The sequence below is a fragment of the Aphelocoma coerulescens genome, chromosome 1, assembly GCF_041296385.1.
Source record: "Aphelocoma coerulescens isolate FSJ_1873_10779 chromosome 1, UR_Acoe_1.0, whole genome shotgun sequence".
Lineage (NCBI taxonomy): Eukaryota > Metazoa > Chordata > Aves > Passeriformes > Corvidae > Aphelocoma > Aphelocoma coerulescens.
In genome coordinates, this window is record NC_091013.1 from 22,814,231 (window position 1) to 22,886,319 (window position 72,089).

General features: G+C 35.2%; 2 long non-coding RNA genes across 2 annotated transcripts; one reads left to right on the forward strand and one right to left on the reverse strand.

Annotated features, from left to right (window-relative positions):
* Nucleotides 1-22,368: 22,368 nt before the first annotated feature.
* LOC138118061 (uncharacterized) lies at nucleotides 22,369-38,829 on the reverse strand. Its single transcript, XR_011154979.1, has 5 exons — nucleotides 38,663-38,829; nucleotides 27,276-27,345; nucleotides 26,708-26,825; nucleotides 25,237-25,284; nucleotides 22,369-22,403 (listed from the first exon to the last, which is right to left on the reverse strand). It is a non-coding gene; the product is annotated as an uncharacterized lncRNA (long non-coding RNA).
* Nucleotides 38,830-45,016: 6,187 nt separating this feature from the next.
* On the forward strand, nucleotides 45,017-58,212 carry LOC138118067 (uncharacterized). The gene is made up of 3 exons (XR_011154981.1): nucleotides 45,017-45,159; nucleotides 52,255-52,298; nucleotides 57,904-58,212. It is a non-coding gene; the product is annotated as an uncharacterized lncRNA (long non-coding RNA).
* The last annotated feature ends 13,877 nt before the right edge of the window (nucleotides 58,213-72,089 follow it).

Sequence of the window (72,089 nt, forward strand, 5' to 3'; positions counted from 1 at the left end):
TTTGGCTGAACTGGTTTGAAGACAAACATGAAACTCAGAAATTGCTTGTATTTGGAAAGTCTTGAAGAAGAAATAGTCTTTATCTACCTGGGACTACAAACATTCATGGTGGAACTACCATTTCTGGTTGCTTTGTTTTATACTACACTATGTCCATGCAAAAATCTGGTGAAAAGCTACCTAACTCCAGGAAAAAAACCTTTGAAGATTGATAATTCAAAGGGAATAGCTGGAACTGAAATCATCAAATCTGTAAAGATGCATGAATTAGGATGAAAATGAACTGAGACAGCCTCTTTTACTTAAGCATTTTCACATACATAAGTTTTAGAGATGAAAGCCTTCAGCATCCTTTGATGAACAGAGGGATGGTCAGTTCTACCTCAAAGTAGGCTGAACTCTAAGCAGACTCTTCCAATGTTTTAAAAAAAGTCTTCTCTTTCCTTACTATAACCTTCTTAATGAAAATACAGGTAACTTCTCATCCAGTTTCTCTGCCATCAAATTATCTTTTACTCCAGCACCGTACAGAGTTTTTTTGTACCCTTAACCTATTTTCAGGCCTGGCAGAAAATGTGCTATTTCCTTATAATCAACCACCAAATTCTTTTCAGTGTTTCTAGTGGAGAATGACAATGTTCATTCAGATATGTCAATAAGGTGTATATGGAAAATTCACTCACATTCTATGTTATGGGTGGAGGAAAAACAATTTGTACTTCCCCCTCTCCTCCTCCTCAACAGACACACCTAAGGACAGCAGCAATTGGGACAGAAACTCTCATTTCTCAATTAAGTAATGTTTTGATTATGCCATTTCTATCTCCTTCACAGAATGCTGATACCCTGAAAAAAAATCACCTTAGTTCTACTGGTGGCCTTTTAAAAGCCTGAGATTTTTAATGAGTTATTGAATGTGCTCTCTCAAAACCGTCTTGTTCAACAGTAATCTCAAGGCACAGATTACTTCTCTGTTGATCTACATACTCCAACCTTCCAAATGCAGGCATATCTTTATTGCATCTGCTAATAATTTGGACTCCCTTTGAAGATTTTTACAAGAGAAGCCTTTAATCTTACCACACATCTTCTTGGATTTGCTTTTTAATCTGCTTATCTTTACGCTTTGCATTCTTAACTACTTCCCTGTCCTATTTATATTATTTTAATAGAAGGTTCAATTCAAAATATAAGAAACTAATAGAACTTCTCATAAGGTGATTTTTCTTTCCTTTGTTTCTCTATAGCTATCTTTCTCACTTTTTCCTCATGGTTTCCTTTCTTGTTAAGATATAATTTTAACTATCTTTGATAAATGTTATAAAACAAAGATCTTGTCATTGTAATACCATATGCATATTTATATATATACGCACATCAAATTATATAACCCAATAAAAGCTGCTCTACATTCATACACTGAGTCACTACAAAAACAAATACCTCTCTGAAGGGGTGCTGGACTTGACAGAAAACAATAGGTTGGACCAATTCTCTCATTATGCTTCTCGAAACATGGTCTTTAAGATAATTTTTGTTCAATGTACAAAATGCTTTTTCTTTCTTTCCCTTTAGTGTTAGGATTTTTTTTTTTTTTAATCACATGCTCTGTGAAGTTCCTCACAAATTATTTTTTTGGTTAAGGTTTTTAAGGTTAGATTGTTGCAGTAATAACTAAAAAATTTCTGGAGCCATTCATTGGCACTGCAGCCTTTTGTCAGACTGGCCCACAGCCATGCCATTAAGCTCTCAGACCCCTGAAAAGTGTGGCTTCAGTAAACTGCCTACTGAGAGCAGCTCCTGGCCTATCTCCCAAACTGTGCACAAGGGTTATTGGGGAGAGCAGTTTTAATGGAATAAAAGTGTACTAGGATTTGCAGTTTAAATATATTTTGCCAGTGCCAAAGTCTATGACACTGTTTAATTTATTACTTATGGCATAAATTTAGTGGTTAAAAAGTGGCAGAGGCATTCAACAGCCACAAACCACTTAGGGAAGATGCATTCTTTTTGTTTGTTTGTTTCTTATGGAATTTAATGTTTCTTTTAGAATTAATGTAACATTGTCTTCATAGGCCAAATCAACATCCCTGCTTAAAATTCTTCCGATAGTATTGATACATAGTAAACCAATTGATATAGTTTTTCATGTCAGTAGCTGTGTTTTATTAATTCTGCAAGTTCTTTTGCTCTCTGGAAAGTCTCATATACTTAATGGTAGCTTCCAGCAGAGATTTATTGGTAGAAGCAATACATGGCTCTTAGAAAAATAATGCAAGGAAGAAAAGGATGAAGCTGGAGGCTTGCCAGAGGAGACCCACTTGATTCAAGATACCAAAAAGAAAAGAAGTAAAGGCAATGTTGCTAATTCCTTGTCCTGCCTTGTTGGTCAAAGGCATGTTGTATAAAAACAGTGTATTTAGAAATGGAAGTAAATAATGTTTATTCATCAGTCTATGAAAAAAAGTCATTTGATAGAACAAAACTAGAATATTCAAGTAATACCTTTTCTTCGGTCACTCACTAAGGCTGACAATCGCCTGGTTTTAGCTGTCATTAAATGTTAATGATCTAGATGAAGCTGTTTTTCTGGTGTTCCTCAACAGTGCATGGAAAAAGAAGGAAAAGGTCAGAGCATAAGGAATCTTTCATCTTTTAAATATTCTTATAAAAAGTCCAATGTTTTCTTCATTTCTGTAAAGGAAACTTCAAAATTAAGTTTAGATTATACTGTGATAATCCCTCTGCAGATATATTATGTACAACATATGAACTTAAATCTCATTTACCTTAATGGAATTTAAGTGTGACGATCATCAAGGTGTTTCCTAATGATTAGCTCTGAAAATGTGTATATATATATATATATATATATATACTAAGTTATGGAACCTGGCTCTGTCCAGATTCCAAATATCCTGAGATATTCATAGTCTGTTCAAGAGACAGGCTGAGTTTTCATTTTTTGAAAATTATCTTTGGATGATGATTTTAAGGAAATTACTTAGAAACCAGTAGGAATTAATGTTGCTGAAAGCAAAACTTTCCAATTTGGTCATATTTGGATTTTTTAAGTGAAGCATTATTTAAAAGTGAGAAAGTAATTATATATGTTTATCTTGACCTTAAAAAGATCATAATTTAGTGAATATGTGAAGAATTTTTCTTCTGAAAAATGTAGCTTTGAATTAATATAATGCAATTACACACTTTTTGTCCATTTTGAACTTTTTGTTTAAGCTATCATTTACTTATGAATTGATTTCTTTCTAGGCTTGTCAGACTAGCCTTAGGGAATTTTAGGTTTGGAACAAATACTATCCAAAGACTGCTTAGTTTAACTGAGTTGAAATGTAGCACAGGAACATGACCCTAAATCATGTATGTTATAATTGCTTTTGTTTTCACATAATGCTGTTTCATTTTGACATTACACTGCGCTCTTCCCAGTGGCAATAAAACTACTAAATCATCTGCTGTGACCTTCAATTCCATTGAAAAAAACTTCCAGTCACCTCAATCTCTAAATATAGGGTTTTTCATGACCCTGCAAGCAAGCAAGATATTAAATGCAAAAATATTGTGCTCTTTTATAATTTCATATCCTTTTCTGCTTTCAAGGAAATTACATCCTTCTTTTATTTAATTTTATTTTTTAAGTTTTTTACAAGTTGTGGCTAATTAGGTGTTAATTTAAAGATAGGGTATTCTGTTTCTCTGTATGTGTTTAGTAGCAATCTCACAAAGCTTCTGTATGAAGCTTATTAATCAAATATATTTGTATATTAAATAAAACCGGGTTTAGCAATAGTTATTGACTGATTTTTCTCAAAGTAGCTATGTTAGATTAGATAAATAATGACTAAATTGAGTGCCAGCTACAGAAAGCTGTTGAGTATAGTAGTTATACTCAATAATAATACTCAATAATATACTCAATAATAACTACTATAATACTAGTAGTCTTATGAAACATTTCAATTATTAAATAAATGCAGCTTTTCCTAGGCTTTCTACAACTCCCCAGAGAAATAATTTTACAGATAAGAGAATAAAGAATGTGTAAAAGTGCTAAAAAAAACCCCTCTATGTATTTCTGAGAAGCAAACTGTCACACATCAAAATCTTACTGTACAAAGGAGTATAATCCTGTCTTGATGGGAGTCAGTAGCAGAACACATGCTGATTATGAGGCAAGTAATTCACTCTAGCAGTCTGAATCAACTGCTATGTTTTGATATATGTACTTTTTTTTTTTTTTGGCACAGTTAATCTAGATCACATTCTTTTCAGTTCCTGGAAAAGAAATTAACACATTTTGTAGAAAAATCCCAGCAAAACAAACCTAACCAACTAACCAAACAAAAAACCTCAGCAAACAACCCTCTAAGTTTTACTATATGGTCTACCATGATTGCATGTGACATATTGCCTCACTACATTTTTACTGGTGAGATAATTATCATTTCAGAGCTTCAGAAGAACCAGGTGAATTGGTTTTCAATAAGTCATAAGACATTAGAAATGTTCGAGTGCTGGAAGACAGCTAATGTGGCACTGTTTGAAAATGCTTACAGATGCATCTTACTTAGCTATTGAGTCATCAGAATATTGATCTTGGACTAAATAAGGAACACCTTACAAAGAAAACGATGAACAAATAAGTGAAGGACAACAATGAAAATTATTTCAGTGAGTGTAGTTTATGAAAAAAAAAAAGCAACATCCTTTAGAATTATTTTGGTAACATTTTTGATAAAACTAAGTTTTTTCTTTTTTTAGTACTAGTAATAGTCTTGATGTGCTTCACTTTCATTATCACAAGGTACTTCATCTGTCAGAAATCACACACATCTCAGCAAATGATAGAATGGAATTTAAAATGACACTGCTTATGGGGATTAAAAATTACTAAATTATTCACATCTTAATGTAAATGTACATTTTAAACGAAGACATAACATTTTAGAAGATCTTGATTCTTGGTTCTTAACCATTCATTATTTATTCTTAACAATGACATGAAAGAAAATAATCCACACATTTTATTTGGAGATGACTCAAGCTGTTCAGCAAGAAGGAAAAAATTATTGTATAGTGTTCTGAGTTATTTAGTAAGCCTTTTGCAGTGGAACAAGGTTTCTCTCAATATAATAGCAAGAAAAATTAATTAATTACAAGCTATATTTTCTGTACAGCAACCTTATCTCTGAAAACAGTGACTTACAGAAGACTTGTGGTCATTAGGAAAATCTAGAAAACACAAGCTACCTACATTATTATCCAGTTGTTGGTCCAATAGGACTAAAAATGTAACTTCACAGAAGGAAAAAATCAGTACTTCCATATATGACCAACATGGGATTACTCCTTTTGGTTCTAAAATCTCCAATTCTAAGTAGCTATCAAAAATTAAAGATGCAAAGAAACAGTCATAGGGGTTATTGACAAGGCTGTTGGTTTGTTTGTTTTTTTTTTTTCCCCCTGAGATCTAAACCCAGAGATTCTGATGTAATTGCTTGTTAATAAAAGTTTGCAGGTGGTTCAATGACAGTTTTAAAGCACTTAAAGAACGTTAGTTGGAAAACATTGTTTTATCAGGCATAGAAAATGTAATTAGATTTGTTTGCAGGAAGCTGAAGTGAAACAAATTCAGGCTTTGAATAAGGTAACAGTGGTACAAGAACTATCTTGAAAGTTGCAAAATGAATATGCACTGTACATGTTCATTTAAGTTTATGTCTGGAATATCAATTATTATTGCTCAGTTGATGGCTTCTGGATTACCAGAATACCTCATATTTGGCCAAGAAAGCATATTTATCTCTTCTTTAGCTTTCACAGAAATTGATTTCTTATGAATAAGTTTCCTATAGTTAGCTCTTTGTTAGCTTTCCTGTATAACTGGACTCTCAAAACAAGATTATGTACACTTCACTGTCTCAGCTTTCCCAGGTTTCTTAGCATAGCTGATAATGGATACGTGTCCACTCAGAAAAACTCAGAAACAGAAACTGCCCTCTCCAAGACATTAACAGATATTATTAATCTGTAGAGTTTTAATTTAATGGACACGAATGACCCATTTCAGAGTTTATTCATCATTTGGTACCCCTTGCCTTCAGTTTTTTTCCAATAGCAGAGGCCTGAATTAAGATTTTTCTAAGCATGTGCAGAAACAAATGCCATATTGGATACAATGTAGGACAAGGCATATTGCAGGCAGAACTAAATGGTGGCTACCAGTGTGAACTAAGGAACCTCAGACATTGTCAGGATAGTGTATTTATGCACTTAGCATGAGAAAAATGGAAGTGATGATGAAGGAACAGGAAACACACTGGAAAAGTCCTTTCTCTTCACAGCTCTAGAACAGGTTGAGAAACCAGATTAAAGGGTGTAGCATGACAAGCCTGCTTTTAATCTAGAATTTTACATGTATTTATTGGGTTTGTTTGACCAGGTTTTGGGGAGTCTACAAGGGTGGCTTCTGTGAGCAGTCACCAGAAGCTTCCTCCATGTCCAGCAGAGCCAATGCCAGCTGGCTCCAAAACAGGTGTGCCCCTGGCATCATATGTATTGAAGACAGAGGCAAAGAATGCATAACACACCTCTGTCTTGTCCATGTTCCTGTTTATGAGATGATGTTATTTTCACACTGCCTTTTGCCATGAAAAAATTATTTTCACTGTCTCCAACATTTCTGTCCAGTTTCATCTCCAGCTGAGCTTTGGCCATATGAATTTTCTCCTTACAGTGGCAAGCAGCATCTTTGTGTTCTTCCCACATGACCTTGCTTCCACTTGCACATTTTTCTGAGACCTTGCTTCAACTGAACATGGATTTTCCTTTTCCATCTTATTTCCAAAAGAAGAATCTTGTTCAGTCAAGCCAGCCTTCTGCCTCCTCTGCTTGATTTGCAACATTTAGGAATTGCCTGCTCTTATGCCCTTAGGACGTGATGTTTAAAAAGTGACCAGCACTAATGTATGCCAGAACCTGAAAAAACATTTTACCCAGGGGACTTACTAGTTCCCTGAGCAGCCTGAAGTCTGCTCTCCTCCTGTCCAGAGTTGACATTATATATTGAAGTTAAAGAAAATTAATATTGAACTCTTTTGTTCTCTGTACTTTATGTTATGCAATAGGTGGTTATGGAGAGAGTCCTTGTTTTCACAATACAGATATATATATATATATATATATATATATATAAAAATATAAGGCTTCACAGACAACTTCCTCTTCTTCAGGAGGAAGTTATTTGCTACCATGTTGAAGAGTAATGCAAAAATGTTAGTCATGCCTTAGCTCTTTAAAGCTTTAAGTACACAAAGTAATGTAACCCAATGTGAAATGAAACTGGTGTTGAACTTGTCATGAAGCAATTTTCAGAAATGTATAAATGCCATCCAGGTAGCATGTAATTGTAACTATTAACTTTTTAGAGTAACATTGGATATACGTCAAATTTGTTGATGCTGTTCATGTTTTATTTTCATGTGGCTGAGTTGATAGCAAGTAAGACAAGAACACCTTGATATAAATATATGTCTTATGTAAATCCACCTAACAAAATTTTTCTTGTCATAGCTAAATTATTTTTTGGCCTCTTGATTATATTATTCAATATAATTTCAAACAGTGAAATGCATCAGTAACACATGAAGCAAAAACTCATTGGAGAAAGGAAATAATTTTCAATGAATTCAGTTTCAATATGAAACATCAGTTTGATAGAACAAGACATACAGTGATATTGTATCAGATTTAATGTGTGCTTCATCCAGGTGCCTGGTACCCACAGATTAGATTTTAAAATAGAAATCTGTCAGGAGCTGGTTGGATTGCTATGGGTAGTGTACATTCTATTCTTGGAACATAATTATATATACTGCATTTATCTACTTTATCAACAATGTCCAGACCAAGTACTTGCAGCTATGTTGTTAACTTTAACTTCCAAAAGCTTCTGAAAGTATGTCTGTGAATTTTTCTCTTCACATAGATGTAGAACCATCAAAGTTCTTTGACAGCTCCAAACTGTTTGGTGCAATATACTAAAATCAAACCACCCCACACAGTTAATTAAAAATTACTGTATGGGTTGTTTGAGCAGCTGTGATACCATTAATTGTATATTTGGGTCTAATAGCAAAATTGTCTATTTTCACCAGAGCTCCATTTGAAGAGAAGCAGACATGTAGGTGTTCATTATCCAATCATCTTCCTCTATTCTTTCTTTTTGGCCTTTTTTTTTTAATGAGATGGCAAGAAAAACACAATATCTATATTTTACTCATAGCAAAAACTGTTCTGCCTTCCAGTAGTTCCTTCGTGTTACAGCAATATAACTGTCAGAAAACTTCTGTTTACCTTTGTGTTGCCAATACACCCCGGTAAAATTTGAAACCAATTTCTGTTTTACTGAAAATAAGAAAATACTAGTTTGGTTCTGCAACATATAGTTCATGTTTCTTTGCATTATCCAAGTATTGCATATAATTTTTATTATAATGATTATCAATAAGTAGAATTGAAAAACAATAATAGTGTGGTTTATCACTTTAAAAGCTATTTTAACTGCTTAGGAGGAATTGAAGAAAGAAGGCACCAAATGACAAATAAAGCAGATAGGAAGAAAACATAAAAATATTATAATTGAATTGTAATTGCTCATTACTACTTGCCTGTGTTTGGAAATATGATCTTTCCCCCCGAATTTGTTTGCAGAACTTCACACAATTGGAGAATTCTCATTTTTAGCGTTAAGCAATTTTTAGTAATGTAAACATCCACAGCACGGTGAAACAGCAAAACCAGAATGAGTTTAAACTCCTACATTTCAGGAAGTTAGACAGAAATTCTCCAGAGATGCAGTATTTTTTGAATATGACATCTGTTTTTCTATTGCACATTTGTCTGAGACCTGTTGCTTGCCAGTATGAGGAGTAATAAAAGAGATTCTTCAGTTTTGTAAATGAGATAATGGTAGTATGAGATGCTTCAACTAACATATATTGTAAGGGGATGTGGATTGGTTCTTTATTAATTTTGTTTTGCTTTTTTTCTTCCGAGTATTATTTAGTAGGTACTTCTAGTTTTGTGGATTTTCAAATGTTCAGCTAATGCAAAAGACTCCACTGCTTTGCTGCACAGGTGGTCAGAGAGCTGGAACACCTCTCCTGTGAAGAAAGTCTGAGAGTTGAGGTTGCTCAGCCCAGAGATGAGAAGGCTCTGAGGAAACCTTATTGTAGCCTTTCAGTACAGAAAGGGGGCTTGTAAAAAAAAATGGGCACAAGCTTTTTTTTTAGCATGGACTGTTATGATAAGGCAAAGGATATATATATATATTTTTTTTTTAATCTAAAAGAGAGTAAATTTAAGCTAGATATAAGGAATAAATATTATATTGTATGGTTGGTGAAGCATTGGAACTGTTTGACCAGGGGAGCTGTGGATGCTTCATCCCCCAAAATATTCAAGGTCAGATGGGTCTTTGAGAAACCTGGCCTTGTAGAAGGTGTTCCTACCAATGGGAAAGAGGTTGGACCGGAGGACCTCTAAAGATCACTTTCAACCCAAATTATTCTATTATTCTACAATACTCTTATTCCATGGTAAAGGTGTAAGGTATAAGTGAAAATCCCTGAATAGTCAATTTTCTTGAAAATCACAAAAAAACCTGCCTATAGAAACAAACATCCATACATCCATATACTTGTTCACTAGCAAGAACTTAACTGTAGGTATATGCTAAAAAAAATTTTAAAAGAGCAAAACAAGCAAACAAACAAAACCCCAGAAAATGCTGACTAGTGTAGACTTGCTGTAAGAGGTTTTATAATACCAAGATTTTACCATACTAATTCTATACTATATAAGGAATCTCTGATACACGTAACATAGGATTACCTTTTGTTTCTTTGCATCTTCTGTAAAATATAGTTTGCAAAACATTTATAACATGACTATGAAGAGGTCAGACACTTTATACCACCAGTAATAACCATAATTACTGGAGATACCACTTAATTCCCAGGAAGCATAGCATAAAGCAATTGCATACTGTTGCATTTATATTTAATTAACCATGAGAGACATAAAGCCTTCTACCTTGACTAACGATTGTATGCTACTTGTCTATTTTATCATCTCCATAGCGCAAACAACTTCAACTTGGATATCCTCAAGATTCAGAATTAAAGATTTTCTATTCTGACATACCAATTTTTCTTGCCCAATTTTTTCAAGCAAATACTTATATAGAAGTGGGAATTGGGTACACCAACCACAACTCCAACCTGGCCACCATTGTCTGAAGCACTGTGGAATCACACTTTTGGCAAAAAAAACAAAGGATGGTGATTGGACAAAAAAAATGAATTCATTTTGCTCAATTACTGAAGCAGAAAAGTGTCAAACAGTCCATTTCAAAAGCACATGAAAACAGGAGGTTTTGCTCTGAAGGACGGAGAAGAACTGAGGTTTTAGTCTCTCCAGGGTGAAGAATATGAAAGAATTAATTGACCCTGAGGAAATTAAACGAAAGATGATATGCCATACTTTATTGATTAGGTGGTGGAAGTGTGTTCCTGTACACTGGAACTAATTAAATGTCCAGAATGTTAGGATGAATGAGAGCACATAATTCTTGATAATTGTTAATAAAATTGACCTGACGCTTAAAATTGATCCTGCATGTCCCTCACTTACCTGCACATTCAGATCAATTTTTGAGACATTAGCTTTTTAAGTCCCTTCTCACTATTAGTGCCATATATGAACTTTCTTTTACTGAATTAGAAAGCATAGAGAGAAAAAAAAGAAAAAAGAGGCAGTTTTGTTTTTCCTAGAAATACACAGATGTCTCCAGGTACAGCACTGACAGAATGTGATGTGTGCCAAAATGTTGCATCAATAAATCCTTCAGTGATTCTTCATACATACAGAAAGTTTAATAACTAGAAACTACTAATATTTTTTCTATATCTCTGTGAAGGGATACAGGGGAAACTGAAGCATATATAAATTTTGCAAATTGTTGTTTTTTTCTTTCTAAGAAAAAAGGAATTACTTAAATGGAACTTTCTTCTTGATACAAGTCAGAGTCTTCCTTTTAAATGCATAGTATTTAATCCACATTTCTACCATTCATTGAATCAAACAGAAACTGAGTCTATCATTTTGTAACTTTATATCCTTTCAAATACCTACCTGTGAAAGGTCACACCTCAATTTCTTTCAAAAATGTAATATGAGAAAGAATAAGTCCACCGATGACCATGAGAAGTGGGAGTATGTTAAGAATAATCTAGACCTTACAAATTGAGGCAGTAATTTAAGAAATTAGATTAATTATCTTCTGAAGACTTGGATTAGACAGCAACTACATCAACAAATTCCATAAAAATTAATTTTCCTAAAGAAAGTTGGAATTATTTTTCTTATTACTTTTTCTTTCTGTTTTCTATGAAACTTCCCTGGAAAACGTAATTTTGTATAGGTATATCTGGGGTTTTTTTCTCTATTTTAACTTTTCCAATTTAAAATTTAACTGCCATCTATTTGTTCTATCTAAAACTGTGTTTGCATATATTTATAGAGTTAATAACCAAAAAAAATGTTATTCAGATTTATTTAGAAGTAGAGATATATAGAATAATGCCAGTGGGGATGGTGTCTTATATTTAAAGAAGGACACTTGTTTTTTAAATTAAGGTTTGCATTTGACTGACCAGATATTTGTTAAAATAAGATAATACCAAGAATACGATTTGCGAGAGAACAACTCTGAACATCAGCGAGAACTATTTATGTATTTCACTGCTTTCCTAAATTTGCAGTAGTTTTGGTCAGCTGCAATCTTCAAATTCCTAGAATCTGATTGCGTGGTTGAAGTCAAGAAAAAGCACTTGTAAACGTATAGAACCGAAAATACTGTGCTGCACAAAGGGTTATCGAGTACTAATGAGCATTAGATTCCTAAGTTTCTGGTGTTAAATGTAACTGATTTATTTTCAGTAATGGTCAGCAGTGAGAATCTGATATACCCTAAAAATTACTGTGCCTTAAAGGGTAGCAAAGTTAAGGAATGCAACTGTATCTGCTTGCAGCAATAAAGACTACTATAAAGATCTGGTTTCAGATTATTGCTAGCATGGAACTTCCTCATGGATAATCAAGGATATAAATTTGAGCAAATTATTTACATATAATTATCAATATTTTTTGTTGTAATGACATGTTATACAAACACGATAAATCGGCCAAATAAGTGAAAAGCTACTCACAAAAAAGGGGAATTTTTAATAAAAATTAATGTTTCATTAAAATTGTTTTCAAATTTTTTTAATACACTGAAATTATTGTAAGCTTATAAATGTTGTAATGGTCACATTAAACAAACATATTTAAAGTAGGCACTTAAATTATATGTTGTTCAGAAGAACATACACAAAATAGTCTACATGAAATCCTGAAAGATGTATAAAAAACAATAATTTATTTAGGTCAGCAGCTAACCTTTTTAAGGACTATATTTGGGGTTTTTTGAGGCTGAAAAAGTCCTTTCCTTATAAAAGGGGTAAAAAGGGAAGAGCATAAAAGCCTTGCAGTAGAGGAAAAGGTAGGAATTGTTCAGTTAGGATTTGGATAAAGGAAATAGCCTTTTTCTAATGTCACAATATTTATCCAAAAATTAAGATGTTGTATCTACAAATAAGGGAATTAAATATAAGGAAGAAATTTCCTCATTCCTTGAAGTGTTAAAAATCAGACTGGACAGTGATGCAGTAATAAATGTCTCTGCCCACAGCAAGGGAGTAGACCAGGTTTTGGTATCGGCAGGGGCTACACGGGGTGATTTCTGTCAGAAGCTGACAGAAGCTTCTTCCATATCCAGGACAGACAATTCCAGCCAGCTCCAAGACAAATATGCCACTGGTCTAGACTGGGCCAATCAGAAATAGTGGTAACATCTCTGTGATAACATATTTAATTAAGAAGAGGGAAAAAAAAAGTTATTGTGTAGATGCAATTGCAGCCAGAGAACAGCGGAGTGAGAACATGTGATAAGAATAACTCTGCAGGCACCAAGGTCAGCGGAGAAGGAGGGGCAGGAGACGCTCCAGGCACCGGAGCAGAGATTCCTCTGCAGTCCATGGTGAAGGCCATGGTGAGGCAGCTGAGCTCTTACAGCCCATGGAGGTTCATAACAATGCAGAGATCCACCTGTATCCCATGGAGGAGACCCATGTAGGAGCAGGTGGATGCCTGAGAGGTGGCTGTGACCTCGTGTGAGCTCCACGCTGGAGCAGGGTCCCGGCAGGTACGTGTAGATCCATGGAGAGAGGAGCCCGTGCCGGAGCATGGTTTCCTAGCAGGACTTGTGACCCTGTTGGGAACGCACTTTGGAGCAAGCTGTTCCTGAAGGACTGCACCTCATGGTAGAGCCACCCATGCTGGAGCAGTTCACAGAGAACTGTTGCCCATGAGATAGGCTCACATTGGAGAAATCCATGGAGAATTGTTTCCCATGGGAGGGACCCCACACTGGAGCAGTAGAAAGACTCTTTTCCCTGCGCAGCAGCAGAAACAACCTGTGATGAACTGACCATAACCTCCATTCCCTGTCTCCCTGCACTGCTGGTAGGGAGGATGTAGAGATGAGGAAGGAGGGGTAGGAGTGACACTGGTGGAGCTGCCCGAGGGAGCACAGCGTCCAGCTGCAGGATGTCCTTGGTGTCAGCTGCAGCAGGCAGGGAAAGCTGTCAGCTGCAGCAAGGAGGGAAAGCTGTGAGCTGCAGCAGGCAGGGAAAGCTGTCAGCTGCAGCAAGGAGGGAAAGCTGTCAGCTGCAGCAAGGAGGGAAAGCTGTCAGCTGCAGCAAGCAGGGAAAGCTGGCTCCTTTGCAAGGCGCGAGCCCCAAACAAAGGTGGTGTAAAAGCGTTGGCAGAGGCAAAGGATGAGAGAGGGGTCTTTTGTATGGGCTCCAGCTGCTTTATTGCTGGTGGAGGGTCCAGAGACAAAAAACCAAGGGAGTGAGACAGAACATAGTATTTTATACAGGAGTGGAACAAAGGGAAACAACCAATGGGGATCAACTGAGGAGGAGATGATAACAGGGGAATATCCAGTAGGGATAACTTAAGGGCAGAAATTACATGAGTAGACCAATGGGACATCGAAGAAGGGAGAACGTTCCAGAACTAATACATAAGCAACTAGGGGAAATACATAAACATGAACTTATACATAACACTGGGTGGAGAACTCCTGAACCAATAAACTTAAAACATGTAAAGTAAGAACCACTAGGAACATGGGAACTCGCTGTAACCAGGAGTGAGGATTAGACCTTGGTGTTCTGCAGGCCTGTCCATCAGTTCTCCAAGTGTTCTGCTGCTGTGGCCACTGCCTCATGCACTGGAACGTAGGGGTAAGGTGTTTTTAAGGTCTGTTTTTACTTCTTATTATCCCGCTCTGATTTTTTAGTAATAGATTGAATTAATATCTCTAATTCAAGTCTGTTTTGCCTGTGACAGTATTTCATGAGTGTTCTTTCCCTGTCCTTGTCTCAACTCATGAACTCTGTGTTGCATTTTCTCTCACCTGTCCAGCTGCAAAGGGGTGTGAGAGAGAAGCTTTGGTGGGTGTCTGGCATCTGGACAGAAACAACCCTGTATGAGGTCCAATCCAAACCATTCTGTGATTGATTCTGTGGTTCTATATATTTTCTCTTTGACACCAGGATTTAAAATCAGAAGAGCTTGTCCTAGAACCTGAATTAATTCTGAATTTCATGGTCATTGTTGCCAGTGGTAAAACTTCTAAGTATTTAAGTCAAAACTATTTCTAGGCATAACATTCTCTTTGTTCTCATTAAACTTACGCTGCTTTGTTAAATTCTGATTATCCATACCTGAGTATCAAGAAATAACAATAGTAACAGCAGTAGTAATTGGAAAAGAAAAATAGAAAACACAAAAAAAAAAAAATTAAATAAAAGAATGATTACTACAATTCTCCATATAACTATGTGCCTGCTGGTTTCTGGTTATGAAGGTAATTGTATGGAGAAATGAGCTGCAGTGTTGTGCTAGAAATTAGTTCAATTTTTAGTGTTGTTTTACATGCTTTTCAAAAGGGTTTTAAAATATCATTATATCTCTGCATCTCCGCAGTGATTATTTGGTCTACTACTAATATTTATATTCAATACCGGTTTGAATGTATGTTGCAATTGCGTGCATTAGGTTTTTTTACATCACAAAGAAAGCCTCCCCACAGTACTGTTCAAGACTAAATAATGTTGGAAAATAAAGCAAAAGTGTAAAAGGAGATGAGAAGGGACGCAGCCAGGACAGATGACCCCAAGTGGCCAGAGGGATTTCCCACACCATCTGGCATCATGCACAACATCTAGAGCTGGGAGAAGAAGGGGGAAGGGGAAGGGGAGCCTTTTGAGTGATAGCATTTGGCTTCCCCAGGTGACCACTGTGTGTGATGGAGCCCAGCTTTCTGGGAGATGGCTGAACACCTGCCCACTCATGGGAAGGAGTGAAAGAATTCCCTGTTTTGCTTTGCTGGTGTGTGCTTTTGCAGCTTTTACTTCTTAACGTGTCTTTAACTCAACCCTTGAGTTTTCTCACTTTTACCCCTCTGATTCTCTCTCCCATCCCAGTGGCAGGCAGTGAGCAAATGGCTATGTGAGGCTTAGTTGTTGGCGTGGCTAAACCACAACAGTAGGTCAGATGAATTAGATTTTATAAAGGATCTATTGCCATCCTCTTCCAAGGAAACATGTGAGGATTTAGAGAACATAAAGGATAACGGAATTACCAGTGACTGAGTTGGGAAGGATATGGTAATTCCTACTATTCAGTGTTATTTATTTATCATGCTACTACTCTAAGTAAAAAGCACCAGCAAAAACATGACTGGAAATTCAAATGTGAAATAAAAAGCATGAGTAAGCCAGTGGATCTAGACTGGGAAGTGTATTCCCAGTAAATATATGAAAATTTTCTTGTCATAAATTTGCTTTTATAACTATGTAATAACAATGGCAGCATTCAAAATCATCAGGTTTTGTTAAAAGAAGGATCATTAACTTATTTGAGGTACAAGAAAAAATCCCATTCTGAATATCTGAGCTATGATATAAAAATTTAAAACTCACAATATGTATGTTGTACCTTAATAGTGTTGGATCACATTATTGTGATGTCAGTTCAGTACGAAAGATGCTAATCAGACAGAAGAAATAGAGTGTTTTGCAAGAAAATGGCTTGAAAATTGGTGAAAGACAAAATTCTTCTCTGTAACACTTGATATCTTAAGTTGAAGGAGTACATCTGTTACAGCATTTTTCCAGCTAGTTTAAAATATATCTAGGAAATATACTTTTTAGATTTTTCTTTGAAGTAAAGGAATTTTCAGAAGCAGAAATTTATTAGAAGTCTTTTCATGTATTACTACATTGCACTACCAGGTAGTTATAAATTAGTGATTCTAATGAAATATGAAAATATTAATACAAACAAAGCTCTCACTTTTTTGTAATGCAGACTGACAGCATTTCGAAATATTCAATCCAAGATAGTTTTAAGTAGGGAAAAAAAAAGGATTAAACTAACGTCATATAACCAGAATAAATTTGAAATTACAAATATCAACCTGTTTGAAGTCTAATTCTTGGAGGCATGTTCAAAGACCGGTCATCCACTTTTTTTCTGGTATATAACAATGGAAAAGGCTAGGATAATACTCTGGAAACACTCTCAGTTTGGGAAAATAGGCAAAAAAAAATATATTGTTTAGATAGAAAACAGTAGAATGGTAAAGAAGGACAATTTAATATGCAAACACAATGAAACTGTGAGGGACTTTGAAGGTAATAATAAGAATCTACCTACGGAAATGAGAGATGAGTCAGAAATTTCATGAAATGGGGCTAAATAGCAAAGAAAAATTTAGTCGTCTTCATTTTAGAATACCTGAAGGGCTGTCTTAGAGCAGTATACTGAGTATTAGAAAATAACAGCATATAGGAAAACATTATTTTATTTTTTCTTAATGAGTTTTTTTCTTTAATACTTAAATGAAATTAAGAAATAGTTGTTAGTTTTTATGTAATGCAGAGAACTTAGAATAGACAGAGACTATATGATTTCCAGGCATATGATAAATACAAAAAAGATGGGAAAAGTAATGGGCACTTCTGTCTCTAGCATACTTACACTGAGCTGACAGTGAACCATCCAGAAAGAAATGTCAGACAAGCTGAGATGGATGATAACCCAAGAGAGAAGATGTCAGGTAAGAGTGGATATGAAAGAGAGCTTCAGTACAGAGAAAGTCAGGGCAAAGATTTAGTCAGTGGCTCTGAAGATGAAAGGAGAATGCATGTAAAAATGGCAGAGAAGGGAATGGACAGGCAGTTAATTTTTAGGGTTGTTTTTGTTAAAAGCCCATATTTAGAAATTGAGGACATGTTTGCCACAGGAAAAAAAAAAAATTAGGCAAGACTTCAAAAGAAACAGGAGGAGTAACATATTTAAGGAATCCTGGGAGTTGGAAAGAACAAAGAATTTGCAATTTTCATCATCATTACACTACTGTATTTGTATTTTTAATTTTTTTTTCAATTACAACTTTCTAGAAAGTCACAGAAACATGCTTCCATGAAGAAAGAATCTCTCAGACAGGTATTTCATTTATCCTTCCTGTAATGAAACTGTTTTGGATTTGTTTATATGTAGGTAAAATTAGTATCTCTACAAATATTGCCTACCAAGCAAGATTAACATTGCTGGGAGTAACAAGTTTCTGTGATGTTTTTTTTTTTTCTGGGAAAAAGCATAACTGTAAAATAAGTATGAATGGGAAATGGAGAAGGATCAGGGGCTATCAGCTCTTATTGTTCTAAAATGGAGATTGATTTCAATGTGAATGGAATTATATGACAGGGTTGTTTGAAATGAGTAAGATTATTTGATCCCAGAGGGGTTTTGTAACCACCATTTCCTATGTTCCCATTTGACCAAGTGGAAGTAGAAGAAGAAAACAAAACAAATACCAAAATACTCCATCCCTAACTCAGTAGAATGGAATGAAGGAAAATTAGTTTTTCGTTACCACCTTCTGTAAGAGATATCCTTAAATTCTGGCAACCCTTATTTAGCAGCAATTCTTCCTCAGTGCCCAGTGACAGGGATAAGTAAAAAATTCAATTACAGTTGTGTTGGTTTCAGCTGTGTTAGAGTTAAATTTTTTCACAGTGGTTGGTAGCAGGTTGTGTTTTGGATTTGTGCTGAACACAAGGTCAATAATATAAAAATGTTTTTGTTATTGCTGAGCAGGGCTAACACAGAGCCAAGGCCTTTTCTGCTTCTCGTACTGCCACACTGGGGCAGAAATTGTTGGTGCATGGGGGGTTGGGAGGAGAAAAAGCCAGGACAGGTGACCCCAACTGACCAAAGGGATATTCCACAACATATGGCATCATGTTCAGTGTATAAACTGGGGAGAAGAAGGAGGAAGTGAGGGATGTTTGGAGCGATGGCGTTTGTCTTCTCAAATAGCCATTACATGTGAAGGGGCCCTGCTCTACTGGAGAGGTCTGAACACCTGCATGCCTGCAGGGAGCAGTGACTTAATTCTTGTTTTCTTCTGCTTGTGTGCATGGGTTTTACTTTCCCTATTAAACTGTCTTTATCTCAGCCCATGGCTTTTCTAACTTTTGCCCCTTCAGTTCTCTCCCTGATCCTGCTGGTGGGGCAGTCCATCAGCAGCCCTGTGGTGTTTACCAGCTGGGGTGAAACCATGACACAGGTTTAAAGTTGCAAATGAAAATACGTGATCTCTAGAAATCAAATTAATGGTGGGCTGAATGATTATTTTTCTGCCAGCAATCTCAAAGAGGATAATTACCCAACCCATCACCTTTACAGAGAACTCTAGCATGAAGGTATTGAATAATTAAATCTACTTTCCTTTTCTGGACTATGAACAAAATGCATGATTTTGTTTCTGCTTTATATAGCAAAAAAACATACATTCTCATCTCTTAAGTAATGTTTATTCAATCACCACACACCTGTTTAAAACTTCTTAATGACAATACTTGGGCCTGATTCACACTCCAAAGATCATCGAAGATGAAATTCTATACACATGGAATCCAGTACAGTAATTCCTGCACTGTCAAATTTCTGCAGTTGATATAAATAGATTAAATCCAGTGATTCCCTTCAAAATTGACACTCATCAAAAGTATCACCTCTATATTGGATCTCTTTGGCCGCTAAAGACATATTACAGTTTTTACATCATAATCACAGTAGAAACTTCCAGAAGAGATAGATAATATATATATTCATCCATATATATATATTTTTATATATATATATATGTTGTTTTTCACAGCTGGTTCATCACCTATTTATAAGCTGATTTTAATTCACATGGCACTCAAAATGTACCTGCACTTACCCCATAATATCTCATTATTTATCTTTGTTTGGGTGATAGCTCTAGGCTGGAATTTAATACCTGAATTTCAGAAATGAACTCTGTGAGCAGAATAAACATTTCTTAGATTATATTAAAACCAAAACCTCTTATGTTGCTTTGTTCCAAATATATCCCCAGTCACTGATGCTGTACAAGTAAAATGTCAACAGCAGACCAAAACAAAAACCCCTTTCAATATCTTGTTTGATAAATTAGCATATGATTAATATGATACCCCTCCGAGGTACTACAGCAAGTTTACAAATGATAAATTCAAGAAAGCATCAATAATCTTTTTGCTAAAATAAGACATTACAAATAAGAATGCTTTATCTGCAAGTTTGGCAGTACCTTTGTTACTATTTCAAACAACTTCTAGTTTTCCAGAAAATAATAGGATGGTTTCTTCACCACCACAGATTTGTCTTTGTGTGAGCAGCTCATTCATTATTGATGAAGATTGATTGTGTCTGATTACCTTCTCTGTAGTTGATAAGAATCCTGCACTACTCACCTTTTATTTCTGCTGTAAGTGAGAAACTGAAACTACTTTTTGCTGCTATGGTAACATTATTTTATAGTAGCATTCCATTTCAGCTTTTATACTAAATTTGCTCACAATGTAGGAGGAAGAAGAAAGGAAGAAAACTGACATGAGAACAAGAAAGTAAGGATAATTTTTAAAACTCCCCAAAATATTAAAATTTAAGAACAGATTCTTTCAAGTTTTCATTCAAGAGAGGAAGGGGGAAGAACATAATGTAAAATTCAATATTAATGTTTTATTTAACAATATTTACAGTAAAAATGAAAAGGGTCTAATTAGGCAGAAACTTCATTCAGGTATCTAGACATCAAAATAAAACACATGAATCAGAGATAAAACTAGTCAAAATGCAAAATAATGAGAAGAAAATAAATGAAATAACCATATTTGAAAGTTTCCAGTGAAAATAAGAAGTTGCAAAAATATTCAGAGAGCCTTCTTTGATTTTCTAGAAACTATACTGCTTTAGTTACAAATTCTGACAAAATAAGGTCATAGAGCCATACCAGTCAATGAAAATGGTAATTCCTAGGTCTTTTTCAACTGATTTTAGAGGCATTTAATACAATCTATAGCATGTATTTTACTTTCACAAAGACATTTGAGTTCAAATATATGCCTTAAATGTATGTTTCAATTAGAATTTCACATGATAAATAGTATGAAATAATGAAAGGAAACAATGGTTCAGAGATCGTCATACTAGAATATGCAGAGAGAAATATTCCAGGGCTTGTTTTTGTTCTCTTTTTTTTGTTCTTTGTTTCTTCCAAAAAAAAAAAAAATTACTTGTGTAGTGGAAATAAAATTGAATTATCTATACCAGTAAAAAACCAATAACTTCCCCAGTCTGGAATCAGATTGTGTAAAACCTACAAGTTTCAAGAGCCTTCTATAATAAACCACTTGGTCCTGCTAAAAGAGTTGATATGCCCAATCTGGGTCAACTTTGAATAGAGAATCTTGCCAACCAAACCACAAATAGATTGTGACTGTTGTTTTCTTTAGGGAAGACAGCCCTCTTCCTGAAAAAAAGGGATGATGACAGCCATAGTTTGCAGTATGGAGAAGAAAAAGTGGTGTTACTGTTAACTTTATGGCATAACAGATGGTTTTTGTTTAAAGAAAATAAGTCAATCTCTTTTTCTGCAATCATTCTTTTTATGACTTTAATTAACCATTTGCTAATTCTAAGCAAAGAAACAATAAATAAAACATTTCCATATATGGACTGTCAATGATATCTGTTGAGAAAATCCTTCCTTTCATTGTGCAGGAAACTTACTGGTTATAAAGTTGAGCAAACATTGTATTTTTTTGTGTAATGGCCAAATGACAGGAAATAGTTCTGGTCAAACCAAATGTACTTCCATAACTTGAACAAATAAAAACATGCACACACACAAATCTTTACAAGGCATATTTACACATACTGTCTTGATATCACATATCACTGATGGAATGAAGTGACATTTCTGATTCTTTTTCATAAAGGAAGTAATGAAATTTTTCCACTTTTGCATCTTTCCTATTATTAAATTAATTATGTCTACAGCAAGAAAAACGCTAATTCAACTTCAAAAGTCTCATTTAGGTGTCACAATGTTTCTATATTTCTGGAACATTTCCTTCAGCAAAAGTGTATTGAGATATTTATTATTTTTATTTTAACTGGACCTATTTCAGTCAAATTCGGTCTATATTTAAAAATATCTTCTATCCCTCCAAAAATGCATTTTTTCATATTTAAGTGCCTGAAAGAACAATCAGAAAAATAAGAAAACACTCAGATCTAAGTAGAAACACATAGTGCTACTAGAACCTCCTTGTCACCTCCAGATGAATCCAAGGTTAATCTATTTTTTAGATTTTCAGAACAATGTCACCAGGGAATTGCATGCAATATTTGGAGCATACACTACTTCAGGGCATGAAGGTTCTAAAAATAAAAGCTCACACTATTGTAGTGTGCTTAAATATGATTGACAAGAGCAGTGAAGTCATAAAGAATGAGACAAAATTGTTATGACACTAAGCAAGCTGCTTAAACAATGACTGAGAATGAGTTGAATTTGTATTCTGGGATTTTTTTCCCTATGCGTTCCAGAAGTGGTCACTGTGAAACTGTAAGGTTCACAGATACAATTTTTCTTTTGTTTTCCTGGATAAAAGCAGCCCTTCCATAGGACATTTAAGAAATCCATATTTCTTTGAAAAGAGGCACATATATAAAATTTTATCTTTCACTGAAAAGTGCATTACTATTCTGTAAAATTCATTAAGACAGAAGTTTGAAGGTTTGATTCCTCTCCTTATATTCTAGTGAATTCTTCATGGTTCCTAAGAAAAAAGAATTGAGCTATATAAGGTACAGTTAAAAAAGACAAAATAAAGTCTCAACACTGTTGTTTAGAATCAACTTGAATTGTTAGTTTCAGTGATGAATACCCTCCTCAATGAGAAAATTTGGTGGGGTTTTGGGATGTTTGGGATTTATTTATTTATTATTTTCCCCTGTTTGGCCCAATACAGTTATTTACATTCTGTCATGCTCCTGAGTAGCTCCTGTGTGGTTTTTACTATACCTTGCTGTATTAACATACATTAAAATGTGTGAAAATTAGATCAGACTAAGACAATACAGATTTTCTTTTTACCATTGTTCTGGTTTCGGCTGGGATAAAATTAATTTCTTCTCAGTAGGAGATACAGTGCTATGTTTTGGATTCAGGATGATAAAAAGGTTGGTAACACACAGATGTTTTGGGTTTCACTGAGTCATGTTTATCCTAAGTCATGGTCTTGGGGTTTTTTGTGTGGTTGAGAGGTAGAATATATTTGGTTTGTGTGGCCAGGTTTTGGTAGTGGGCGTGGTGCTACAGGGGTGGCTTCTGTGAGAAGCTGCCAGAAGCTTTCTCTGTGACAGAGCCAATGCCAGCTGGTTCCATGACAAATCCTTTACTGTCCAAGGCTGAGCCAATCAGAGATGGCAGAGGTACCTCTGTGATAAAATATTGTCATGGTTTAGGAAACATATTCCTCAGGTTTTTTTTCCCACTGAAACACTCCAAACCATGTGCCACTGAATCACTCTGCCTCCTGCTCACCCTCCTGCAGCAGTGGGCTGAAGAGGAAAAATTGGAGGCACAAAAGATAAAAATCACTGGTTGAGACAAAAGCAATTTGCTGAAAACATAATGAAATAAGACAATGAACAGTAACAGCAACAATGCTAATGATAGAGTGTACAAGAAAAAAGGTGGAAGATTCACACACTATTGCTTATTCCCCATGGAAAACCCCTGACAATGCCTGACTGCTCCCTCTGCCACACTGTGTGACCCAGAAGGGAGCCCTTTCCCCACCTCTGGAAAATGATGTGAGGTTGTATAAAATAAACTCCAGGTCCTGGCCGTGCCCCTTTCTGGCTACCACAAAATAGAAGCCTGTCCTGGCTGGAACCAAGACACATATTTAAGGAGAAAAACAAAAGATACAGTGCAGAAATAATTGTTCTCAGAGAAGAACGAGGTGAGAATATGTGAGATGAACAGCTCTACAGACACCAAGGTCAGTGGAGAAGGAGGTGCTCCAGGTGCTGGAGCTGAGATTACCCTGCAGCCGATGGGGAAGCAGCTGTGCCCCCACAGCCCATGGAGGTCCACAGGGATGCAGAGATCCACCTTCAGCCATGCAGGAGACCCACACCAGAGCAGGTGGATGCTCAAAAGAAAGCTGTGGCCCCATGGGTAAGCCTGCACCGGAACAGGCTTCAGGCAGGGACCTGCCAGACCCATGGGGAAGGGAGCCCATGCTGGAGCAGGTTTCTTAGTAGGATGTGTGATCCCCTGCGGGACCTATGCTGGAGCAGGCTGTTTTGGAAGGACTGCACCCTGTGGAAATGTGACCCACATTGCAGCAGGTTATGAAATGTAGCCTGTGGAGAGAACTCACATTGGAGAAGTTAATGGAGAACTATCTCCCATGGGAGGAACCCTACGTTGAAGCAGAGGAAATACTCTTCTCCCTAGGCAATGGCAGAAACAACCTGTGATGAACTGACCATAACTCCCCTTCTCTGTCTCCTTACACTGCTGGAGGGGAAGAGGTGGAGTCCAAGAAGGAGGGAGGGGTGGGGAGAAGGTGCTTTAATTCTGCTCTGATTCTGACTAGTAATAAATTCAATTAAAGTCTGTTTTGGCCTTGATTGTAATCGGTTTGTGATTTCTCCCTGTCCTTATCTCAACTCATGAACCTTTCATTACATTTTTTCTCCCTTATCCAGTTGTGGAGGGGAGTGGTAGAGCAGCTTGGTGGTTACCTGCCATCCAGACAGGGTCAACACACCATAACAGAATTTGTACAACAGTGGCAGTTGTGACTGTGGATTTTATGGGAAAAAAATAGCAACCTAAATGTAGAGATTTACATTTGATTATTGCAAAAAGTGTTCATATTTACATATAAAAATATGCACAGATAAATGTGCAGTAGAAAAGGTTGGGAAAAAATGAATGGCAAAGGAATTGAACTCCAAATTCTTATTTTAATTTAGTAAAACTAAAACTTTCCATTAACATATCTCCTGCTTCAGGTTTTCATATTTCATTTTCTCATATACTGCTAGTCCCAGAGCGATAGACAGCTGAAATGTCCATTTAAAACTTTCTGTTCATAATTTGATACTAGCAGAGCAAGCAGCACCTGCTGATTCCCAGGGTACACCAATAAGTGCAGTCTGCAGGCTGAAACAGCTGGCACCACTATTTAACACAATCAGGATTTACATTTAAAATGTACTCTGTATTATATTAGGTTTCAGTAACTACTTTTCATCATGTGACCATCTGTTTCTGCAGTTGCAATTTTGTGCTTCCCTTGATAGCTGTCCTCAAAACACCAAAAAAAAAATCAAACCCAAACCAACTGAAAGTCATGCTGGGTATTCTATAGCAAACCTCTTTATTGAACACTAAGGAACACGACTGCCTAACGTGGTTTAGTCCTGATGGGAAGCTCAGCACCACACAGACACTTGCTCACTTCCCCAAGTGGGATAGGGGAAAGAATCCAAAGGGTAAAAGTGAAAAAACTCATGGGCAGAGGTAAAGCCAGTTTAAGAAATTAGTAAAAGCTGTGTATGCAAGCAAAATAAACCAAGGAATTTATTCACCTCTTCTCACGGGCAAGCAGGAAAGCCAGGCTCAGTCATGTGTAACAGCTAGTTGGAAAGAAAACGCCGTCACTCCAAACATCCTCCCTTCCTCCTTCTTCCCCCAGCTTCAGTTTGTGTCACCTGTCACAGATGTGTTTCCTCTGAAATCCTTGTGCACCCCCGGCATGCACAGTGGTGGGGCAACATGAGAAGTAGGAAAGGCCTTGATGCCCTATAAGCACTGAATACTTAAATAATGAAAACATCCTTTGTGCCATCAACACTGTTTCTTGACAAATCCAAATCATACCACCATACAAGCTAAACAAAGAAAAGTTACTCCTCTATCCCAGCCAAGAACAATAAAGCTAAGAACAAACATTGGCATCTTAAATATCACTATATTTCACAATCAGGCCCAAAGAATGTTAAGAAATGAAGTTGAAAAATGGTATCTTAAACTTACTCATACATAGCATCAGAAAATTTAAAAAACCTCAAAACCCAGAACACTGGCCACAAAAGGCTGACAGACAGAAGTTGTCCAGTATCACTTATAAATTACTTCCTGACTACAATATATTTGGATATGTTCTTGGGAAGTAGAGAACATGAATATGGGTCCTCTTAGAGAGAAGATGATTTCTGTTACTGGAAAGAAATGCAATCAGTTACCTATTGGTCAAGGATAAAATTTGCTAATTGGCAGGCAGTACCAGCACTTCAAAAGAAAAAGAGTTTTGCTTTTTCTCAAAGGCAAGTCATACGCACCAACTCTAAGAGTAGTATTGCAGAGTAAAGGAAGTTCTGGCTCCAACACTAAGGTGTGAAGGCAAGATTACACTTAACTCTAACTGTGTCTTAGAAATGGCAGCAAAATGCTGAAACTGAACAGAAATAAATTGAAAACCCAATATATGTGTCAGTACACTAAGACCCTATGAATTGAAATACAACATAACCATCATATTTTTAGCAATGTTCTTGAATCTTTGAAAAAATTTCTGAAAAAATTCAGGTTTTTTTAATAAAGTAGAAAAGTATTTTCCTGTACTTCTTCAAATTACTTCACACAAGAATTTGAAATGATTGTATTAATCCTGACAAAGAAACAGATAGCTATTCTGCTGTTCTGCAAGGAGGAAAAGGGAAAAGTTCTATCAGAGCATTGCACTCTTGTTCAGAGTGACATATTCTGAGAATGGCTAGCCAGTGACAAAGTCTTGCTGGCTGTGGAAAATTTTGTTTTGAGGCAATTTTGGTGGTGCTGCAGGCTGACACAGGCATTTAATAGCAGTAATTTTGTGGTAGCTTTGGTCTGATCCCAAAAAGACTGAGTGTCCTTTAGCAGCTGGAACCAACAGTACTTTTTGGTGCATCTTTTAATTTCAGCCATGGCGAGTGGCGTCAGTTGAAGGATTTTCTTTGAAAGCACAATTCTGACACCAAAAAGAAAAAAAAATTAATGAATCTGTATATATGAAAATACCTTTAGTGTTCCTCTTGTAATGCAAGAAATTTACTACTTTTGCTGTATTTGAATTTTTCGTGTCTGTAGCAGTATTCAGAAGTTTGTGAGTCCAGTTAAAGTTGAGCTATAATAAAAACTGAAAATAAAATTATATAACCAAAGTTTAGAAAAAGAAAATAAGGTTTTACTGAATTACTCTTTAAACCTTAAAAGGAGAAAATTGCTTCATTTTTTGATTATTGAGGTATTTTAAATTTACCTTCAGAAGAAAATTTGGTCAAATCAAAGAGTGACGGCTCAAAACATGATAACACAGTATAATCATCATAATGCCTATTTTTTGTGGTATATTCTTCACACCACATTTTCAAATGTTCCTGTGGCAACTCTGTTTGTTATTTGCACGGGAGACAGCTTGCCAGCTTTAAATATAATCCACATGCCATTACAAGTTAGTTTTTGAACAAACAGGAAAATCTCAGTGAATGTATAATTAAGTGTTTGGTTATATTAAAAGTTGTTTGTTAGGGCTAGTAGAGGATTATTTTCTTTATTACGTTACTGTGGTGATAACATTTCTACTTGCCTACAATGAAATGTCTTTCATTGCCTTCTATAATGGCTCTTCTGCCATTTTTCAGTTCTGCTGAAAATTCCTTAGAATGAAAAAGAAAATGTAAATATTTAGACTACTTTAACAAAGACCAAGAAAAAAAGAATATGCAAATATATAAATAATCGAGTCCCCAAGCAACAAAACTCATGCATGATTTGTCATACGGTATACCCTCATGCAGTGCTTTATTTGGAATTTAGTCTTCATGATTGCAGAAAAGGGGATAAACAGGACCTCTTATTCAATGGCTAGGGGTTCTCAGGTATGGAAAATAAACATCTGCCCCAAGGTCAGGATCACTTCTGCCAAGAACTAGAAGAAATACTATTTGCCAAGTCTCCTCTACCCTAAAGCTAGACTGTGTGGTTTTGCACTGAAAAGCACAAGGATTTAGTAGTATTTAGTTTCTCTCTTTCTGTATTAGTATTTACTGCATAAAAAAAGTCTCCTTGAAATTCTGCAACTTCTAGACTAGCAGAAAATATCCCTTGAAGATTAAAGAAAAACATTAAAGAGTTTTCCTGATAGATCTAAATTAGCTCATGAAACCTAAGCTGATATTTACTTTCAAAAAAAAATTGCAAGTATATATAGAATGAATCATAGAATATTAAGGGGTTGGAACAGACCTTAAAGAGCATCTAGGCCCAACCTGCCTGCCACAAACAAGGACACCTCCCACTAGACCAGGTTGTTCAAGGCCTTATCCTACCTGGCCTTGAGCACTGAGAGGGTCAGGAAACCCACAACCTCCCTGAGCAACATGTTCCAGTATCTCATCACCCTCACAATGAAGAGCTTCTTCCTAATATCTAACCTAAATTTCCCCTGATTCAGTTTGTACCATTACTCCTTGTCCTGTCACTACAGTTCCTGATGAAGAGTCCCTCTCTGGCTTTATATAGGTCCCCATTCAGATACTGGAAGATGCTATAAGGTTTCCACACAATCTTCTCTTCTCCAGGCTGAAGCACCCCATCTTTCTTAGCCTGTCTCCATAGGGGAGGGGTTTCAGTGCACTTAAAACTTCACGGCACTACTCTGGACTTGCTCCAGTATCAAAGTTAAATATATTAATGTATGATAAGTAAACCTGATTCTAATCATTCAGGCATCCCTGAGTTGTTCCACTTCTGTGATGCTATCTCACTTTTGCAATGCTTATGAATATCTTTTTTTGCTTGTTACAAACTAAGTACCTTCATTATAATGGGATGGAACCCTGGGCACATAATTTCTTTGTCCTAGGTGCAGAATCCAATTTTTCAAGTTGTGAAATTTCATCCCATTTTTAGGAATGGATGTAGAATTTGGGAACCAACTCTGGATCCATAAAACACAAAATTATTTTCTAGTACTGGCAGTAATGTTATGGGTTTTCCACAATAGACTTACAAGTCAATTACAGTGGACTAACGTGATTTTAATTTTACTTAATATTTTACATACAGACTGTGAATTTGTTAATTCTTCATTGAATTTTTGGATTTTGTAACAAGTATATGCTAGGTTTTACACAGAGCTGCAGAAGAAAAACTTAGCCTACATCAAGTTAAAGGCAGCTTACCTACTGTGTAACATGATAGTTCAGCTATGAAAGATGCAAAGGAAAATGAGTCTCAGTCAGATACAAGGCAACTAATTTAGGCAGGAATATTATGAATATATTAACAGCACTTGTGGTGCACACTATTTACTGGCTCCAGGGAGATGTATACATGCATTGGGAAAGAGGGTGAAGTCCCTACTTTCTACTATATGCTGGGAGTGGGAGTGGGCTTTCAGTACTGTGAACTGCTCTCCTGTCAAGAGGTTGGGATGTTGAACTGAAGAAATCTTCCTGACATCCTGGCTGTAGTCCTCTTCTTTCATGGGCAAGCATATTATTCAGTGCAATTTATAAATTAAGCAGGCTTCTTAACAATAGTTGAAGAAATCTTCATCCATTGGAAAACTTCCATAACTATACTGACAGTAAATAAGGCATTTAATTTTTATTCTAAGTTTATCCATGGCCAGTTGATACCCATTTGTTCTTATTAATTGTAGTTTAAATAATTCACTTTTCTTCCTAGTGTTTATCTTTTCTGATTTTCCAGACATCACCCCCCACACAATATATTTAGATTGAACAGTCATGTAAGAATTGGACCCTAATTTTCCAGGTTTAATGAGCCAAAGCTTTTATTTCTTCCATCAAGATAACTCTCCATTATCCTTATTATTTTGTAAGCCTTCTGTGCACCAATTCCAGTCAAAATGCAGCTCCCTGGGTATAGGTGACCTTGCAGACTTTTCCCTTTCTTGGAATGTTAGCTGCAAGTGATCACTGAATCTTTGACTGAATCATATGGTCTATTAATTATATCCTTCAATCTCTGATCCAGTTATTTCATTAATGTCTCTCTTTTTAATGTTTTTCCTCCTTTTCTCCTCCCAGTTAATCTGAAATCTTTTGAAACATATCTCTTCTTCTTGACCAAGGTCTAACCACGTTTTCCAAAACTGCTTTTTGTACAGCTTCTCTATTACAGTTTTGATATTTACCCACACAATGTCTAAAAATGTATCATGTTTTATTGTAGTAACTATTTGATAAAGGAATATATGCCACAACACTCTGGAATAACTGGGCTCTACTGTTTATTAACAGCATTTGTTTAATATATATTTTTGAAACTACAGTTCTGCCCTGAAGATAATTTCTGATATAATGTATTTCTCTAGTAAATTCATACCAAAAGCTGACCCATGGGAATTTATAAAAGCTTTTCACTCCTTAGGTTTTGTCTGAACAAAGACAGAGTCTTGGCAGCTTTATGCAAGGGAAGCAAAGTAAAACTTTCCCACTGATCCCAGATTTCTTCAACACGACATGCACAAGCCTGAGCAAGTTTGTAGAAATGAGCTCAGTGACAGCAGAACTGAGCCAGACTGTGCAAATCTTCTCAGATTTCTTTATCGTTTATGAGGAACTGGACTGTGAAGAATGCAGTGAAGTAGAGGAACCTCTAAACACTTTTGCTTCTTAGTACTCTATTATTCTTCACATCTTGATTTTATTCAGGATAGATTACTGATATTCATCATTAAAAAACATCTATATCAGTCATGTACTGGGTTTATATGGCAAGGTTTTGGTAGCAGGAGGCTGCAGGAGTGTCCTGTGGGAGAAGAGACTATGAGATACCCCCATGTTTGGGCACAGACCACTCCAGCTGGCTCCAAAACAGAAGCACCACTGGCCAAAGCTGATCCCACCAGCAATGCTGATGTCACATTTCTGATAACATATTTAAGAAAGGGCAAAAAACCACTGTGCAGTAGCTGTGCAAGAAAATGAAAAAACCTGAGAGAAACAGCCCAGCAGAAACTTGGGTCAGTGAAGGAGGGAAGAAGGTGCTCTAGACATAAAAACAAACATTCCCCTCAAGCCCAAGAAGACCATGGTGAAGCAGGCTGTTTTCCTGTAGTCCATGAATAGTCCTACCAGAGCAGACACCCACAAGGAGGCTCATGGAAAGCCTATGCAGGGGCAAGTTTTCTGTCAGGAACTGAGGCCCATGGGGTACCCACACTGGATAAATCTGTTCCTGAAGGACTGTTCCCTTTGGAAAGGACCCTTTATGGAGAAATTCCTGCAGAACTGTATCCCATAGAAAGGTTTTGCTGCCAGTCATAACACTTCACCCCTGCCAGAACTACTACTTCACACTGATCTCCGCTCCACAGGACACAGTACTACATGAAGTTCTCCAATATAGTTCCTTTGTCCATCCCTCCTAAATGACAGAGTTTGCAAATTCATCACACAAGACAATGCTGCTTTTAAAATCTTACATTTTTTTAAGTGAACAAATCTTTCTTTCAAGACTGAAAGCTGAAGCCCTTGTTATCTAAACCCCTAGATCTGCCCCATTCTGTCTTATTTTATATGTATATTGCTGCAAATGCTAATCACTCTGTTTTCATGAAACTTCGCCAATATTGTTTTATGTGTCACTCGTGTATAATTTGCATTACATATGTATAACTGGGCATTTTAGAAGTGAGTTAGTTTCACAGTTTATCACAAGTCATGGAATGCACAAAGCACATGAATGCATAGGGCAGTTTGTTTAAACCACTGACAGTCTTTACTAAGTTGAGTCATGAGATGGCTTCAATTTATCTGTGTATATTATGACTCTTCAGAACTTCTTCTGACACAAGGTAATTAGATCAGTCCAATGATGTGAAGCAAATGTTCTGTACCTGATGCACAAATGCTTTGATCAAAATTTTTATCCCAGCCTCTCTCGAGACCCACATTGGGCTCAAATCAGACATGCTGGTTTTAACACCAGAAGGAAATTAAACTCCAAATAAGCCACTGCCCTTCCCCCTCACCTTCCGGTAAGGGAGGGACAAAACCACACAGCACCAAACTTCTCCCCCTTCTCTGTAACCCAGACATCTGTGTATACTCTTTCACTAATACCTAGACAAAAACTCCATTTCAGTGGGTAGTGAACACATTCTTCATTCAATAAGACCATGACAACAATAGATTTGCTAATCAAAATTTCTTGACAAAATGTGAGTAACTGTGAAGTTGAAATCTAGGTCTGTAAATTATTTTCTGTTTTTTTATCTAAATCAAAATAATTCTGTGTCCTACAGTTTATGAGATACATCTTTAACATTATAGAAGAATTAAAGATCACACATGCTAGTGTAATGCTTCAGAATGTATATGCAATATTTTTTAAAAAAAATGTTTGGGGAAAAACACTCTACCTTATATTTTCTTTTAAGAAAATTTCTTTATCCTTTAGAACGCTGATGTAAGTTTAGAAGAGGCTTCCTAACACAGCAAGAGAAATTATTTCATTAAAGGGAAATGAGATACCAACATCTATGCAGGAGACACCTAATTTGATTTGGATTCCTTTAGAAAGGTAACTACAAAACATGGAGTTTAGATTGCAAACACAGCCTCAACTGGCAAAATTGAGAATTATAGCTTGACTGTGCTGAGAATAGTTGTTAAAGCCAGTCCCAGAGTCTCCCACAGTAACTTGTAAAACTTAAGTATACAGAATTATAATCACCAAAATACTAAATCTCTTTCTAGGTTTCCCTTACCCAACTGTGATACTGGTTTATATGTGAAGTACACACAGTATATGCCACCATTACAAAATACATTCAAATCTCAGGATGCCAAATACACATCAAAACTTGGATAAAGATGATCAAAACCTTATGACTCATACGTGGTTTCCAGAAGTGCTCAACATCTAGACTGAGCTGGGCAAAAGAATGACTCCTTGAAAAATGGCCTCACATTTTATCTTCATGGTTTTTTATGAACCCTTAAAGAAAAACATGAATCATTTCTCTGAGCAGCAATTAGCTCAGGAAGTCATCTTCATATGATTATATTTTGCTGAAAAGGATAAGATGAATCTGACCTACCACACAGCATACTGGTAGCTGATTCTAATCACTTTATTTGCATCATATCTGTGTTTAGTCTGTACATTCAACCAAATAGTTTCACTGAAGCATATAGCTTTTTTTCTCCTCCCTGAAACAATTTTCGTAAATCTAGGATAATCTAGATTATTTTCATACTTTTTTTTTTTGTTATTAGGTTTATATTTCAGTATATCTTCTGCTCATATGTATAAAAATTAGTTTATCTTTTAATGGCCATGGAAAAACTTTATTCATTATTATCATCACTTCCTATGATTTTTTCTTTACTGAATAATTTTGATACCAGTATTCAGAGTCAAGATATTTTTTGCTAATTCATTAACCTTTGATAGTAAGAATAATGTATTATTATCTGAGCCATTTACTAGGATACATTGCATAAGAAATAAAGTAGAAATTGTCACCTCATCAGTTAGTAATTTTAAAATCTTCAGATCACTGAAACTTTGACCTAAGTTAAGACAAAAATACATAATCTATGGGACAGACAACTTTAGTTGCACAATAGGGGGCATTTATTAACAGCAAGACTATTCTCCCAAAATATTTACATTTATCAAATATTTACTTGCTACATATGCAATTAAGATGTCACATTAGCACATAAAAGTTTTGTGCTTTCTTAGCTTCACACAGTACTTTTTACCAATTGTTGCCTAAGCTAACATTCTGTTGTCCATCTTCCTTTCACAGATCTGACCTCAAAATTCTTAAAACTAAAGCCATCTAAAAACCCCCAGATGTGTATTATAATATCACTAAATATTAAGATGTTCTGATTACTCTGAAAACTACTACCATTCTTATTTTTAATTCCTTTTTTCCTTGTACCCATTTTGTTTGTCCTACTGTTCTCTGTCATTGCAAGGTTGCTTATATGATTTTTAGTATGCTGTCTTTTTCTCTGAATTAAGATTTCAGTAAAAAAGCTACCAGCTTATGGGAAGGAAAACCAATCTAGCTAAAGTCTAATGTTTATCAATAATCAGGAAGCCTGGCAGCCTGCCAGATATATTACTTCAGATTTAATTCAGTTATAGAATAACAATGTGTGACTTAAAATTAAAATGTGCTATTCAGCAAATGTCAGTTTGTCAAAAGTTCTATCTCCATAAAAGACAATGAACTCTGTGTATTTGTGGATGTATTTTAAGCTTGCAAGAATGTAAAGCCATCTTCAGGACATTTCAGGTTTGAAAATATGACTAAAAGAATAAAACAATCACCTTGATTTGAACGAACCTGGAGCATCACTTGGGTCTCTCCATCACTCACAGGGAATTGAGATCCTTATCATGCCCTGATCATCTTAACTTTTAGAAACTTGTAACGGGGTAAAATTCCACCCACATTTACTGTGGGTTATTAAAAACAATTCATCCTGCTTGCCAAAAGTACAAATTGAGAAGAATGAATATTTGTGATGGTTATCTACCTTATCAAAAGTGAAAGCAAAATCAGTTGAGATTTACACTGAAAAGAGTTTAATACAAATAAGGACCAAAAATATATACATAAGAATTCAAAGCTGAAAGTCAAGAAAATATGTATTTCAGATTTTCTAGATTTTGTCACAGCCTCTGGAGGTAACTTTGCTGGGTGCTTCGTTGTTTAAGAAAAAAAAATGTAGGAGATAAAAAATGGGACAAAATACACAACACAAAAAAGTTCTTAGATCAAATCCATGGTGGATGAAAGATTACATTTGCTAGATTAATAAAGAAGAATTGAACAACTTAATTTCCTGAAGACATACCTCTCATATTGGCTGAACTTTTCGTAGAGCATATGAGCTCTAGGTCCCCAGGGGTAAGCAATCAGGAAAGGAAGGCAAAAGACCAGCATGGCTGATCTAAGCTAAGGGGCAGAGGGAATTGCACAGGCAGTGGATGAGGGGCAGGTGCCCAGGGAAGACTATAGGGACACTGCCTGGTTGTGAGGGATTGGGTCTTGAAGGCAAAGGGGTATCTGGAGCTGAACTTGGAAAAGAATGCAAAGAATAATAAGTAGGGTTTTTACAGGTGTGTAAGCCAGAAAAAGAAGGTCAAAGAAAGCATACTTCCTCTAATGAGCTAAACTTCATAAAATAGTAATTGTTATTGAATGAATCAGAAGAGTTGAAACAGTGACATATTTAGTCACTGACCTATATTTTCTTACTGTTACAGAACACACATATCATGTACTTTAGCTGTATAGAACTTCCATTCTTTGAGGAATTTATAAACCTGCTCAGTTTATGAACAAGCTCTCATAAAAAATAAAATAATGTTTTTCCACTTAAGGATAGGATACTAAGCTAACCAAATAGATTTTAGATGTAACAGCAGTAGACACTTTCTTCTTGGATCAGATTAGAAGAGAGCACTGCATGCAATTAAATATTGGTGTCCTAATGCCTTTTCAATGTATTTAATTATGACATTCTATTCACTTCATATGCAAACCTATGTTCAAACATCAGTGTCAGAAGTAAATCTATGATCATCAAAAGTTACCTTCTGTGAAAGAATATTGCAGAATGATTCCAAAAATCAAAATTATGTTTCTTGAAAGCTATCTGATCTCATTTTAAATTCCAGTTCTTGGCTTATCCACTACCACCTGTAGTGAAGGTTTCAATGTTTAATTATCTGCACTGCTAGGAAGTCATATCTTATTTAAAGCTTAATTTTATCTAACCTTAAATTCAAGGCATTGAATCATATCATCCTTTTATCTGCAAGACTTAAAAAAGGATTGTGATTGTTTGTACATTGTGCCTAGTGACCAAATTATGTTTCCCATACTTCTTTTTCACAAAATGACCAGACTGAAGCCTTCAAGTCTCACAGCTAAGGCCTTCTCCTGGTATTTAAATACTTATGTTTCTTCTGTTGACTGTCTTCTATTCTTCTTCTTGAAGTTTTGTCATCTGAATGAGACACAACACTGTAGAAACAAGCTTTCCAATTCTCTTCCTCTCAATTAAAAAAAAAAATATATTCTCTGAAGGACTACAGTAACTTTTAAATCAGCTACAACACTGAACATAGAATTTGTGGCAAAATGGCCATTTATTACCACCTTCAAATTATTCTCGGAGTTGTTGTTAACTTTGCCTGAAGTCCCCTGTCCTAAAACCATTGTTTATGTTCTTTCCACCAAAAGTGTTATTATATTAAGATTCTTCTACTAAAATATGTTTGGCTCAACACTGCTCATTTATTGGAATAGTTTGGATCACTCCATAAAATTTATAACTCTTTTTTATTTACTGGCCTATAAATGTATGTCACATAAAAATTTTATTGCAGAGACATTTTATAAACTGGGTAGCAGTGAAAGCACTGGGAAAGAGAAAAGAGCAGTTTACTGCTCCAACTGCATTTGGGGATCTGTCAGCAAGGCTATTTTTAACCTAAAAGTACTGATTAACTCAATTGAATAGATATATGTAAAATTACAATGTATTCCTAATTAGATGCATTTTATGTCATCACACTATATTATACACCTTTATAATCTGTCCAGGAACAAATAAATAGGAAAAAAAGGTACTTGATGAGGCTTAATTTTCATTAGATATTTCTGAAAGCATTAACAGTAATTTTTAATTTTCATTATTTTTTAGTAAAAATCCCTAAATAACTGCTCAGTTACTCTGGTATAAGTCTAATCAAACTGGAGTTCCTTTGGACAACATTTTTCTGTCACCTGTGCTCTGTTGTTTTTCTTCCAAAAAATAATATATAGAATAGTTTTTCAACCTGTGAAGGACTTGTATATTCTACCTTTAATTCTCTCTTGTGCTCTTTCTCCCCTTATGAGAAACACCATATATTTTGTACATGAAGGTGAAGAGACAACTATTTATGGTGAAATGTTACATTTAAATGAGTACTAGTTTTACAAAAAGTAACAACAAATAAAAGAATCCTAAAATAATAGAAGCATATAAATAATCACGGAAAGGAGCTTCAGGATATCTCTGAGTCCTGCTTTCTGCCTGAAAGAGTACTGTCACCAGTGATTGCCACTCAAGATCAGTTTGCCCAGGGAAATGTCTAAGACTCCAATTTTTACTAGACTGTTTAGATGAGTACTTATGGTCAAGATTTTCTAGCCAGGACTTGAAAACCTTGACTGATGTGCATCTCCACAATCTCCCTAGCTAACCTTTTCAGCACTTCTGCACTCACTTGCCCATGGAAGAGTTTTTTTGTTTCCTAATGCCCAGTGTAAACCACACAAACCACAAAAATTGTCCATTTCTGTTTTGCTTGTCAATAACAAGAACAGTTTGGCTTCATCATTTTGTTTCTTCAAGATTTATGTAGGTTTTGCATTGTCCCCTAGCCTCTTCTCACTGAGCTAAGTAACCCTCTTCTTTAACATCACATGCTCAGGTTCTTAACTACCACAGTAACTGAGTCTGGACATTCAACATCATTCTTATATCAGCCTGGGCAGGGGGGGAAAAAATTTTATTCCAGGTACAGCTTCCCCAGAAATATGAAGAGGGAAATTATAAGAACTCTTCTTATTGAACTGAAGTTCAATACCTTTCTGCTAGCAGAACCTCTCTGAATCAACACTGGCATTTTAATTGTTCCCTGTTATTCAGCATCAGTTCATTGTTGGGCTCTATCTTGGTGTATGTCTGCTCACTGAGGGCTGCCAATCAGTCCAACCATTTACATTCCCCTCAGAGTGGAATAGTTCAGTCAATTTCAAGTCCCATTTACATAGGACTGCTTATCCATCCCAGCTTCTGAAATTATCAAAAACCTCACTTAAATTATGTCTGCCATGCTCCCCTCATTAAATTAACCAATTTCTTCTTGACAGCTGTCCTGGTATTACATATGTGTAGTACTATATCTATCAGAAAGACTGTGAGATAAACCATGCAAGTGATTTACTTGTCCTGAGCAGGATATGTAAGTTCTAATAGTCCATTGCAATTGAAAGACTACATAAAGTTAAAGAATATTTCTACATTCATTATTTCTAAGTTCAGGTGTCTGTAGGGGATATAAATATATTTTAAACAGTCATCAAGAATTTCCTTTAGAATCAAAGAAGAAAAACAAGCATTCTGGAGCAATTAATCTGATCTGTCTTACGTTTCTACATTAAGATCAGAAAAATCAGGCCCTAGGAAGTGCCTATTTCTATCCTTCAACTACAAAAGATTCCATAGAGGATCTTAGGACAGGCAAAATGTACAGCAGTTTGTTTGTGAGTCCTGTAGCTGATATCACCCATCAACTGTGGCAGTAAAAATTATCTTCAAGGACAATGGAAAAAAGCCAAACCCACAAACGAATAAGCAAAACTGAAAAAGGAGAAAGGGAGAGGAAAAAAGTAGGAAAGTATCTTCCCTGTGACCAATAAACAAAGACACAAAATGAGTACCTGTGGGAACTCATACCTTCTGATCAACAAATCAATATGATTACGCAGAAGCATCTTATTGTTTAAAATACCCCTGTGTTCACACATCTCACAACTTTGACTAGTACCTTACTTATACATTCTACCTACTTATACATTTAACTTGCTTATCTTATACTATATCACTCTACTTACACATTTTCCAAATTCTACATAACACAGTACTTATGCATTTTACCTAATTATACATACTACTCTACTTATGCATTTTACAACTTTTATATAATACAATACACATACATTTTGCAACTGCTGTGAAAGAGATCTCACATTGCTTGATTGGTTTCTCTATTTTGTCCATGAGCTCCACACACACACTTTTCTGATAATATGATTGGCTTTAATCTAGTGCAGCACAGTCCTTTTTTAGCTATTCCTTGCTGTCTTGGTATTTAGTTTTTCAGCTTCTTCTTTCCCAGTTTAGCACAGTTTACCTGTCAGTCCTTGATGAATTCCTGAGGGCTCTAACAGATGGGGCTCCTGATCCAGGGAAGCAGCATCAAGATGATGACAGCAACAAAACCCACCCAGTGATCAGCAGCCAAGTTAGTCCAGGAAATCCAAACAAGACAGCAAAGAACAGGAAGCAGATATAAACCTATCCCACCTCTCCCCTCCAGCCTTCAGACTGGAGCTTAAAAACCCTCTTGGAGCTGATATGCTGCAGCTGAAGGTGGAAAGGCTGGATGAAGCCAGTGAGGGTAATTCCAGCCTGGTCCCACTCTGAGGGTTCTGGTAAAAATAAATAAAAATGGTTTGGCTGGGGTACACAATTAAGGTTCAAATACTTTACAACAAGTACCTCTCTAGATGAATATCCTCTTCTTGGCAAATTTCCCTGGTCCAACAACCCCTCTGTCCAAAAAGCTAGTCTAAACTAACAGAATAATTTCCACAGTATTGCAGTCTTGTTGCTCTGATTTCTTATAGTGATATTGCTCAAGAACAACATGCTTTGACCAGTTGCAGATTTTCCAGAGCTAATTTACTTTAAAAGCTATGAGCATTATTGTGAAATGCTTGTGGATACTTTGCTAATGCTAATCTACTAAATTCTCTTAGTTACATCGTATAAATTTGCAAAATAAAAATTATGAAGAAGGGTCTGTAAAATGGGGGAGAAAAAACAATACAAACATTACTTGGAACCACTTCTTCGAACTCACACTATAGCCATATTTCTATTTTAAACAGTCACCAAGAGTTTCCTTCTACTAGTAGGAATTGCAAAACAAGATGGTTAAGCAGACTTTGGAGCATGAGGGTAAGAGGTAGTTACCGTGGTATGTAAGGGCATGTAGGTGGAAGGTTGTGAACTGAGGGGAGAGACTGCAACATTATGAGCTAAAGAGATCGAAATTGAAGCCATTTAGGTCAAAGCAGTTTCCTGCAGGAGTCTAGGCAATTATCTTTAAGGTAGGTCTACCTTTTAGATGTCTGAAATTGGAGGGAAGAATCCATGTTTGTCTCAGTTCCTCATTTAGAGAGCACGAATGTCTATTTTTCCCCTTTCTTTCCACATTTGTACTTATTAAGAGAGCTAGATTGTCTCAGTCCTTCATTTTTTTTAACTTGAAGCATCATGCTTACAAAAAGGAAGTCCTTTGCACTTCCACAACATTAATTACTACAACTTTTGAGACCTGTTTTAAACTTACGCTTTTTTTTTTTCATAATTTCATAGGAATCAAAATGAAGTAATAGTTTGTACAAGGTATTTCTCATTAATATGTTCTCAGAAAAAAACAAAGGATAAAATTTTGGCTACTCTGAAGGTAAGAAAATAGTGGCATTGCAATTAGAGGTTTGAGAATGACAGAGAAATAAGTTATTATCTTAATAATCGAGGAACAGTACAAAGACTACTATTTTTTACCATGTTGTAGTCTATATGAATTTGCCAACAGCTTAACAATGGAAGACATGGACAATAACAACTCAAACTGACATAAAAAAATGAAAAGAAAAAAGATCTTTTCTTTCACTGAACCACCAGTTGATCTCCAGCACATGAGAAATACTTGGAGTCCTAATAGCAATAGGATATGGTCTGTTGAGGAATCACAAATATTTGCAAGTTGTGGGGTTTCTGTTTGGTTTTTATTTCAATAATGTATTAAAAACATGTTCACCTTGAAGAGAATGAATCAGAGAATAACCATGCTGCTACATTTATTGCATGCTTTCACTGTAATTTAAGCATTCCATTGCAGAAGAACAATTCTCAATATCATTAAGAAGTATTGCACAAACAATTCCCCATATTTCATTTGCAATCTGGCCTATGTAATGATGGGATGGCTGTTAAATAGTTAGCCCAGCATTGTGCAACAGGCAGCATAAATGACAATGTAAAACTAAATGAAAATAAGTATCCTAAAAGGTTGACATTTCTGGAGTAAATACAAGGATTTCTGTTAACGGCAGCAACCTGATTTAAAGAAGACTGCAGTGTACATAGGATTTAGAAAAAGTGCCAATCTACTTTGATATCCTCCTAGAACAATTTTTAAAATTATATTCATTAGTTGATGTTGTTAGAAAGAGTAGAATAATTCCTAATCTTATTCTGTGGTTTCTATGAGTCTCTAAAACTTGTGTCTGTTGCTGAAACATAAAGGTACAGTATGTCTGCACATGGTGAGTTTTAGTTCCTGTAGATCAAGGGTGTATGGACTTACATGTCTTGCTTAAAGTCCCCAAATTATGTAAGTGGTCTGTGCTTTTTGCTGTGAAAGAATAGCAATTGCATTGCTTTCCAATGGTTGTGCTGGAAACTTGTAGCTTAAAAATTACTGTTTCAGATGGGAGAAAAGGGATAACTTCATATAATATTTATAAAGCAGGGGTAAAAATGAAATAGAGAACAAGGACAAAAAGGACATAGATTAGTATAAAGGATGGGGACAGAATAAAAAATACAACAAATAGGTAAACAAGTTCTTTCATTTCATTGAGGACATAATGGTAAAGGGATGAAGTAAGAGAATAAGAGGAAAGTTTATAAATCATGAGGGAGATTAAAAAAATATTTTGTTTTTCATCACTGTGCCAGAATATACGTAACAGTAATCCATAATAGATTAAATGAGAGACTTCATTGTGGCACAGTCACTGCTTGTCAGTCTTTTGCAATCCTTTGGACGATTCCACACATAGTAAGTGACACACACATTGGTTGCTTTTGTAAGCTGTCCACAGAATTCGTTCATCAAATAGCAAACTTAAGGTAGTAATGAGAATTCTGTGGTCTCAATCCAAAGCCTACCAAAATTAATAGGAGCAATTCAAACAGGAGTGTTCACAGCACTTTTCTAAAATATTTCCTGAAAGAAGCAGTCGATGACAGACTCCAAACCTGATAAGAGTATTATGTCTAAAGAAAAATCTTGATAAGTCCTTTCCTAAATAGTATCATGAAATATATCTCTAACTTGGAGGGGCGGTGTGTGTGTTGTTGGTGGATGATTGGCTTCATTTGGAAATGTACTCTTTTAAAACTTAAAAATAATACTAAAAATGTAACATTAAAAACATTAAGTAGATTGAAGGAATATTATTATTTCCTGCTAAAAATATCTTTTAAAGTTATATGTTTCATTTATTTTAGCCCTGTATTACCATTTTCCAAGGTTTTTAACATTTTAATAAATAAAGCTGTATTTTAAAATGTGGACTTATGTTCCCTAAATATTCCTAATAAACCAGAGGGTTAGGTCCTTCAGCCTTATTAAAAAAGAAAAAATCACAATAGAATATATGTTCTGTACATTTTGTTAGTACCTCTGGCAGAAAGATTAAGGCCCACAGAGAAAGGAGGACAGAGGAATGATGACAGATGGGGGTGCCCAAATTTTGCCCTGCTCCATCTTACTCCTTTTGCACAGTGACAGAAGCCCTAGAGGCCCTGAGGTGGAGAGGAGACTGGGTTCCAGGGGCAGCTAGTGAGTGTTTGGGCTCTGTTGCTAGAGGGATCCACAGTGCACCTATGTGTACACATATGTGTATATTCCCATTAACAGATCTTTATCCTGATTAGACAGGGAGGGGCACAAGATGAAGCCATTGGTGCTGTCTGTGTTTGAGTGCTGACTGTTCCTGTTTGTGTTGTTCTGTATGGCTGGGTGTGTATATATCCTTATATATGCATTGTGTGTGTTTGTGCCTAGTGGGATTACACTTGCTGGACCTAAGGATACCGATCTATGGTATCCTTGCCTCCACTGAACTACTGGATTTGCGATTCCCTTTCACATTCCTGGAGAGCAATTTAAAAAAGATAATTCATGGAATGTTCAGTTTTTATGAAATATTGAATTAATGTAATAAAGCTCTGACCAAGCTTTCAGAAATTATTATTACATATGGTTAATGTGTTTGCAGAGCACCTAATGACATTTAATAAAGCATATCAGAATCTGCCTGAAGTAAGGGTCTTAACAACAAAAAGGGAGTCTTGATGATAAAAAAATGTTTTGACTAGGCTTTTAATTTTCTGACAACATGAATGTGCAGTCCAGAAAGTGCAAAAGTTATGGAGATAGACTAGGGCTAGAATATTTTGACTACAGGATGGAAAAGTGAATTCAAGCAATGAAATAATAATTTTAATTCTAAAGAAATGTGGTCAGAATTTCTAAACAGTTAAAAGTGGGAAGTCTACAAATTTTGATGAAGTTGTGGAAAAAAAGGATATACAAAGTAAAAACATGTTGATACATTTACATAAAAATAAACATAATGTGCTGTATTATCTCAAGTACTGTGTCCAGAAAAAGATGACAAAGATGGGGAAGGGTCTAGAGAGTAAATCCTCTGAGGAGAGCTGATAGAGCTGCGGTTTTTTAGCCTGAAAAAAAAGGAGGCTTATGGGTCACCTTACTCTACAACTACCTGAAAGGAGGCTGTAGTCAGGTGGGGATCGGCCTCTTCTCTCACCAACAATGGACAGGACGAAAGGACACAGTCTCAACCTGCACCATGGGAGGTTTAGGTTGGATATTGGGAGGAATTTTTTCATGGAAGGAGTGATTAAACATTGCAATGGACTGCCCGGGGAGATGGTGGAATCACCACCCTGGGGGATGTTTAAGGAAAGACTGGATGAGGCATTTAGGCCATGGTCTAGTTGACACATGCTGGTGTTTGGTCATAGGTTGGATTCCACGATCTCAGAGGTCTTTTCCAGACTAGCTGATTATGTGATTCTGTGATTCTGTGACAGGATGCTTCAAAACTCTTGTTTCTTTTCCAGACTCTATTATCTGGTGCCATGAAAGACAATAGTGTTCCACAGAAACAGATTTTAATACTTTTTGACCTGCACAGTTTCACTGGAAATCACTGTTTATGGAAATCTAGTGCAAGCTGAAAGGAATCACAAGTGATTAAGAGAAAAATGAAGTTCCAGCCTATTGCCAGATTCTCATGTGCTGTGTGGCTACTAGAAGAAGGCCTCCACGGTTAGTATTCAGACAGTATTTTGCTTTGGATTGTAGAGTTTGGAACAGGAATTTTGGAGTTACTTATATTCAGTCTCAATAGAGATACTGTTCTTGTCCACATCCTTCGTCAAGACATCATAAAGATGTGCACTAGCCTTCCTCACCAACATTTCCATTTCTAGGGAAGGAATTTCACATGTACAAGGAGTAAGGAAGCCACGGTGTGGAAAGTGTCCACTTCTCAGGCTTTTGTCTTCATCACACATGAGCTGCACTAGTGTCAAAACTTTTATAGAGAAACTACTTTCCTTATTCCTAGGAAAAATGCTAGCTTTTTTTAGAGGAAAGAGATTCTTTTACCCGTAACTTCTTCCAGCTACTCCTTACAGTCTGCAGGGGTAACTCCTGGTGCCCTATACTTCCACTGAGGTCTCATTTTTATTCCTTGCACACTTGCTCATTGGAGAGAGAAGGACCTCAAGCCTTGATCTCATAGAAATGACAATGTCACCATACACCACCTGCACAAGTCCCAGTAGCATTTTAATGTGCATTTTTGGCTGAAATTTGTTCTAATTCTTACTTATTTCTAACTTCTTTCTTGTTTTCTTCCTAGAGGGTATCATGCATTTCAGTCTTGTAATGGACCTGAGCATCAAATCTACTTAGGTCAATCCACTGAGCTGTAAACTAATATGCAATATAATACACTGAATTTTAACTGTGGAAAATAATCCCATTCTCAGAAAAGCAAACAAAGAGGTCTAATACAAGAGAACTTTTCATCTTTAATTTACAAGATATGTAGTCAGAAGTTTTATTGTAAATATTGTTTTGACTAATGCTTTCAAAAACTACTCCTCAAACAGTTCACATATAGTCTCTATTAGAAAGAGGACATTAGAGGTACAAATTAATGATTTCATATTAAACCTTAAATACATGTTCTCTCTTATTCCAAATTTAACGCAGATAAAATCTTTGTTTTCTTGGGAGGATTTTATAAAACATTAGTATGTTCCTTGAATTCAGTCTTAAAGTTCCACAATAGTTTAGTAACTCAAGTAATCTTGTATATTGGCAGGAGGAGATGCAGGATTTACTTTTATTTTGATTTTTTTTTTTATTTTTTATTTAAAGTGTTAACCTAGTCATACTATTATTAAAGATTTCTGGAGTTTTATTGGTCATTTAATTCATCAACAGCTTGGAGGAAGAAAGCCTATGAAAATCTTAATATCCAATATCTTGCACCTGGGGATCATTACGTCTTTTGCTCTATGGAAGGAGTCCTTAAAAATCTGCCATCTTTGTTCTGCCTGCTTGTTCCTGAGGGTTCTTTCCCAGACAGTCCTGTTGAGTATATCCTTGAAGAGCTGGAAGGTGTCCTGACTTTACTGTTTGTCTGACCCATGCCCCTCTGGACTGTGAACTGCACCAGTGTGTGATCACTGCAGTCCAGGCTGCTTTAAATCTTGACCCCATAGGTAGGTCATTTACATTGGTGACCCTCAGGGTCAGTATCCTGTTCCTTCTAGCAGGGCTGTTACCTGCCTGAAGAAGTTATCCTCCATGCATTCTAGGAGTCTCCCAAGTGGATTCAACCCACAGGTTTTCTAGCTTTTATTCTTCCATTTCTTCCCCTGATCCTGGTGGTGGGGGAGTGAGCAAGTGGCTGCATGTGGCTTGGCTGCCAGCTGGGGTGAAACCACAACAAAATGCAACTAGAGTGTAATAGCTATTTTTGTTCCTTTGCACATGTCTCTCTGAAAATATAGGCTACTTTATGTTTTTCCAGTTCCCTAAATTACAGTCTATCAAAATATATCAGCTGATCAAAATACAGCAACTCCATACTTGTCAGCTAATAAGCATGAACTAGTTTCATTTAATAAAGCATTAGAGGTGAAACTGTCTATTAGATTTCCTCCTCATGACAGTGCTGTCAATTGAACAGCAATTACCACTTTTTGGTTAAATATGGAGGGGAAATGACAGATTCATAATAAGTAATCTTATTTCTTCTTATAGCAATTCTCTTGGCATCAAAAGTTTTGGTAAACCAAAATTTTAGGATTTTAGGTGATGCAGCTTTCAGCATACTACATACAATAGAGGTTGACATAGTTTATAATTAGTTTTTCTTCTTTCTGTCTCTTATGATGACTGTGGAGAGATCAAAATTGAGAAATCTGCAGAGGCAAGAAAGACATCCTTTGATGTGGAAAATAATCCAGGGAGGATGTGGAAATGGGCACTGGAATGGAAAGAGGCTGCTGTAAAAGATCAAAAGAAATAGGTCCCAAAGAGAACTGGCTGAACAGTAATTGGATGTTTCCTTCTGAAGGGTCTGATTAATGGTAGCAGAAGTATAAATTTACCTCAGAGCTTTTTCCTTGTTAGCTTTGTGTACATATAAACATATTTATAAATATGCATAAAGTTATTGCACAGTATTTCAACATAATTTGTGCCACACTGTAGAACTATAACAATTTTAAAAGAAAACCAACATATTAGATACACAACATACTACGTAGAGATCATGTATTGCTTCAAATGGTGGCAACTATGCTAAAAAATTATATTGTTATCAAGATACTGATTTCATAGGGATTTATAATTCTTCATCATATATTAAGACAATTAGAAGGTTGTTAGGGCAAACTTAACTCCTGCACAAAAACTTGAGAAATCTAAAATTATGACAGATTAATAATAAAGCTGAGTAGAACTCTACTTAGACCAGTGCTTTGGGAGAAGTTCAGAAAGAGAAAACTTGGATGCTCTAAACAGGATTTTGTAAGCTGTAATGTAATTAAATACTGTAGCAATGTTCTTAACAAAGGAAAATTTTCATTTATATGTCTAATTATATTTGCTCTGTATTTTAAAGCACAACTGAAAAATACCAGCTTGCTAAATAGCAGAATCATTTTCAGGGCCTAAAGTATCTTTAAATAGGTGCATACTCCTTTCTCTCTATTTGGGTTATGAAATCTTCTATTTTAAAAAACTGCATTACACTATAATCTGTATTGTCATAAATATTACAGCCCAGGTCACAATGCTTTTGATAATTCTTTGAAAGAAAATGCCTAGGGATGTAGCTTGGTTTCAGTTGCATACATTACCTTAGTTGCATATTAACAGATTCCTGAAAAGCAATCCAGATTTAACCGAAGTACTTCTGCACTTCGTTCCCTCATTTGCATGCAATTTGCAGTTATGAATAACAACTTTTCTCATATCACTCACAAATAACTGTGTAGTGTTATTTTTTAGTGTTTTTGAGTTATCAAATGGCCTTTGGAAGATTATTATCAAGGTTTTATAACCTTTATCTTCTTACTTGACAAAGGACACCAAGAGACAAATGAGGAAACAAGTTTTTCCTTTGTGGAAATCAGTGGGAAATTTTTCCATTCCCTGACTTTGACTTAAGCATGATTCTGCAGAAAATCTCATTATCTTACACATAATTAATTTGAAAATTAATTAGCCAAATAAGTAACAGGTATTTCAATCATCAGTGTTTTTTTGGGGGGGCTGTTTGTTTTGATATTTAACACCATTTTAGAAAAATTGGATGATTTTTTAACATAAATTACCTGATTCTTCCTATGGTTGCTGACTACTACAAGTCATTATTTGTGTATTATACCTTTAACATAAAATTGTACATGATTTTTCACCTTTTTTTGCACATGTATGTTTTTCAGTGCTTTGTCATATAATCTCTTTTATAACAAGTGTCAGTTTATACATTCTTTCTTACAAAGTGTTTGATTTTTTTTTTTTTTGTTCTGTTCATATTTCCTCTGAGCACTCTTAATTTGATCCACAGCTAATCTGATGGTAGGATGCTCCATGCTGAATTCAGAACTCTGATTGAATGTAGATTCAGGGCACTGGAGGATTCTAATCTGTGCATTTAATGTGCACAGCGCATCTTCCATGATCTATGTTTTTAATGAAAATATAAAATGAAAACTGGATTAATAAAAATTCTTCTCCCCAAGAAAGAAATCTCTGTATTCTTTTCATTTTCACTGAGAACTCTAGCTATCCTTTTAATGTGAGGTTACTGGTGTTTTTTAACAACTTTTCACTCATCCTGAAAAAATTTCATAGACATTATGGTTCTGTTTTATAATTATAGGCTATTTGGATGAGTATATTTTCTTTATTTATTTTTTAAATAGTTGGAAGGTTTTTGCTTGTTTTGTTTCTGTTATATTTTTTCTTCATGAATTATGAATATTTCTCTATATTGAACCTTCCTTTGACTTCTTCCCATTCTAATGTAAAGAGGGGAATATTCTCTACCTGGATACTCTTTCAGGCATGGCATGTTATAAACTGTGTGTTAGCACATATTTGTCTCTCTCTTTTAAATTTTCTTCTTTATTCTTTCATACCTTCCATCTTTCTTTTTTTTTACCTTTTTTTTTTTTTTAAAAGCATCAATTTTAATTACCCCTCAAAAAATTCGACATCTGAAATTTAAAATGCTATTCTGATGTAATGCAAGAAAAAACTTTGCAAACTTTGGTGAGAATTAGCATTATAAAAGAAGTTTAAAAAATTTTAATAATCTCTCTAGTATCTAGGGAAGTACAAGTAGAATATTTTTTATTTACTAGACCTCTTTACAAAAGAACCAACATAACAACAGTAATTGAATATCCTCATCTCTTTCAACTGAAGCAAGAGCAGGCATTTATCCTTGGGGCTAACCAAATACTGACCTCATCTTTCTTCCAAATAACCTATTTATTTCTTGTAGGAATTGAAAAAGAAAGAAAACAAATAATTACTTACCAGATTTTATTTAACAGAATTCAGTTAAATGGTGAAAAAATAAAAGCATGGTCCACTGACTTCAACAAAAAGCCTTGAACTGTGAAGGGATTTTTTTTTTTTCCAAAAGAAGTTATTAAAATTAAATAGTTTAATATACAGCCCCACAGCCTAGTAGATACTTCATAAAATCCCAGTTTAATACAGCTAATATTTCCTGGAATTTACTTCATTCTTACATCACCATTCAGCTGAAAAAAAAAACAACCCGAAAAATCTGAAAAGCATAAAAGCTTGAAAACTCCAATACTGATCATTGGACAGGTCTAGACTTTCTCAATGCCAATGGACACACTTTAATAGTGGTGATTGGAACATGTTTTTGACTACTTTCAAAATTCATGTGCAGTTCCCCTTCCTCCATTTTTCTTGTTGCAGTAGCAGAAATTATAAACAAAACCAAGACCAATCAAACAAAACAAAACAGAACAAAAAAAAATCACTGTGTATCTTCTGTCAAATAAAATGCTGATTTTCACTCCATGCCGTGAACATAACTTAGTTCTTCTATATTACATGGTAGCAATGAATGAGAGATACTCGTAAATGATTGTGATCAATTAAGTCATAAAATATTGGTCTACTTGGTCCTCAGATATTCTTTCCCTTCCTACTAGACTTAAAAACTCAATATGATTTAAAATTGGGCTTTTACATACAGAAAGTGTAAGAATAATGTCTTGAATATCAGATATCAGCAAAAATATAAGAAAATTTATAGTAAATTAAAGACAAAACAGAAAGCTAACTCTTCCAAAACTCTGAAATGCTTACAAATAACCTGTCCTTTGTTGTAACTCCCTAGTTCATTAAGGCTGAGTTCTTTTTGTTCCAGACACTGTTATTTATAAATAAACAAGACAGATTAGAATAGCCTTCCTTCCAAAAGCCATATCCACCAGAATAAAATTATAAACAACCCATCCTACATTAATCAGGTGGCCACTGCAGATGAGGCATGGCTCATCTGTTCACACTTCCATGAAAAATATTTGAATCACTACAGATTTTCCTTTTTTTCCTGTGAAAGAATAAAGAGAAAAAAAAAAATCTGTTACCAGCAAAAAGGTTTAAATTCTACTTTAGGGATGAGAATCAGTAGTTTATCCTTTCTAAAGAAAAATTCCATTCCAAACTCACTTCTGGTTATAATTCCACATCTAAGACAATTCATAGGTAAATATACTGAGATTTTTGCCAGCAGTATGCATTAATTAATAATAAAGTAAATTGTCTGCCTAAATGGAGCAGAGATTAAAAAAGAAAGAGATGGAGAGAGAAAAATAAAAATAATGAATATGGAGTTGATTTATATTTCAGCATTTATATAATTTGACCATCCAATTAATTTTAGCAGTGTTTTTTAATATTCCTTTTCAGAAAAGTGTGAGTGAAGAGCTACACTCAAAGTTGATATAGGAAAAAAGCTATTATTTCTGTGAATATATATTTAGGATGGAAATTGAAGGAATATTATAGCAGTTCAAATGGATTAAGAAGTCTAACTAATATTAAAATACTTGAGAAATGTATGGATAAACTATGCTTGTCTGGGACTCTAAACATCTGTGCTGGATGATCCAAGAGGTGTAATGTTCCAAGGATTTAACAGCACAAGACTTCACAATTACAAGGCGTACTTCTGCTATCCAGATTCTAAGATATAAAAGTACTGTATTAATGCTTCAGTTCCACAAGACACTTCAGAATTAATTAAAATATATGTAAATAGTGTTAATAATGGGATGATTTTTGATCTTATTCCTACAAGGGGAAAAGGTCAGCTGACTTTTTAATAGGTAATAAGTCATAAATATTTGTCTGGTGTTCAGAAAATCTATATGATGCATTAGCTAGGAATGCTGCCTTTCGAAGAGGTACTTCATGGCTAGTATCACTAGTAGAGAATTTACACAAAGAAAAAAAATAATGAAGAAAATACCAGGGACCTCTCACTTATTTTTGCCTCCACATCAGTGCAATATGTCACTAAATTCAGTGGAAAAATGTCCCTATTCCATCAGCAGGATACAGCCAAATGGTGCACATTTTAAAATGTTCTGGGTGCAATTTTGACCAGTCAAAACTCATTCTATATTTACTGTTTTTTAGCTGTGTCCGTTTTTACTCAAATACTTTATTTTCTATCTTCTTTCATCTTTTCTATTAAATGTATGTGTGATAATTATTTCCATCTTGTTCTTCATCCTCTGCAGCATGGCTGATGTCTCCCATCAATCACAGTTACATGGAGCTTATGTCTTTATCCCTGCTCTATCTGTACACAATTTCTATTGCACTCTGATATTAATTCAGTTACTCAGTTAAGAACCCAATCCAAAGTATCTCATATCCTAATCTTTTTTTCCTAAATATTTTATGCTCTGCTTCTTGCCATGGGAGGTACTGATGTCTAAGTCAATTATATGTACAGCTTTGCTGTTTTCAGGTCCTATTGTCATTTCCCTGTGAAAGTTAAACAAATTAGTAATTTATGACCGTCTTGTTGTTAAACATATCTAACAGGCTAGCAAACTCTGCCCATTATCTACCTGGACAAATAGTCTTGGAGTTTTTAAAACCTGGTGAAAAAGAAAATTCAGAAATCTCTTGCCATTTTTTAAAATCTTACAGAAGTTTAGGTGTATAAAGTTACCATACCTCAGAAGTGATACCTTGGACATTGAAAATAGTTTTTCAGCAATGGGGTAACTAATATCTGTGTCATCTATTAAGGTACCTGAATCCTGTCCTTTTGCTTTACTTTATCAGCCTTCTGTTTTGGAATAATCAAAAGCTGTGCAATTTTTCCTGGTGATTTTCTAGATTTCACCAATGGTGAGTTATTTCTTTCATTGGCTTTTTCCTTCCTTTGGTAAAAAAAAAAGAGTACCATTTGCTTAAGCATTCCTAAAAAGAAACATGATATAGAAATTATTTTTAGGTAGGATAGTTTCTCATAGTGCAAAATTCACTGTATAGAAGAAGTCCTGAAAAAGTTCTATTTGTTTCCTATAAGGAGTTAAATTGGAATTTAGTGATACATAGTCTGTTTGTCATGTAGCACTGTAACATTGTCACTGCTATGACAGGCCATAGGTGGTGTACTACCTTTGGAAGTCCTCAGGACTGAGTCTTGTTAGTTTTGATCTCTCTGAACTTTATATGCCTGCAGTTTTGTTTTCTTGGTGTAGGTGTGATGCTAATTTCTCTACTTGAACAAGTATCTGTGGCTAATTTGTTTTATTCTTGTTTATTTTTATAAAGATACCAGAGTTTTACAGCCATAATAAACATTAATGTATGAGTGATATTTGCAACCCTTAACACAATGTTGTAGTATACAGAAATACTGCCCTGATATGTACAACAAGCTGAGACAAGTGTGTAGGGTAGAGGAGCACAGATGTGGAGTGATAAAACATGGGGTATAGGTCTGGCACTGGAAAACTCACAGACAGAAGTAATTCATAAAATGTCAGTTAAAGAAATGTAAATGAAGGTGGGGAAAAAAATTGGTTTAATGGTAGCAAAGATAAAGGAGAAAAAGTATCTAAAATATACAAAAGTCAGACATGGAGACCAGTGAAGTAAAAAACTGTTAACAAACACATGAAAGTGACACCAAGTTGATCCTAAAGTGTGGAAGAAAATACGTACGTCAGCAGGATATATTATCTGATGAAGAACTCCAGAAATGTGTTTGCTTCCCACTCCAGCTGCTGAAACCACTGGCTTTAAGATCTGGGAGAGCAATGAAAAGGTGAGCATAACCTCAAGAAAAAGGAATGGTAACTATAAACATGTAAGGTACAATTTTAATGGTATGATTATTGCTATTGAGATCTTCTCTATAGGGAAATATTTTAAGTATTACTATTTGCCTTTTTTCTGTAATAATTAGATCTAGACTAAAAATGATTTTTCAATTAGATTTTTAATATTTAAATAATAACGATAATAATAATGAATTCTTAGCTTTATACCTTAAATGTGTTTTCTGTTTGAGCATAAACAAGATTGTGGGAACAGTTTACTTTTTACAGAGCTAATCTTTATGAACAAATTGGTTTCTCTAGTGAGAACTACATTCCAATAATAACAAACCACATTTGAATTTCTAAGTGTGTTGCATATATCTTCCTGTAGTGTGTTTCAAACAGAAATTTGATTTCCTCAGTAATTACTTGTGTGAAAAAGGAAAAAAAAGAAAAAAGGAAAAATATTGCTACTGTAATTATTTCCCAGACAGCAGTAACCCACTTGTGTTTTGGAGAAATCAATGATGCTGGCAATGATCTGATATAACATGTCCCAAGTTTCACTGCATTTGAAATACGGTAATCTCCCTACATATTTTAAGATGCTCATTAACATTGTTATTAATTAATAATAGCAGTTTTTAATAATAAAAAAAGAAAGTATTTCCTCTAATGCTTCTTATATGTGTTTCAAAAATAATGTTTTATTTAAAGGTACTTTGTAACATGCTGAAAACTAATTTGCTCTATTAAAATTTCAGTTAAAATGGCAGTACTTTTTTCATAGTAGATTTGCTAACAACCAGATGAACTCAAACCTTTTTAGTGAACTGAAATGTTTTGCTGTGGGACCTATGTCCTGTCTGCATGGCAGCTCAGGAAACTGGCCTGAAGGACAGAATACCTAGAAGAACCTGGATAGCTGTTTATGCTGCAGCCACAAGGGTGTGTGCAAATAATATTAGAAATTTGAATGTCACTTCCTGATAGCACAAAGCCAGGAATTTATATCCTTCTTCTAAAGACATTAGCCCTGAAAACCTGATGGATTCTAGCTGTTAATCAACCCAGAATAAACTATGTCATCTTTCCAGTGAAGACAGCAACTCTGCAGGCAGCATCTCCAGAAGAATGTTACCTAAGGCAGCTGCCACATTACCATTCAAAGCAACCAGGTTCACACAACACTCTTTCTTTTGGGATATTTCCGGGGGTTTTAAAAAATAGAAAACAAATGACCAGTTGAGGTTGTGTTTTCATGCCATCAGTGAACAGAGAAAGCTGTATAACTACGAACAGAGTAAGTATTTCAGAAACTAGTAGACTAAGTGGAGTTCTAGTAAATGCCCCTCACATATGATGAACCAAATTAAGAGAACATCTGATTTTTTTTTTTGTGTCATTTTTCATGGAACAGCAGAAGTATCTTGTAATACTAGCTCAAGAATTACAGAAAAGTTATCACAAAACAATTTTCATATTCTCTAGTATGCAAAGCAAACATCCTAAGAAAAAAGCAGTAAGATTTGTGAGTGTGCATGCATGTATGCATGTGCATGTTTGTATCTGGGGGAGTACAAGTCTTTTTCAGATTTCTAAGGAGGAAAAAGGATGATTTTTTGACAGATAAGCCTGCAGAACAAGAATTTGGACTGAATATTCCATATTAAATTCTTCCTATATACATCTATACAAATTTAAAATTGGAATTTCCAACATTCAGTTAAAAAAAAAGGTTCAAAAAATTATATCTTTCCCCAGTTCTCAAATTTTAATTACACTTTTACCCATATCATAATTTGTACTGTAGTCATAATATGATAATTACTTACCGTTTTTATTCCAAATCTATTTTCACTACACATAGAATCAGTGCTATTACAGTGTTATTGGTACAACTGTACAGAATCTCTGGCTCCAGGATTGCACTATATAAGAAAAAGCAAAGAAATAAAAAAGAAGAAAGACAAAACTAACAAAGTTTAAAAGTTATGAAGTGTATGTAAATTAGCTCCTTAAAAAAAAAGTGAAACTGAAAACAGTAGAATTTTTCTAAGTATAATTTTATCCACCTTATCCAAAAATCTCTTCTTGTTTTTCCTAAGCAGTTACATATCCTATACATAACCTGTGCTCTTCCTAACCTCTTTATGACCATTGTCTTTCACAAAAAAAAAAATGTATAATCAGTGCCTCATGTTCACATCAGCTATTTTAAATCTTAGAATTAAATCTATTCTTCCATCACCCCAACATATGACCTGTTGTTTCAGTCTATTATTTCCTAATAGAGTTTGGCTGGGTTTATATTAATTCTGAATGAAAAGACTGCTATTTTATGGGCTAGACTCAAATTTAGGATGTCTAAGTAGCTTTCCCCAATATAATAATGTAAGACAGTAAAATATAATTGTTTTCATTATCTGTTATCGTTAACATTTTAATCTCTCTCAGCTGTTTGGGGCAATAGGCCCAAAGTTATTGCAGGTTTAAAAACCATGTAAGTAAATCTGCTTGCAGTAGTTCCAATTCTGGATATGTCTGTCATTCAAACTGACACTACTAAACTGTTTTCTGGACCATAAAGCAAAGTACCAGCTCTTTCCTAAGAATTCTACACTTCTATGGCTGAGTCTGAAATAAAAAATTCTGTTAAGAGGTTTGGCTCATTTCTAAAAGCAAGGTGCCACTCTTTGTGGGGTATAGTCCATCTGAGGAAGATCATGTGAACAGACTTTTAACAGAGAATTCAGATAAAATCCTGGGCTTAACTTAAGATCTCTGGACCATTCTTTCTTTCAGGTGATAACTTTTGTGAGGGTTGAGTAACAAGCACTTTAAAAATCAATGCATGATAATAATATTATGAATAATTGTAGTAATTAGGTTGTTGGCATTTCGACAAATGAGTATTACAGGATGGCTGAAGGTAAGGATGCATGCCAGGATTAGGGGATTGTCAAAAATAACATAAATGCCTTGTGATTTATTCCTAGATTATTTCTTCACTGTTACGAATATTGAGAGTATGTAACAACTGTCTTTCAGATGAGTAGGCTGTAAAGGTATTATTTTCAGTTTTAAAGTGTATTTTCATAGCCACCATTTCTATAAATTTTCTTTCATACTATTATGCATTAAAGTGATGCTGCTTTCTCTCATGGCAAAAAAATGATATTGCCATGACCTCTTGAGAAAGAAAATACCATGACCTTTTGATGTTACATGGATGATGTAAATTTAAATCAGCTCCTGTCTGTTGTCCAGGCATCTGACAGCAGGTAGTCACATTAATGAGGTGGCCAGCCCCCCAAAATCCACTCTCATCCGCAAGTTCTTTAATAATGGCTGATTCTGTCTATTATAAAGTGAATTATTTATTAATAGACACGGAACTAACAGACATAAGACTTAAACCAGAGTATTACTACACAGGGATAAAACAAAAAAACACAGGGAAAAAACAAAAAACAAAAACAACAAAAAAAAGACACAGAATTAAAGGTACCATTAAAATTAGAGCTAGCTAAGAAATAGTATAACTTAGGATTCCATGTTTCTTACCATCCAGTTCTTGATTGGGTACACATCGAAGTCTTTTCCCTCAATTTCCGGAAAAGTAGCCTCAAAACTGTATCCAGCTTTGGGGAGAAATCTTCTCACACATTCCAAAGGAGTGTGTAAGAGACTCCTGCCTCTGTGATAATTGTGTGGGCTTTTATAGACACAACAACCACGTCTTTTGGTCAAAAATATTTCTTTCATCTCCTCCCACATTTGCTTTCCAGACTAAGATGTGTGCTGAGTGCTTGGTCTCAGACTTCTGGGGGCCTGGGGGTGACATCCTGCTGAGCTCTCTGGCTCCTTGCTGGGTATTAGTCTGGCCTGAGTTATCTCTTTCAAATGCCCAGCCATGAGAGATGGGGGATGTCCTGCCACACCCATCCAAATGTGTCAGACATTCTAAATACTCTATAAACAGGAAATAAAATGATGCAACATCTAGTCTCCTAAATCCAACCAACAGCAAAATAGTATCTTTTATTTTTTAAAGGGAGACATGAAATATTTTTTAATTCATAGCTCAATTTATCTGGCCTTTATTCCTGATCTTAAAAAAACCCAGCATTTTTAAATAAGATTCTTCTCCTGTCAATATTCATATGGTTTCAGAAGACAGTGACATCTCACTGCTATTCTAATTTTATTAATCTCTATAGTTTGAAAAGATATGCTTATGCTTTTTACAAGAGAAATGTTTCTCTGGGAGCAAAACATTAGAAAGAGAGTAGAAAGTTAGGTGAGTAGGGGTTTTTTTAGATACCATCAAGGGAAGACAGATTAGTCCACAGGAAAGAATATGTGATATTCCTTAGCGGATACACACTGTCTTTTTTTTCCTGCCCACACATACAAAAAGAACTTCAGGACATACTGTGCACAGCCAAGAGTTAGAAATGGGGACACTGCTGTTCTCTGTTCAACAGAAGCAAAGCTCAGCAATAGAAACTCTGTTGAGAGCAGAATTCAACACATTTAAGATTCATATTGTGTAAGTTCTTCCCTTGGACTATGTTGTGCTGTACTGGAATAAAACCCCTGAAGGAAGCAAGGAAATATCTGATTTTTCAATGTAGGGCATGGTACTGGAAGACAAAAACAGAGTAGGAAAAAAAAATCTGTATTTAAAATTCTTTTAAAAATACACGTCTCTGAATGAAATTGCCATACTTCTTCCTTGTCATATTACCATATTTATAGCTTTAAGTACTTTTAATCTATACAAATTAGATTTTGGAACTCCTTAGAGGAAAGCCATATCTCACTTGATGTGCAAGAATTATCTTGTATACTGAGATAGTATAAGTACTACAAAAACTATGTATGTAAGGACAGCAATAGTAAACAAAACACATTCAAGATAAGATTTTATTTCTCCAGGCACCAAGTGGGATTTCTGTCCTTTCATCCATTAATTTTAATTCTGTTCAGGCTGTGTGCAATAATTTTTGTGTTTCAAGATATGGGAATGCAATTTACCATTATAGTTGAAATTCAAAAGTATATTCTGGCAAGAGATGAGCATGTTGGGTGATGCCTCTGAATTCACATACTCAGAAAATTCAGAATGTGTTTATCAAAGCTATCTTTGCAGTCTGAAAGGGTAGAAACTCTTAAAGGAAGTCAGAGACAGAGAAATTTCTATCAATATCCAATCTTGTCTTTCCTGGAACACAGAGGATCACTGTCATTGTTCAGGTTAAAAAAGAGGATTTTTTCCTTCACATGGGTCAATTCCCTTCTTTTTTTCTTTTTCTGGAAGAGAAGTGTGTATCCACTAGCTGTAGAAATTACCTTGTAAAGGCAGAGTCTTCTTTCTTTGATTGCCAAGCTGGTTGGTTGAAAAAATTTCCTTTGTTTGCTGAGTAACTGTAGACTCTTCGGCTAATCTTTAAGGTAATTTATTTGGCAGACTGCACTGTAGACAATATTGAAAATAGTAGTCCATTACAGCCATCATGGGCAAGGGGGCAACTATTTTAAAATCAGATATAAGTGACATAATATCATGTATGGTGTTCCATCTCTGTTTCTGTTTCTCAACAGAGTACTCACAATACACGGGAAGAAGATCAAAGTAAAGGACTAATCCTGGAAGGCTGAGAGCATCCACAAAATAAAAAGAAAGTATCAATCGTCTCTAGAGGAAACACACAGACTTACCCTGGATCATGTCTTCATCCTACAGTACTCTAACCTTTCTGAGAGAGGACTAATTCTCTATAACCAGTGACATATAAACTATTGCTGTAAACCAGTGAAGGCAAGCCTAATTTCCAATTCCTCCATGCATATTCAAAGCTTTGTCTTTGAAATTAGAATTAATTAAAACTGGCAAAATGATCAGTTACTAAATAGCTGCAAAATCTCATTATTAAAAATGACCCATTTTGAATTTAATGAGTGTAAAAGTAGTTTGAGACTTAGCTCTAATTTTGCATTTTCACTTGTGAATTCAGAATGCCAGGGTTCAGGCTCAGACTGTCTGCTCTCACATGAAGTTCATCACTGCTGCAAAGCTACCAAAAATAGTGGCAGCAGAGCTCCACCCAACACTCATGTACCTTCTCCCTGGAAACTCTTCAGTCATAGGACCATGCCTTTCTTCTGCATTTTCTCTGTTAAAGTATCTCTTACTTATTCAGGATCTTATATTTACTTCTACACAAACATTAATGACTGTTACAACCGTCTTACTAAGGACTACTAAAAAAAGAAGTTCGAGGTTCTCCAATAGAGAAGTTCAAAATAGTAGGAAGCCAATGACTCTTCATTCTGGTATGCAACCTCTACTCACTTCACTGGAGTCTGTAAAAGGGGAAGAAATCCTGAAAAATATTCTAATTGTCATTTAAATCACAAACTTGAGCGTGATCTTTGTGTCTCTATAAGTCCCTTTCTTTCTTTTTCTTTTTTTCTTTTTTTTCTTTTTCTTTTTCTTTCTTTCGCTTTCTTTCTTTCTTTCTTTTCTTTCTTTCGCTTTCCCTTTCCTCCTCCCATACTTGGTTGATTCTGTTCTTAATGAAGACTTATTTTCTTACCAAAGGTACTTAGAGGAAGTATTTAGACTGGTAACATCTGAGTTAAGCCTGCTGTGAATATGCAAAAAATGACATGGAAACATGGAATTAATTAATTATGCATAAGTAAGGTACTTTGAGTTTCCAGTTTCTGTTGCCACACATACTCTGTTTATTGTTACTCATCATATCCTTTTCTAATTATGAGGGTTGAACTACAGCATCGAAGGGCTCTTACAGTGCATATTCTAACCCGACCCTAGATTTATGTATAAGAGAACTCTATTCTTAGGCTTTAAGCAGGTTAAAGCATAAAATAACTTAAGAATGTTCAAAACAATCATGAGGTTAGATAAAAACCTACAAATCATGCTATTGTCTTGTTCAGAAAGTTTCATGCTTTTGTCTGAGAATAATCATTGGGATAGGGGAGGAAAAAGAACTGCTATTTGTCAAAAAAGATAAAGGAAATTGCGGTCCCTCAAGGGTATTTGTGAAGTTGCTGATGTGAAAAAATATGTTTAAGCTAGAAAATTAGCAAGAAAGAGCCTACTTAGCAAAATAACCTCCCAATATTTATCTAAAAATACACTGTAACAAAATTAGCACAGAACAACTTTCCCATTAATTATAAATTAAATTCTTATTTGGTCACTTAATTTAATATCCAGCTTAAATATTCTTGGTACATCACTGTTTGAAGGGGCGGGGTGGGGGGGCAGTGAGGATAGAAGGAATCTATCACAAACAGTTAGGGACAAATCATTCAAAATAACATGAACTTTAAAATTCATTAAATTAGACTCTCCTTCAGACATACACATTCTGAATATATTTGTATGCAGAGGGCAAGGATTTTTGTTGTGACTCAGATGAGTAGCTACTGCTGTGGCATCTGGAATATTTTCTGGAATGTTTTATTTAGGTCATTCTGACTTGATAAATAAATGTTGTTTCTGTATTGCTATTTTCATAAGCATTATTCTGAAACTTGCTTTCTCTACTTCAATTACAACTGAAGGAAACATCTGGAAGAGCTGTTTTGTAGAATTTTCTATTTAAGTGCCATACCCTGGAACTTGGAATTATTTAGTGACATGTATTTGCTAAATTGAAATATTCCTGCATACTCATGTGATTCATCAACTCAGTCTACACTATAGAAGATTAACTATAGGACAAATTACTAATGTTTGCCTTTCAAAATGTTTTCATTTTATTTTTTTTTTTTAAAAGGGAGAATTATCTGAAGAAACTTCAATAAATCCATATAATATTTTTCTGATTTTTTTTTATCTTATAAAGCAATTTGTGTCAATTAAATTCACTAAAATTTCTTCAGACCAAAATACTTTAACTGCTTTGATCAAGACCAGGATGCTAACATCTCTTAGTGATTGTTGCTTTAAAGTCTAAGTATGTAAAAGAACTAATGCTTTCACTTCTGCATTTTTTTGTATGTGCTGTATTCTTTCAAAACCACACATATCAGTCACCAATCCTTTCTACAAATGTGTAATGGGGAAAGAAGGAACAAGAGGAAAGCTGGTGCACTTCCACATGACTATCAGCCTGTTTATCTCTTAAAGCTCAAAGGGTGTGCAACATGTCCTGCAGCACAGCACCTGGGCCTAACTTCTTAGGACAGTTATACCTCAAAAATCTGACAGTTAAAAAACCCCGAACAAATGAGTTTCTTAGAGGTCAAATAGTATGTCAAAGAACCCTCAAGGATCCTCAGGTTAATTCACTTTTTTATCTATTGAAATCTAATTTGACTTTTTTTTTTATTTTTAGCTTTGAAGAATTAGAAAAAAATGAGACCTCTAGAATGAGATTTTTCTGAAACAAGTTGTCTAGCTGATATATGATCTCAATTTATTTTTAAGAACTGTTTTCAGCTGTGATATTCTTGCTACATATAAAGTGGCAATTAAAAGAAATTTATGTTTTATCTTACTAGGTAGAACTTACTAAAGAACAAGAAAATTATGCTTCACTGCTTCCCTTGAGGATTAAAATTGCCTTAATGGTCTAAGTTGTTTATGATGCACTCAATACAGAATCTGAGCTAAATGGGCCTGGACAGAATTTTTTTGAAACACAAAAAAGCCCTGCTCCTAGATTTACACTAAAGAAATGAAATGCTAGGAAATTCTGAAAGGAAAGTCATATGGGAAATAATGTAAGAAAATATCTGTTGATTAGGGTATATGCATGCAACTGTATTTACCTGTGTTCTAAGTGTCAGAGTGCACAAGATGTACATTCAGAAAATTAAAACATTAGGTCAAAATATTTATATAAATCTGCAACAAGCCCAAGTCTTCAGTTTCCCTCTGTCACTGAGAACTGCATATTTTCCCATTTATTTTCTAACTTGCTTCAAAGAATTAAGACATCTTTGGCAACTGAGAAGATTTTACTGATTGCTTCTAGAACAACATTTTAGAGGATTTTAGATTTCATTGTCATAAATGGATTTCTCAGGTTTTTGTCTGGGATCATTTACAAATGGTCCTGAATGACTGAAATTGAATATTTTCTGGATTTAAAAATAGGTTTTAAATCAAGCATAATATTAACAAAATTTTGTTCATCAGTATATAGACATTTTGTCCTTGAACTATATATCAAAAATGATAAGTAAAAACTCTTTTATATACAGAAAAATTTAAAATAAACAAGAAAATACTATAGTGTCTACTTAATGTGTGAAAAAACAAACAAACCAAAAGAGTGTAATAGAATCCTTGATTCTAAATCAAGATTTATTGAATATCAACCAAAATCTAAACTGAATATTTCAGACTAGCTTACCTGAATTTAACATGAATTAATTTTATGTTTATAGAGCTGAGACTTTCACTGAATGTATTAGAAGTCAAGAAAGATAATTAATATTAAAAGTATTTTAGAATAAAATGTCCCTTTCATTAATAATGGAACAAGTCCAAGGGAAGAGCAAAGAAGGGCAGTTCAGGAAAGTGAAAGGGAAAATAAAATCCCACTGTATGGCACAGTGTCATGTACCACTATTTGCGCTGGTGTTTGTTGTTCCTTTCTAATACAGAATGTTCACTGATATTTGCACCTGAAAGGATAAATAGTTGAAAATATTTTACCTAAGGACAAGCTTGCAAGCCAATTCTCCAATAAAATGAAAAATATCTCCTGATTTCCCACAAGCAACAGTGTCTTGCTCTTCAGAGCATTTGAAAGGAAAAGCTGCAGAGAAGAGCGAGGACTGGAAGTCTCTGTGCTGCACAATTGAAATGTTTAAGGAAATCTTACTAAATTACACTATTTTTGTAAATTGCACTGAGAAAAATTGCTAACAACACAAAATGTTTTCCACAACATGCTTTAATTGTGGACAGTTCCAAAATCATCGCAAATTTCTGAAAAGAGCAGATAGACTTCAAAAATCACCCCAAAAACTAAAACCAAAAAAACCAAAAAAAGCAACCAAACAACCAAAGCAAAGCAAAATGCCCCCCCCCAAACCAACCAAAACAAACCCCAAAACCCCCAAAAGACCCAAAACAAAACTATGTAACTTTATATACAGACACACACATGCAGACTTATTTTAAAGGCAACAGAAAGCAGCCAATGTGGAGCATAGTCTCCGTCTTTGACATTAAATCCATGTATTGTGTCCTGAGCCATTCTGCCATGTACCCACTTTTCCTTGGAGAAGTTCTGCTGATGAAACTCGCCCATGAATAACAAATCTGATGAAGAGCCTTTACATAATTACTGAAAGTAAAGCTACAGATGGTTTGTATTTACCAGCTCTGCTCACTTTCCATGGCCAAGTAAAATAGTCCCTTTCTTCCCATGAATAATAACAAGTGAGCCTGAGACCTCAGCCTGCTCAGCCACTGCACTTTTCTATTTCCATAAATCAATAGCATATATGTTTATGAAAATACATGGTTTTTCTAGCCTAAGTATAAATCAGTGTTGGCTATAGTGAAACTATTTGCGCCACAACAGAGTCTGGAAAACTATGACATGTCCTCTCTAATCTTAGGAAGCCTACTGGATATGTGGTCCATCTAACAGCAAGGAATCACATTTTAATCTAAAATTTACTGATTACAAACATTTTAATTTTTTTAAGTATTCACTATTTTTCTTCTGAAAAACAAAATAAAAGTAAAAAACACCCACAGCTCAGTTTAAGCCTTTTCCAATTAGAATCATACAATCAGCATCTGAATCTGTTTTATTTGCAGTCCTTTGTTAAATTGTTGTAGAAAACAATCTCCCTTTAATCTTTCCTTCTCGAAGTAGAGCAGGATCAGTTCTTTGTCTCTGTCTCTCCTCATATACTGCAAGAACTTCATCCCTCTAAGCATCTTGGTGGCCTACATTGGACTTATTCCAGTTTGTCAACACCTCTCCTGTACAGGGAGAACAGAACAGTATCTTGTATGTGGCCTCACCAATGCTGAATAATCACTACCCTCAATATTCCAGGTATGCTTCTGCTAATTAATGTGGCACAGAGTGTAGTTTGCCTTCACCACATTGGAACACAGTTAAGTTGATACAGGAACTTGTGTTTCCTAATCCTGCCTCATCTTTACTCCAATTAAGAATCTTTTCAATAAGTTTCATATTGCTGCCTATTTTATTATCAGAAATAGTCTTTCTCATCTAACTAAACTGAGAACATCCATGATGTCTTTTCACCTCCCATCCATTACCCCAAAATTTTGGGTTCTGAAGATTTTGCTTCTATGTTTCCTTTCAATTGCAATTATTGTAAATTTGGAGTATTCCTAATTACTTGATGAGCTTTACAAAGTGTGATGGAAAGCATACTTTCTTTACCAGATGCCTGAAGGGTTGTCTTAGCCCAGGAATGCATACTGAGGAGGTTTGACACTGTCTCATGCGATTTATAATTTCTTTTATGTGATTTCTTCTACCTAACTCTGTCTTAGAGGCATGAAGATGATTAGAATTTCAAAGACTATTAGAATATTAGAATACAGGGGAAAGGAATTTATATTCTTTTATGCTTTTTCAATCTTTTTAATCCTATTTCATTTATCAGGTAGAAAGAGAAGGATAATAACCCTTTGGTTATCGGGGTAATGCTTTTAGAAAATAGGAAGAAGATCATGTATCCATAACCTGAGTGCACTGTTTCCATCATTGTTCTTGAAAACAGGCATTTCAGGAGCTTTAAAGATGGAATGGCTTTATAAGCCAGGTCGACTGCTCCCACCGAGTTCAAGACCTTCTACTGTATTTTAGAATTTAGATATACACCTACTTAGTTTTAGTTGCACTTTATTTTAAATTTAAATATTTATTTATTTGGATAATCAAATTATCAGTACACTGAATCCTTTAGTATCTTTTATTTTAATCATAGAATCATACAATCATTTAGATTGGAAAAGATCTCCAGTATCATCAAGTTCAGCCTTTGGGTGGACACCACCATGTCAACTAGACCATGGCAATAAGTGCTGTGTCCAGCCATTTCTTGAACTCTTACAGGGATGGTGACTCCACCATCTTGTTGGGCAGCTTATTGCAATGTCTGACAACCCTTTCAGTGAAGAAATTCTTCCTTATGTCCAACCTGAACCCCCCCGGTGCAGCTTGAGGCCATTTTCTCTTGTCTCAAAATATAAAGGAGATGCAAAAGACATGATTCAGTTGCTTGGACGTATGTTCCCCTTCAGACAGTCATCACAAGATACTCACAAGAGACCTCAGAAGAAGCCTGCATGTTACAGAGCAGCAGATGGGATTAAGCTACTGGTCATAGAGAAAACTGGATGTATATTCCACAGCCAGACTACAAGGGTTTGGGATTTCTGCTTAAGTTGCCTTCAATGATGTAGGAATTCATATGTGAGCTTGATATCTATTCTTTATTTTCAGTTACAGTCTAATAAATTGCTTTCCAGCCACTCTTTCCCCAGCCTGTAGCACTGCATGGTTTGTGACCCAAGTGCAAGACCTGACACTTGGCCTTGTTGAACTCATACTGTTGCTCTCTGACAACAAATCCAGCCTGTCCAGATCTTTTTGCAGAGCCTTCCTACCCCCCAGTGATTGAAAACTGCCACCCTTCTTGGTATCCTTTGTAAACTGACTGAGCGGGCACTCAATCCCCTCATCCAGATCACAGATAAAGATATTAAATAGGTTTGTCCAAAATACTGAGCCCTGGGGAATTCATCTTGTGACTGTCCCACAGCTGGATGTAACTCCATTCACCACCACTCTCTGAGCCCAGCCATCCAGCCAATCTTTCACCCAAGGAGTAGTGCATCCATCCAAGCCATGAGAAGACAGTTTCTCCAGGAGAATGCTGAGGAAGACGGTGTCAAAGGCTTTACTAAAGTCTAGGTAGACAACAGCCTTTCCTTCATCCACTAAGCCTGTAACTTTGTCATAGAAGATCAAGTTGGTTGAGCAGGGCTTACCTTTCACAAACATGTTCTGGCTGGGTCTGATTGCTTGGTTGTCCTGCATGTGCTGCATGATGGCACCCAAGACGATCTGCTCCACTGCCTTCCCTGGCACTGAGGTCAGGCTGATAAGCCTGTAGTTATATGGATCCTCCTCCCAACTTGTTTTGCAGGTGGGTGTCATAGTCACCAACTTCCAGTCAGCTGTGACTCTCTGGTTAGTCAGGACTGCTGGTAAATGACTTAAATGGCTCAGCAAGTTCTACTGCCAGCTCCATCAGTACTCTTGGTGGATCCCATATAGCCAGTAGAGCACAGTTAGCCAATCAGAGACTGAAGAAAAGGGGCAGACCAGAATTTTTTTTTTTTTTCTACATATCTTAAAGTAGGTAAATTTGGGAAGCTGAAACCTACTTATCTAGTTAAATAACTAAAGCTTCCATAAATACCTAAAAATTAGGAGCAGTGTTCATTCTTTAAAGAACATCTATAAAAGGGGAAAAAAGTGTTGCTGTTTGGCTTTTATCTAACACACTCTCATAATATTTACTTTAGAAATGGAAGATCTGTATTCAACTAATGCCTTCTCCTGAGAATTTTTAAATACTTATCTCTGATGTGAGAGCCATAACAAGCAGTCAAAACAATAGAAACATTATAAACAATAGAAACACTGTAATATTACAGGCAGAAATTTCGATTCCCATTAATTCCCAGGTAATGAATAATTGAATAAGATTTATTTTAAGGGATCGCTCACTTGGATTTAAGCTACAGTATAGGCTTCTGAATATCTCTGTAGACTTCATTTTTTGTCTAGAATTAGAAAAAGTCAGCAGAAAAAAACCCAAGCAGATCAGTCTTTTCTGAAAGACATTTCTGGATATAAGTTCAGGATTTAAAAACCCTAAAGCTTTGTTTCTTTTTTAATGGTTCCTGTCCATCAAAATATATGGATAAAATTTCCATGGATTTCTCAGACAATTATCTATAATTTCAGATCATCCTCTTACAGTTCCCTTGTTCATTGTTTCTCAGTTGTTTATAATTTTTTTTTTAAATTACAGAAGAGTACAATTATTAATCCTTTTCAAGCAGTACCTAAGTAGAATGCAATAATATCTTGCTTATGTTTAAATACTTTCTATATGGAATTATTTTTATTTTAGAAGATATGAGAAATAACAGTCTTTTAGTTCTCCCATTACTTTCTCACCTGTGTCTCTTCACTAAATTTAAATAAATATATTTTAATTGAATAGAAATATCTTTTGTAAGTATGAATATACATCAGCAGATTTGGAAATGGAAAAACTCTTGCTATTGAAGAGTATCTTTGATTTATTTATCATATGGAAAATGACCACTTTATTAAATGACTTGCTATGAGGAAAGCAAGGATATGCAAACAGAAATCCTGACATTGAGAAGAAAGGTTGCTATTCAATTGTACACATATTTGGGAAATTCATGTTAAACTGGATAACAAAATGGAAAAATAATTTCTCTCTGTTATTAATAGAGAGATTTTATGAACCAATAAACTTTTCTTTAGCATCTGTTTGGTAGCTTATAAAGGTCTGCTACAATTGTTACCAGGGAACTAAATTTAAAAAAAATTCCTAAATTCATGGGTTTTGCATAGATTGAGTACTTTCTAATAAATAAATTATGTATCTAATCTGTGATTTGGTATGGGGTGGGGTTTTTTGTTGGATTTTTTGTTGTTGTTTTTTTTCTTTTTTCCCAAATCAAAATTCAGCTCTGTTTTGTTAGAAGAAAGAATAAAATTTCAGTTAATTTCTTCTCCTGTTACATTCAGAACTTACAATTCTAATTACATTATAGAAATGCTGAAATTACCCAGTTTAAATTTGTGTTATGTTAAATTAGATTTACCTTTATGAGGTAAACAGGTGTTTGCAATTAAGCTTTTGTACTTCAAAACTGCCTCATGATTTTCTTTCAAATATGGAATTTATAAATTGATGGCATAAAAAACCTGATTAATTGAAATAAGGAAGTGATTATGGAGTGCCAGAACCAGTGCTTCCCTGGATATCGATGTGAAGGACACTTCTAAATACCTTAGTGCCTCTTAAATTTTTTTGCTCACAAAATTGTTTGCATTTGAATATATTAGGATACACTGTGGTTACCTTAATGCTGGTTTACCTGTACTGCTTTGTACAACTGGATTTTAAACCACTCCAACATTCATTTTTCTTTAACTTCCCTTGGGAATCTATCTAATAGATCGGCGTGTTAGCAAATATTTCCTCATTCAGTCTTAATTTTAATTTCTGATTTTGTCTGATTATATTGAATTATGCTTACGTGTATCAACTTTAACAACTCTATTCATTTATTGTTTGTAATCTGTGAATAAGATGAACTACCCTTATAAACTTCTTTGGTCATTGTTTATCTAGAATACATATTACAAATTCTCTTTTTAACTTTGTTTCTTAAATCACTGAAACAGTCCAGTCCAGTTTGGTTTGTTGCCATTTTTTTCAGTTAGGTTCTTAAGACAATCAGATGCTCAAAAAATTGAAAATTGGAGTTCTGTAGTATTGGTTTTTCTAAAATTTCATAATTTCTGATTTAAAAGCACCCAGTCTGAAGAAAAAATGTAACCTAAAGCATACTGCTCTATTGTCCTGCCCAATCACATAGATGAGCTTTCTTGATTATTTGTATACAGTGTCATAAAATGCATTTTGTATTCTTTTCCTACAACATTTTGCACCTATTTGCTGTTTATTTTGTTCATGAGATCATCAAACAAGCTAAATATGGTCCAAATCTTTTAACTGCAGTCAAACAGCAGTTACCAAGGTCAGTGAAACTCCCAGGCTGTGGCGAGGTAGATGTGGAACCGGTGGGAGGATTTTCCTCAGGGAAGCTAGGGGTTCTCCATCAGGTAAAGTCATCACAGAGCAGGCAGACAGCAATGTGTCCTTGAGCAGCAAAGGCATTTACACCATCTGAGAGGTTGCAGAGTCTCAGCATATCTTCAGGATATCATTTATGATCTAAGGGGAAGCACAAGTCACTTCTAAGAGGCATCTGGCAATCCACTTGCATCGTAGGGTGTTTCACACGCCACTGGTTATCTAAACATAGGCCACAAAATGATTCTACATCTATACCTTACACATACATATCTACATTGCTGATATCTGAACTTGTCTTCATCAGAATTTGACTCTCATTCAAGTGGAACAATTTAGTTACCTACATATAAGGACATCTGTTTTAACTGTTTCAGAATTTCACAGCCTTGTCTTCAACTGCTGATACAAAGCAATGCAGAAGCAGGATCACACCTCCTGGCATAATCCAACTGCTTGAATAACTTGGACTGCTTTAAAAGGCAGAGATGCCTTTGCATAAAAATGAATTGAGGTCTGGGTATGCTGAGTATTCAGTGGAGAGCAGCAATAACCCGATCTTGTCAATGGAGAGAGATTCCTTTGAGGCACATTTCATATGTCTTTCAAGTTATGACATCTGGATGAAATGAATTATGTGATATGTGTCCTTTTAACTGTAAAGGCATTCTAAATGACCAGATTAGCTAAACATATGTCACACTGTAAATGTCTATATTTGTCACTGAAATTCCAAGTATCTCTATGTGATAGATTTCAGGAATATGTAAACTTGCTCTTCAAGCTGTGCATTAGCCAGTTAAAATCTCTAAATTTGATAGTCAGTAAGCACAGTCTAATGGAAGTTAAGACACATTAGTTGAATCTCAGTGACATACTAACACTCAGCTTCTGTTTCAGAACTGTCAGGTGTACAGCCAATCTAGAGACTACAGCACTGATCCATCTTAAATTTATATAAATTTAATGCAAACCTGTATCATTCAGTCAAATAAATCTAAGACAGCTCTAATGCTTTTGCTGTTGTATAAAAGTATCCAAAAAACTAAAAAAAAATTAACTTCCCAGATTTATGAATGGAATTTGATTGCTTAATTATGAACATCTCACTAGAGATTTGGGTTAAGACATGTCATGGCACAGAACTGCTGCAGTTCTGCCTTCTATACCAGTTGCTGGAGGTTATGGGATGTACTCAAGGGAATTCTCTCAAAAAACTCTGGTTGCTGAACTAGTAGTTCAGACTACTGCCTTATGTGCCTAAACCTTCAAGAGTTTTGTCTGCTGCATTTGACTTGTGGCACAGTAATCCTTTCCTTTCATTGTATACGTACAAAATTGAAGCTCTCGCAGCTGTGTATGTTAAATGAGAAAATACATTGGTTCAGATAATTCAATGTACACTGGAATAATTTCTTAAATGGACATTAATTCCAATATTGGCTGTGTAACCCATGGGTGAAAAAAAGTCATTATGATTAAGTAGGGACTAGTATAATTGGAAAAAAAAGGAGGGAAAAAACCCATTGAGAGCAATTACTCATTTAGAAAAATATTCATGTATGTGTTTTAAAGGCAAATTTTAGGGCTGGTGAAAAATTAGTTCATTATTAGCTGCAGTGTAAGTTATTTTTTGAAGAAGAGAAGCAAAGGACATGGCACTGATGTGAAGCACTGTATTATGAGTATGAAATTGGCATGTTTGAAGCTATCAAGGGAACCCTCAAGTAAAAATTCTGATTTAATTACCTTGTTAACTCCAACCAGACATTTGTACAAGTGTAATACAAGATCTAAAGTAATTCAGAATCCTTCTGGAGCAACAAATAGAGATTAGACAGAATATTTTGCATCCAAAATGGTGATATGTATTTCTGTTTAGGAGTCTCAATCCTATTCTTCAGGCAGAATTTGGGTCAAGATTGAGATACAGACTTAGATGTAAATAAGGCAATTGTACAAAACTTGGGGAGACTGTAAGTTCAGCTATAAATGTGAATAATGTGAATAAAATTTAAATTAAGCTGCCATTAATCTATTTAAAATGCCTTTTAAGGTGCCCTTTTTTTCTGGATTACTGGTGCTGTTCGAGAATGCTTAGATACTCTGTCTCACCTTACTCCGCTGTTGAATTTGCCAGATAACACAGATGCCATGCATATACTAGGGAATCTCACAGGATACTATATGCCTCTGATTAGGCAAGTGAATCAAATCACCAAGTTAAATTGTTCATGGAATCTGGACAGCAGTTCAGCTGGTTGAGGAAATCTATTGATCAGTTGAGACTTACTCATCTAGAAGATAAATTGTTAGTCTGATAGAGGTGTTTCGGATACACTGTAGTACTGAAATGACACCAGATGTGGTAGGACTGCAGGTGGAAGCTTATAACCCTTGCCAGAGTTAAGCTGACATGCAAAACTGTTGGACATGACCTGAGAAATTTCTGGATGTGACAGATGACCATGTGAGAAATGGCAAAAGTTACAGTTCTGGGCTTCTCAGTACAAGAGGGAGATGCAGCTAGAGGTGAGATGCCAATAAATGGTCACTAAGATGATAAAAGGACTGGAGCATCATTCCTGTAAAGAAAGACTGAAGCAGCTGAGACTGTTTAACCTGGAGAAGATTCATGGGGAATCTCATCTGTGTATATAAATACCTGAAGGGAGAGGTCATGAGCAGAGTAAAAGATTCTTGTAAGGTATCTCCGCAAAATATCCTACCCCTGTTCCAAGTAATGGTAGGAGCTAGATTCATTTGATGTATTCTGCTTGTACCTAATTTGTTTGCTTATTTTGTTCTTGGAAGTAGTTCAACCACTTTTCCCTGCACTTTACTAAATTGAACCTGTGGAGATATCATGCATGGAAAATCACATCCTGAATAATTAAACACTGATACAATTTTAAATGTAGCTGGAAACAGTCTTCTAAAGGGAAGTTTTTGTTCTCTAAGTACATCACACACAATTTTGACTGGAAATTTTTCTAGGGACTGTACATATGTTGTTTCCTATGGGTACATTGCACAGAAAGTAGGGTATTTTTCATATTTACTACATATCTGGATATCACATTTTCTATTACATAACCACATATGTCATTATGACTTCCTAAACATAGCTGTTAACAGTAGAAATTAGGGTCGATCAAGTGAGGGGAGGTAAAAAGTTAGTCCAAGTCATCCTAGATGCATCTGTAGATGCCCCTTAAAATATAAAATTGAGAAAAGATGATATTATCAGTTGAACTATACAGAAAAATAAAATTACTGAAGCCTCTTGTGACACTTTCTTCACTAAGAAAATTATTTACTCGCTTTGGCTATCACATTATCCCAGAAAAAAAGTAATATTTTTTGTAGCCTTTTTCAGTAATTATTAGATTTATATTCTAAACCTAAGACCCAGGTTTTAACGATACAAACTTTAATTGCACTGGGAAGAGCATTGTTAGCAGTCAAGTGTATAGGCTGTCTTGTCGAATAAAAATTTACTTGGGGATTTTGTGGAACAAGTTCTTGTAGGAGTGTTTTATAACTAGAGCTCCAAAAACCCACACAATCCAGTAGCTAACAAGCAAATAAACTGTATAATGTAAATAACAATGAATGCTTTCTAAGGCAGTATGACATTTGGCAGATTTGTTATAAAATTAGTTTCTCAGAAAGTCTAAAGAAGGAGCAGGAGACAAGAAATAATGAGACTTTTACCAGCAAAGGGAAAACATAATTTCTTTCAGTAGATAATGATCAGGACTGCATAAGTTGCTTCTTACGGGGAAAGGAAAGAAAAAGGAATTTTGAATAAGAACAAAATTTTCACAGTAAAAAAAATCTCATGACTAATCAAGAATACTCAACTA